Source organism: Papaver somniferum, chromosome 1 (assembly GCF_003573695.1).
Source record: "Papaver somniferum cultivar HN1 chromosome 1, ASM357369v1, whole genome shotgun sequence".
Taxonomy (NCBI): Eukaryota; Viridiplantae; Streptophyta; class Magnoliopsida; order Ranunculales; family Papaveraceae; genus Papaver; species Papaver somniferum.
In genome coordinates, this window is record NC_039358.1 from 244,534,260 (window position 1) to 244,601,643 (window position 67,384).

Genomic DNA, 67,384 nt, shown 5'->3' on the forward strand with positions numbered 1-67,384 from the left:
TTACAAGAAGAGATCAAAATGGAAAGACAGGAGGGGGTCCAAATGCAGAAGGCAGAAGACGACGGCGAAGACGAATAAAGCACCCAAAGCAACTAAAAGTATGCATCTTTTCATCCTCTGCTTCCAATTCGCTCGTCAGATAACTTAATTCACTTGGATTCTTCATGTTTAAGCTCTAATTTCTTAAGGAAAGACATTGCTAATTGATGGATTTTGATGGTAGGATTATCAAGAAGAAGAGGCAGTGCTATTTGATCGTATTGGAGTGAACAGTTAATAGATTATGAAGAGATCTTCGTCATGCAAAATCGACCATGGACCTGCAGGAACTTTAACACCTTTAATGGAAGACCCAGATCTTGATTCCCTTTTGGGTGCTGCTGATGACGATCACCATCGTAACGTACATGTAACACCACTACGAGCAAGAGGAGGAGGAAAATGCAATTACAGTAAGAACAGAAAGAAGCTATTTGTTGCTTGGAAATCTTTTTCTGTGTGCACTGCTGCATCCAAATTTAGACCAGATTTGATCAGGGTTTTGCTTGGTGTTTTGGGATGTCCTCTTGCTCCAGTTCCCCTGGTACCTGACCATTCTTCACCGCCATCAACTCACCGCCATCCTCTTCCTGATCTTCGTGGAATCTCAATTGTATGACTCCTCAAATTCACTCGTTTTGGTGTACTCTGTTTTGAAGTTATAACTTATAAGAAAGGAACTAATGAGTTGAAAATACAATTTTTTTCAGGGAGCTTCATCAGCTTATTATATCATACACCAATACTTAGCAGCAACTGGGTGCTTAAAACACGATAAGATTTCTACGAACATGTATGCATCAGGTACTGTCAAGATGGTATGTCACGAGACGGAGATTGGGATAGACAAGGGGAGGAGGTCAAGGAGTAGAATTGGAGCTCGTGTTAATGGTTGCTTTGTTATATGGCAAATGAATCCTGGAATGTGGTCTATGGAGTTGGTGATCCAAGGAGGTAATAAAGTCGTCGCTGGAAGTAATGGGAAGATTGTTTGGAGAAACACACCTTGGCTTGGTACGCATGCTGCAAAAGGTCCCCCTCGTCCACTACGCCGCATTATTCAGGTAACATTTATAATCACATACTGTAATTCAAACTTTCCTCATGTTCAGGTTCTTCAGAAGTGTGCTTCTCAGTAAATTTGAACATTGGTGCTTGTATCATGTATATGAACTCAATTGGAATCATATGTAGCATTATCGATCTATTCTTACAATTATTACTTAATCCCTGCAGGGTTTGGATCCAAAAGGCACAGCAAATCTATTCTCCAAAGCAGAGTGCTTAGGTGAAAAGCGTGTAGGGAATGAGGATTGCTTCATACTAAAAGTGACATCAGATCGAGACGATGTAATGGAGAGAAGCAACGGTGGTAAAGGTGAAGTAATAAGACATGTATTATATGGTTACTTTAGTCAGAAGAGTGGGCTACTGATACACATGGAGGATTCACATCTCACTAAAGTACTATCAGCAGTAAAGACCCCAGTGGGGAATACTGATTATGATGCTGATAATGACGATGCAGAGGGAATAGTATATTGGGAGACAACAGTTGGGACAAGTATGAGAGATTATAGAGATGTTGACGGTCTCTTAATTGCTCACCAGGGAACATCTGTTGCCACACTCTTCCGATTTGGAGATTCGTCATCAACAATGATCAGAAACAGCAGGACTAGAATGGAAGAAGTTTGGAAGATTGACGACATCATGTTCAATGTGCCTGGGCTTTCCCTTGATTACTTCATTCCTCCGTCCGACATTCGTGATGCCGCCAATCTTCCTAATTAGCCAAGTGATATGATTACATTAAGTAGTTATAGTTTATTTTGTCTTCTTATCTGAACATTCTGATGTTACAAACAAAATGTACAAAACATAAACATAAATGAATATGTAAAATTATATAAGAATAATATAGAGATCTGAACAAAGAAAGTTATATCTTTGGTCCTAAGGAAAATTACAGTTTCACTGAACTAATGGCCAACAACAATGGTTGTTACCTGATACCGGGAATATATTGTAAAGGATTTCTTAAGGAAAGAATTGTTAACCGGAGGGTGAATCATTGATAAATGTCAAAGTTCGCTTCCCTCTTCGGTTTCATCATCATTGTTGCCGCAGTTATGGTAATCACGATCTTCTCCGTTTGGATCCTCAATATGAGCAATTCCCATGAAGGAATCATCTTGTTGCGAATTACCAACCGATAGCAAACATGGGGCAGATGATGAGGCTGTTGATGTACCAAATGACGGGTGCTGTTGTTGTTGCAGTCTAAAATCATCATCCCATATGAAAGCAGGTTGATTGCTGCTACTACCGCTCCTGTAATTCTTTCCTAGTCGACTTACGTTAATCTCATTGAGAGATGGTGATCTCCCAATCATTTTTTGTTTCATCGTCTGATCGTCATCCAAAGCTACTTGTTGATTGTCACCTAATACTGCTGATTGAACCCCGCCAGATCCGTAGATGTGTAGGTCCTGAAGGCTAGGAAAACTTGTGGAATTGGCAAAACCTCCGCCTTTGTTGTTATTGCTGCTCATCATGGCAGTCCTTGTTCCAGCAGCCATATGATGAAGTACATTACTATTAAGCGCGGGTGAGGCTGAGGCGGATGAGACATTCTCGTGAGCGCCACCAATAAGTGTTTGGCAAGCTTTTTCCAATATAGTCTGCATATACTTCCCTTGAGCTTCAATCCTGAGCTGAAGGTGTCTTTGTACCACTAGTTGTTCATGCAATCGCCTCTTTACTTCCATTTGCATCCTGAGTCCCTCGTTCATCATGTGCATGTTCCTGTATTATATATAACATCAATCAATGCGTGTACATATAAATTAAGATTAAGGGTTCGAGATTGAGTGAGTCATCTACATACTCGTTCATGTTGCTTCGATTACCCATTATCCCTGAGGAACCGGCACCCGAATTTATTTGCATATCTAATATTAAATAAAATTCGATACGATCAAACGAATGACATGAGGTTCAGATTCATCAAATTGTAATTGGTATCCACAAAAGTGAAAATTGGGTTACCTCTTGGATCAAAATCCTTGATGGAGTTATGAAGATCATGAAAATCCCTATGTGGTTGCTTGCCAAGTCGGAATTTCTGTAGACATCACATGCATGTGTTAGAGAGAGATAACAGCTATATATCTCGGCCAAGTAGTGTATGTATATGTACCTGAAGATGGCTCTTGAGATGGTATAGGGTTAGACCCTTGACGCCCATCACTCTCATTATTGTTTTAGGAGTAGCTTCTACATACACATAGAATGGTTAGACATATAACAACAAATTAAAGAGAGAGTTCATATATATATATATATATGTATAGCTAGCTAAATTTAACTAATAAACAAGATGTAGATGTATACATACTGTCTGGTCCTCCGAGTTGAGCAACGGCATCGACGAAACGATCATGAAGCTCAGGCGTCCATCGAAGCCTTGGCTTTGGGTCTGTCGTCAAGACAAGCCCTGAATTAGACGACTGATCTTGCTGAAGATGACTATTGTTGTTCATATTCTGCCTCTCTGAGTCTGATCAGCTCGCTTTAGTTACTGATCTGGGATCATTCTCTAGGTATATATGACCCGACCTCTCTCTTGATGTCTTTATCTTTTTTTGGACAAAAAGAGACGAGTGGATCAGTCGTCGTCGATGTTAATACGCATAGATGGTGGCGGTGGCTTAAGTAATTAGCTGGCTGTAGGCTACACTTTTTCTAATACTCTTTCTGAAGTAATGACTTGAGATTTGATTGGAGTTTAATTATATCCATGATACACACAGCAAAATCAAGCTTTTCATTCATTGATTATAAGATGAGTCATAGATGATACAGTATAAATAAGTAAATATAATATGTGCATTAGCTTTGGCTTTTGTGGGATTGAAGCTTGTCGTTGTTTTTTCTTTTTCTTTTCTTTTCTTTTCTCTTTATTTTTATTTTTAATTTATGGGTTTCACATGCAATTCCGCTGCATGACATGATCCCATCATCATCATTAACAAATGAGATTTTTATTTATTAAAGCAGCTGCTATAGCATCTATCTCTTTTCTCTTTATTATCTGCTGCTATTAACATATACGTAATTCAAATCTCCACTTTATCACCAATTAACGATGCATGGTCATGATCAATTACTGAATGATGCTCCTAACAAAAAGCCATGAATCCAGAAACGGATGGATCCTAGGATCAATGAAAATCCAATGACAAAATAGACTAGTATATGTAGGTTCATTAGCATCCGTCTAGCTAGTATATATTTTTTGAGTTATATAACTAATTAAAATTTACAACCTAGCCCGCCCAAGTTGCACTCATTTATCATCATCATTATCAAAAGGAAAACAACATCAGACAATGTATTTAGATAAGCAAAAAATTGAAGAGAATAAATGCCTTTCTTCTGGCACAATCAACCTCCTCCTATAGCTCGACCGAATAAACAAGATTCGGTCATCTTTTTGCATACATCTTCCTGCCACGTACTAATTTTCATTGTATTAAGGAACAACCAAACAAGAAAGAATTTTTTTTAGATTTCATTGATATGGATTTATATCGTTTTGAATCAGGCATCATGAACTTTGCTTTGCTCTCGCACTACAACTCAATCTAATAAATGTTATGCGTAATTGCTGATTGAGATTCTACCAGATCGATCTTTAGAGATGTAACACCGTCCCATGACCAGGAGCATGATATTTTTTTGATGGATAAAATGATATACTAGAATTTTACGTATACAAAAGAATAAAAAATCTTAGGATGTACATAGCTTTAGAACCATGCCATAACAATTAATCTGGCGTCTCAAAATTAAAGCAACAATATAGTTATATCCTGATTAATTCTTCCAATTCAAAGACTAACATTTCAAATCTGGTATTCATATGAGCATTGTAGAGATGTGAACAGTATAAAATATTTTTATTAACGTCGAGTGTGATCTTTCGGACGTCTTTTTCTTGTGCCTCTGCAACAAACGTTCGAAGATTGCGTTCCTGGAGATGTTCCAACAGATAGCATAAGGTAGGATATTCCGGATAAAATTTTCACCCCCTTGGAAAGTCTGTTCTATCTCTATATTTGAACACATCGTTTTGCCACTCCAAACCACTTACGAAGACGTCCCATGGACAATGTGCCACCTTACAATGTAAGAACAAGTGATTTATGGTCTCTAATTTTTTTCTTGCATATTGTTTGTACCCTAATTCTGTACCAAAAATGGGCCTACTAGAGCCTTATAAGCATTACATATGCTGGCCCAAGTACGAGGACCTATGGACAATAGCAAAGTGCGATGGGCTACAAGACTATCAGACGCCAGGTCAGCAGCAACGATTTCCACATCAACATGCCACATCATCAATAACAGACGCCACATCAGCAAATGTCCAATCAGCAATGACAAGGCAGCATATTCTGGAACGTCGTCGGCATATCCAGTTGCTGTTATAACGCCGTCAGAATATTCTGGAAAGGCGTCAGCATATTCCATCATTGTTTTAACGTCATCGACATATTCTGTTTCCCCTATAACATCGTCAGCATATTCCGTTAAAGATGTAACACCATCAACATCTTCTCAGACGGCGTCATCATATGTCGTTTTCGTTGTAACGCCATCAACATATTTCGTTGATCCATAACGTCGTCAGTATATTTCATTATCGCATTAGCATGACGTCAGTAACGCCCAATATCAGCGACTAAATTTGGCAGACGGACCACAGTTGTGACGGACCGGAAAATTACGCCTAGGGCGCGCAAGCTATAACTTCCCTGATGCGCCATTATTATGCTGCTAACCGGGCCTAGTGTATGCACGATCATTTAGCCTTGCAAGCATGCTTGTACAACATGATGCAGCAAAATTAGCTTCCACACTGTTCCAACTTACCCTTGTTCCGCAAATGGTTTATTAAGAAAACATAAACTTTCTTAAAATGACAAAAACGGCCTTTTGAGGCCTTAAACGATGAAATTTGGCTAAAATTCCAAGATCGTGATGCAAATATTTCACGTCTTGATCTTTGGGCCGTTTTCAATCAATTTAGGCCCTTCTTGAGCTAAATTACGACATTCTGGTTTTTAGCCTCCAGATAGGCTATGACTTGCTCATCTGCATCAACTTGTCTCATCAAGTTTGGCCACAATCATCTTTTGTATCGCATCACCAAGCTTAGATGATATGAGGGGCCAATATGTCGCAATCATCTCGCAATTAGATGATATGAGCGACAAAGTGCTGGACCGGCAATGCTGCAACTCATTGCGGCTTCCTACGTACCTTTCCCTACTCTAAAGGGGTCAAGTACAGACCGTAGTTCATCCTCGAAAGGACCGCAACTTAAGCCAAAATCGTTTGCAAGGATGTGGCCTAGCAATAATGGTAATGGCCTAGTCCATATAGGTCGTTCCGTCAAAATGCACAATGATTATGCATTATCGGGTCCACGACATGGCATAGTGATGCCTAAGCATCAAGTTCCCTCTTCGCAAGGCTACACAATTATAAATGAGCCTTAGGCATCATTTATACTCTTCCGGGTAAGCTAGGAAGCTTACTTAGTACATAGTCCGCATATGCACCTTCAACCAACTACCCCTCCCTATATATGTTAACTCGCAATTTCTACAACTGGGAAAAGGGAAGCAAATTTACATGCTTGCTTCACTATTCATGGTTGTTGCCATGAATTTCTGATTGACGGCAAAAAATTACCGAGTTTCCGTCCTGTTGCACAATTATTGTGCACCACTTATTCTGTCAGTTGCACAATGATCGTGCACCACTTGTTCTGTCTGTTGCGCAATGGTTTCACATAATGATTGCGCAAAATCATAGTGCACCACTCGCTTCTTTCGTATTGCACAATGATTGTGCAATACTGGTTCGGGCTATCGCACAATGATTGCGCGACATTCTATTTAGCGTATTGCATAATGATTGTGTAATATTCTGTCTGCCAGCCCTCTCTGGACTGATGCACAATGATTGTGCGGTGTTGCTCTAAGTCAATAGCTTTCATAATGCGTAATAATTACGCTGCAACGTTAAAGGACATCTACCCAACTGGCCTAATGCATCATTTGATGCGAGATTTGGCTCTTGGCCAAATGCCAAACATAATGCGTCATTTTGGCGCGATATTGGCCTTAAGGCAATCTAATTCTTACTAAGCAACGAAAGCTTTGGACGAAGCTTCCTCTCAAGGCCATGGAGCATCTCTTAGCATGTGACATGCTCAAAAACATGGGATGTTACAACAGTCCATCCGGCCTCAGATGTTTCCACCCTTCTTGCGCTCCACTCTGGATATTTCCACCACAACCGAGCCACCAAGCTAAGCTGTTAGCCAGTTACATTTCCATCCCGATCTCCTTTGCTAGTGCATGATTCATCCCCGATGTATGGGATTAAGAACACAATTCTTCATGAGCTTGGGATTTTGCACCTATTTTCTTGGGCTCGACCCTATGCACTCTTTTTATTGACTAATTCCGTATCCCTAGATGGGATTAGTACTTGGTGGAAGATTCACATAGAATAAGTTCTGGAACTTTCCGGAAGACTTGCAGGGAAAGTTAACACAAGTCATGTTTATCTCAAAATTAGGGTTAAACCCTAATTTGAAACATATAAATGCATGGATTCGCAATCCTAAAAGGATGCAATCTTCTCTACAGGATCTCCTATGAAAAAACTAGCTAAATTCAGCATCAGAGTATTTTTGCAGGTACAACACTGCGCGTGTGTAAAGAAAGGTTGCAGTTCGATCAACAACTAAGTCATCATCAGATGCGTGTTTGAGGTAAAAATATTTTACTGTACAAACATTGGTCTATGGAGAATTTGTAACGGGGAAACTAAAGTCATTCACCACAAAGAATATACCACGTTGTACCGACATGTTAGGAGGTTCATCGACGAACATTTGATGTGTCAAATTCTAGAATACCCATATTAACTCTTATGTAATACAAGACTGATGTAATGTTATTTTCTTAATGAAATCAAAGTCTATTCTCGTTCCAATATAAAGTTTCAAACCTGGGTCGTCCACCTATATAATACACCGAATAACGACCCTACTGACCACATTAGAAGAGTCGTTACTAGTAGGATCTAAAACCTACAATAATATACTGCAAGTGCACAGCGTCCAACTAGTAGACAATGGCAAGTACAGGTCGTTCCCACGAGGAGTGTGAAATACTCTACCAACTAATACCAAAAATTAAGTAATCAACAAGATAATCTTTTAAGGATTTTTAGAAATTCGGAACAAAATGAAATGATAAATAATTTAAAGATAAACAAAATGAGTGTGGGTTATTAGGGTTTTTGGTTTCTACCAATTAATTATGCAAATTATACTATTCGTTAAAAATAAATTCCATGCATTTTCAAAATTTTTTCTCCGCTATAGTTTTCTTCGCTTCATGGATAGCGATTCTAAAACATTACCTATCAATCCTAAAGCATATCACGTCAAGGGATTTAACCAAAGCACTCCATATCAATTGAAAAGCATAAATAATCAATGAAATCACATGAACAATAAAATACCAAGCTATATGAAGAAAAACTATTAGTCATTCAAATCATTATTGAGCATATAAATATAGAGTTTACACAATTTATTGGTTTCTACCTAAACCCTAACATAACACTAGCTAGAAATGTCTTTCTCAAAAGCCATAAACATATTAAAACTAAACTCTAGCTAATGAAAAATGAAGAATCGAAAACAAAACTTCAAAACCCTTCCTTTTTTGCGGCACTGTGGCTGGGTGCCCCCATTTTCATTTTGAAAGAACACATAAATATAGCCCACGGATGAATTCACGTCGTCGCCACATCACCTCCCAATAGAAGTCTGCCACATGTCATGAAATACAATCCGCTCAATAATGTTGTGTCGCGTGTCATAATATGACGAAATATTGTAAAGTACCATTGAATCTCCACTTTCCATAGTATATGAAACCACCAAGGAAATGAATTAATTTCATTTAAAAATCATGATATTTTGTTGCATGTGTTGGGTCCACCTTAACTGTATTTGCACAAATGACGTCATTTGGTCTCAAACATTCCTTCAGATTCTTTATATATATATAGAAAGAGAACTTATGTAAGGAAAAGATATGTTAATCTTTCCTTTTTCTTCATTTGCACTTCATTTGCACGTGGTCATGGAGGTGATATTCTTCCATTCTTATGCTAACAATAATAAAGTCACTCTTGACCAATCTTAGGTGGCATTAGTGTGCTGATGTCGACTCGCTTCACCATGCATTAACTGAAGAGAAAATTAAAACTTGTCTTCCCATTGTGACCTCGACTGTGAAATAATTCTATGCTGCTGATATATATAGAGACACCAGGCCAACATAATAAGTGTTGCTGATATATAGAAATACGAGGCCAGCATAATAAGTGATGCTGATATATAGAAATACCAGGCCAGCATAATAAGTGCTGCTGATATATAGAAATACCAGACCAACATATTTGATCATTGTGGTTGCTGATACATGGAAATACCAGGCCAACCCCATTTCATCATTGTGGTTGCTGATACATGGAAATACCAGGCCAACCACGTTTGATCATTGTGATTGCTGATATATGGAAATACCAGGTCAACCACATTTCATCATTGTGGTTGCTGATATATGGAAATACCAGGTCAACCAAATTTCATCATTGTGATTGCTGATATTTGAATTGCAGATTGTTATTTGGAAGGATTACCAAATTTTCAGATTGTTGGTGTACGGACGTTAACAATAACGTCGGGCTGACAACATTAAACCAAGCGCTAAGTGGGAGGAAACCCATCAGTTTTGTATCTCTATCCATTTTGTTTTTATTTTTCTTAGTTTTTCATATCATATCTTGCATTCTCATCTTAGATTTACAATTCCTATATCTATAATGAAAGTTTTGACGAATTCTCGTCAGAAAATTCTGACTGCGTAGTTGTCACGAAAGTAGCTCTCTAGAATTCATACGGAGTCCGATTTGAGTGGTTGACCACAACTTTTAATGAGGACAGACGCACATTTCTTTTCCAAAAATAAAATATTAATTCGGAGTCTGTTAAGTTGGAGTGATAGGCCTGGACATTTGAGTTTCGGTATTTTACAGAACTTTTTCAGATTGCATGTCAGTCAGTCCGGAGGCCATAAAAGTCAGACCATTTATCGAAATATTGTGACCTTTTGATACCTTATAGAAAAGACGTAGGCGAACAACTTTCGTTTATGATGTTTTTCCTAGTTCCCTACCCATTGGTACAGTATTTGAGTTTCTCAGGGTTTTTATGTCAGAAATCATAATTTTCGGTTTTGAACATTGAGGACAATGTTGAGTTTAAGTGTGGGGGAGTAATTAAGCATGTTTGGCTTGCATTAAAAATAAAAAAAATCATACTCTTTGATTTCTTGCATTCTTGAGACTTCATATTTTGGAGTTAATATTGAGCTATTTAGTATGACACTCTAAACCTTTTAAGGTTGAAACAGTTCTTACGGCTATATGTTGAGTTCCACTTTATAATTCTACAATCCTTATATATACGTTCATAATTGAATGCAAAAATAAGCTATGGTAGTCGTTTGAAAGATTCATCCTCGCAATTAATCATTACTGAATCACTTTCTTTTTATTTTTGCAGTTATATGTTTCTCTAAAGTGATCTGGTGGGATCCTGATACTACCGTGGATGTTGTAGCAAGGTAATCATTGTTGAGTATATAAAATCCCCATAGACAATTGTCTTACACTCATAAAGAGTGAGCCGAAAAAGAAAAAAAAATACATATATAAGGCTCCTCTTCTTTTATCGAAATTAATAAATGATAGGTCCGGAATTGTGGAATAATCATAGTCGATGAAAACAAAAACCATATCATCATTATATAGCAAGTCAGAAAGACTGTTGATGAGGTTCTTGACACTTTGATAGAAGTATGTGTGAAACATTGTCCCTGTCTCCGTCGCCTAAGCAAGCGTGGAACGCAGGATCCAAGGCAACTATCACATACTTGTTGAAAAGGAACATGCGCTTAGAGTATCTAATCATGTGGTCGAGTTAAATGAGTACTTCTCTCAACTATTGCTCTATAAGTAAATATCCTTTGACGGCATTCATACAAGTATTGTGGGTAACATCTTTCACTTTAGTCAACATTTGCACACTTCACTTTTTTATTTCCATTTTCTTATTTATCCATATGATTTCAGTATGCGAGTGTTGTGACAAACGTTGCAACAAGTACGATGACTATCTTAGTGGAGTTTTGCGATCAGGTTGAATGTGATACTTAAGTAATTACTTATGTGTGATGATTGGAATGTATATGGGATGTTTGCAGCTAAAGAACATATGCAAGCTAATTATTTGGCTTTCTACTTTGTGTCTATCCTTGGTGGTTCTTCCAAGGCGAGAAATTGGAGTAGGTTTTTTGGGTATACCTATTGTAAGCCCTCGCGAGACTATAACTCGTCCACTAGGTACACCTAGGGGTTTAAAGACCTGTTATTCATGCTAAGAGTAATTGTTTCCTCACGACATGGAGTTGTTGTATTTAGGATTAGTTTTATTTAGTTTTCTCGAGGACTAGCAAAATCTAAGTGTGGGGGAATTCGATAAGTGCATAATTCATATGATTTTAGTATCCATTCCATACTTGTTTTAGCTATTATTCTTGCATGTATTCGTATTATTATTATTGTTTTCTCTTATTTGCCACCAATAAGTGAATCATACAAAAAGGAGCTACAAACTGCTAAAAAGAGGTAATACAGAAGTATTCCAAGTGCCCAAGTCCAAGAGAAGTGGAAGAAGTGCGACGAAAATGAGCAAAACACTCAAAATCAAGAGACGGGTCAAAGACCGATCTTAACTAATTCAACTTAAGTATTTCTCATCATCATCTTGAATAGAATTTAAAGATAAAAATAATGAAAAAATAATGAGGTCATTCCGAGTTCGGATGAAGAAGTTGTGGCCAAAACAAGCTTTTATTGAATACTGAAGACAGTAAAATTCGCGTACGGTTTCATATTTTAATTCCGGAAATATCTGCTGGAATTTGAAGTTTGTGGACTGGGTTCGCGAACTTAGCAAGGAAAACGTGTATTAACACCTTGGAAGGCCTAAGGGCACGTTTGGGGTCGTTATTTCGTTATTTCGGGTCGGGTTTCTTAACCGAACTAAATACTTGGAGACCAAGCAATGTAAACCTTTAAAAAGGTATTAGGTTATGTAAAATGATATCATCGATCTCATATCACAAGTTCTACATCATAACCTATGGTTTACCACTTTAGGGGGAAACCACCATTATTCATTTTCTTTGTAATATGAGTAGCTAAATCCTTTGTTGATTAAGGATGAATTCAATGTTCCAAGAGTGAAGCTTTATTAATAATACAAGTCTATTTGAGGTTTTAATCATCATCGTCTGTTTTCATTATATCTAGGGTTTATGATTGATTCTTAGATTTGTTTGGAGTGCACGCTAGATTAGTCTATTAATCATTCTATTGCTAGTAGAGATTTGAGCGATCCGTAATTGTCGTGCATCTCTTACACAAGTAGAAAACATGAGACCTTGCAGAGGGATTATGTAAAGCTACCGTGTATGGAAATAACACCAGAAAGTGAATCGAGCGTACTAAGTTTAACTGCTGGAACAAACCTAAATTCACAAACCCTAAAGCGTTTGATTGAGTTACACCTTGTAAGCGTACCTCAAGGCGGCTCAGTTGAATAGAATTCGGTGACTAAGCGTACCTGTTATCCGGTTATACAAGGAGTTTTGGGGATAGCTAAGCATACCTGCTATTCTACGGTTGGTGATGAATGGTTCTAACGGAAGATAGATACGTATTCTAATCCTGTTATCGCTTGGTAACGGCGAAGGATTCCTTAATCGTCTCTTTTCTTCTTTATTATCTTTTTATTCATATCATAACCAAAAACCCCTTTGTTATTTACTTTATTTTGCTGATCAAATAATCTATCAATTACACAGCTCTTTGTTGGAACGATCTCTTACTACCGATATATTACCAGTTAATTAGTGGGAAATATATTTATTAATTTTTTGTGCCTACGACATCCCATACACCGTCGCATAACGACATTCCATATCAAAGAGACCATCAACTTTTTCTTTGATTAGTGTTCCAGCAAACATCTCCCTAATATCAACAAGTTTGAACTATTTCTTCGGGTATTTCTTGCCCTTCATAAAAAGGCCATATGTCGTGTCTTGATCCCAACCAAACAATTTCTAGGTCAATGCATAAATTTCTTCCCAAGTAAGCCTTTTCTTGAACTTGTCATTGGTGGATTTTCCTTCCACCGGCAGCCCTAATATCTGATCTGCATCATCGGGTGTCAATTCCATCTCACCAAAAGGGAATTGGAATGTATGTGTTTCGCCGTAAAACCTCTCACAGAAACTTGATACTGCAACCTTGTCATATGCAATCACAGAGTTCACAACGGCAACATACAAAGAAGAGTTTTCAATAATCTCCTTGACTTTTTCACATTCATCCTTTAGATCCCACAAGGACATTTTCACATAAGAAGATTGTCGTCTGAAAAGACGTACGACATTCTTACGATCCTACAAAATAAAAAACAAGTAAATATAGGAAAAAATTAAAGTTAACATCAACAAATCAAATATAAAAGCAAAGTTGAGATTGTTACGATTGTTTCGTAAATGGTACGAGCACAGGTTCCTGGATATCCAAATAGAACTTCGCAGCCATCTCTAGGTTCTCCTCTGGATTTACCACTACGAAGACGTTTCAACATCAAATGTGTGGCAAGAATGTGTCTGGTGCTCTCTGCAACTGTCTTTCCATCCTTCCGTCTCGTCGGTTTCTCCTTCTCTTCCAGTATCTCCTTATCATCACCTCCAACACCCTTACCATCATTACCTTCATCATGCTATTTCTCCTCCTCCTCATCATCATCATCACCACCAACACCCTTACCATCATTACCTTCATGATCCTCCTCCTCATCATCATCACCACCACCACCACCACCACCACCAAGGTCAGAACTACCATTACCACCACCATTACCATCGTCATCATCATCATGTATCTCTTCTTGTTCCATAATTTATTCGTCATCGCTTCCGGAAGCAGATACAACAGGGTGTAAGAAAGCTGACGAATCCGACGAATCATTGTCTGGGTCTCTTGGTTCGTCGATAGACAAGGGTACCTCATTCGGTTTTTTTCCTCGGAATGGACCGACATTTAAGTATTAGGTGTGTCGGGAAGGTTTGGGAGGAGGAGGAGTGGGCATGTGTTTCTTGTCTTTTTTTTTTACTACAATGGTAACATACACAAAAAAAGGAACAAATAAGTTGAGTATTTCATGCTATCAGAACAAGGGTCCTCACCCTATTCTTTAAAACAAAAACGACTCTCATAGAAAATATGACGACTCTAAAATAATATGACGATCCTATCAATATTTTGGACAGTGAGTATTTTTGTTTTGCAACTAGGGTCGTCATCTAAGGGTAACGACTCTAATCTAAACCAAAAGAGTTCAATGACGACTCGAATAAATCTATTGACGACACTTCCAATTTTTAAGAGAAAAAGACTGTTCTTAGCAGAATTAGGGTCGTCAATAGATTCTATTATAGCGGTAGCGACCCAAATCTAGGGAAAAAAATTGTAGTAGAAGAATTAGGGTCGTTAACAAAAACATCATATGCCTTAACGATTTTTCATAGAGTATGCATGCATATGAAGAATCGTTAGGGTTTAAGAAAATACAAAGTAACGACCCATTCACTGTAACTGAAAAAAATCGGTTCCAAAACTCAATTTGACAATCAAAACTCAAGGAAAAATCAAAACAAAAGTGGGTTTGAGCCACTTACTTTCTAATTGGCGCTATTTCTTCTTCTAATTCTTCCCGGCTTGATACTGCAACCTTGGTTTTGAAATTAATCTTCAATTTGGGTTTCTCTACCAATTTAGGGTTAGCAAACATTCCTTTGTACTCATTGGTTCGAACCACGTTTGTAGAAGAAGTTAATTGTCGGTTAAAGTTTTTCGAATCGACGATTACGACGATGAGTCGACGAAGAAAAAAAAAGGGTTGTCAATGGAGGAGATGGAGAGAGTTATCGGGTGGGAGAGGAGGGGAAGAGTTTTTGTTTTTGGTTTTAGAAAATGAATTGGGGACCTTGTGTTTAGGGTTAATAAATTTTTAAGCATAAAGGGTAAAATGATATTTTCATCACCTTTTGGAACCACCTAAATTTTTTGGTGTGGGTATAAATAGGTCAGGGCCCCTAAATGAAACGAGGCTAATTTTTAATATTTTTTGCGAAATAAAAATAAATACATTGACCATTCTAGTTCCTTCCCCACATTTGGTTTGGTTTGGTTTGGCATAGTCCAAGTCTAGAGCCAGCCGGCGGGCGGAATTTGGAACAACCAACTGAAGACCAAGACAAGTCCCCACACGGCAGGGACTTTCACCTTTGTTTCCTATCTTCTATTTGAGAAAATTATTAATTAATGAATTGATTGATTGAAAAATGGAATGAAAGTCAAACAAGAAATCTGAGACCCAAGAAAAGAAAGAAGATGAAATAGAGATATCAGAGAGATTCATTCAATTCATTCACTTACAAAATCATCATCATCATCATCTCTCTGAGTCTCTGTTTCTATTTCTTCTTCTTCTTCCTCCCCCATCTATTTATAATTGGATTGGATTTGGATACTAAAACCCACCACCAACATCAATAAAATCATCATCTAATCTTTTGAATTGTAAAATCCCTCTCCTTGTTTGTTTGAATTTGGGATCTCTCTTTTCTTCTGTTGGCAACAATGAATTCTTCAAACCCTGGCACAAGTTCTGGAGGAGGAGGTGGATCTGGGGGTGGAGATGCTGCTGCTCACCCTAAAAGGAATTCCAAAAGACCCAAATGTAATTTCTTTTCTTCTTCTACTTTATTCTTATTCTTGTAATAAATTTAGATTCTTTGAGATTTTTTTTAAAGAGGATATACAAAAATACACATGATGCCCTGGCACTTAATTCATACCATTCTTCATTGTTTTTTTTCTTCTTCTACCATGGTGCCCCAATTCAATTTAGACTTTTCTAAATTTCACAACACACCATATTCCTATGATGATTGCTTTCACTTTATTTCTTGTCAATTTGGGTATTTTTACTAGTAGTAGTTGAACATGGTCATCAATTCCTCCTGTAATTGTCTCTTTTTTGTTTTTGGCTTAATGTTGATTTATGTTACCATACTAAACTGATCATCTTCAACACAGATAAACCTCTAATGCCATGTATGTATGTGTTCATGGTGATAATGTTCAGATTAACTGTGGGATGTTTTTATTTATCTTTTCGTTCTTGAAAGAATATTGATCATCTTCTAATTCATGTTTTACTCTTCTTCTTTTCAGATTCAAAGTTTACTCAGCAAGAGCTACCTGCCTGCAAGCCGATTCTGACACCACAATGGGTAACTCTCTTAAACACCTACACCACAACATTCTTTTGCTAGATATTGATTAATGCTACTACGTTTGGTATTCATTCATTCCTCACAAGTATAGACTTTCTGATTTTTAGGATGATGTCTTCATAAATCTAACAGTACCTCATTTTTGACCCAGGTTATCTCAGCTTTCGTGCTTATCAGTGTTATCTTCATTCCCATCGGTGTTGCTTCTCTTCTAGCTTCACGGAATGTAAGTTTTCTTGAAAAATATGTTCATATGAACCTGAATAATGCCTCCTAACTTTTCCTCGAATATGTATTTCTGACATTGTCAATTACTTACCTCTTCTTGTCAGGTTGTGGAAATTGTTGATCGGTATGAGACTGAATGCATACCAGAGAATCAGAGAAATGATAAGCTCGGCTACATATATAACAAAAATGTCAGCAAAACCTGTACCAGACGAATTACAGTAAGCTCCATCCCTTTAGCAAAACCTATATAAACCCATGATGGGCAGCATTCCTGTTCTCTTTTTGGTAAGCTTTGATTTATGAAACTTCACTACTTTAAAATGTAGGTGCCAAAGCTTATGAAGCAACCTATATATGTCTATTATCAACTCGATAACTTTTACCAGAACCATCGCAGGTATGCTTTCATCAATGTTTTGCTATTTTACATACCTCTAATGCCAAGTCAAAGTACACATACATAAAACAAAATAATAGTTTCTTGTGATGAACTTGAAATTGAGTATTGCATTTAGAAGTTCAGAAAAATGGGTAGATGAATAATGCCCGTGTTTATTTTTACTATCTAGGTGTTATTTTGTGACGAGTTATTGCCTTTGTATAATTCAGGTATGTAAAGAGCCGTAGTGATGCACAGTTAAGAGATCCCTCAAAAGAGAATGAAACGAGTACTTGCGATCCAGAAGCTAGAATTGACGGTAGACCAATTGTACCTTGTGGCCTCATAGCATGGAGTATGTTCAATGATACATACAGTTTCTCCCGTTCTCGGGACAACAAGACATTGGCGTTGAACAAGAAGGATATTTCGTGGAAGAGTGACAGGGATAGCAAGTTTGGGGACAAAGTCTTTCCCAAAAACTTCCAGAGTGGAGTTATTCAAGGAGGAGCAGTTCTTAACGAAAGCATACCTGTAAGTGTTTCAACCCTCACACCTAATGTGGAAATTTCAAACTGAAGTAACTAAGAACTATTGATTCTGTACCAATTTGTGAACCCTAGAGAAAATATCTGATATTGGAAGAAAACTATTTCCTGCAACAGTTGAGCCAACAGGAGGATCTCATTGTATGGATGAGAACAGCAGCCTTACCAACTTTCAGGAAGTTATATGGGAGGATAGAGGAGGATCTTGTTGCAGGTGATACAATTGTGGTCACTTTAGAAAACAATTATAACACATACAAATTTGACGGGAAAAAGAAACTTGTTTTATCTACAACAAGTTGGATCGGGGGGAAGAACGACTTTCTTGGGATTGCATATCTCACCGTTGGAGGGCTTTGCTTATTTTTAGCCTTGGTTTTCACCATCATATATCTTGTCAAGCCAAGGTGAGTACTAAACAGTTAGTATATCTAGTTCATTTTTCCAATCCAACACTTTAAATCTGATATTGTGCACTGACAATGTCGTGTTTTTCTTTTTTACTGCAGGCAACTTGGAGACCCTTCATACTTGTCATGGAATAGAAATCCTTCAGGGCACTGAGAACATTCTCTAGTAATTCACCCAAGTAGATGGATCACAGCCTGGCTGGATTCTTCAAAATGATGAATGTGTATCTATTATGTGTATTTGGAGACATCACTGACTTTACATGTATACTCTGGTTTGTTTTTGATTTTTTTTTTTTTTTTAGAATTCTAGTAAGACTTTAAAATTTAACTTCTGGAGGGAGAAAGAGAGATAAATTACAAAATGCATGTATAATTTCAGAGAGAGGAGAGGATTTTAGAGATTTTAAGAGCCAAAATTTCACAAAATTTGCAGTTTTTGGATGTATAAGATTTTACAGATTTAAGACCTGTTCAGCGTCAAAAATGTCAGCGGATTCCTGTCAGCTTTATGACTTACAGTACTCTAAGTAAGATATTAGAAAGATATGTGCCCTCTGGATAAGATGGATCAATTGGATGGTCGCAAGCTGCTCCAGCCTGTCGTAAAACTGTAAGTTTTTTACCTGCCATTGCAGCTGCAGCCTGAGTAATTGTGTTAAAAAGAAACTTGTGAGTGATGGAATCTTGCCTGAAAACAACAAAGATGTCTACTTATAATAGTCTCATGAAGCTTAACCATTACTGATAGCTAGATTTTACTAACAATAAGCACTTGCCTGGATTGTCCGTAAGAAAGTTCCGCTCTGTGTCATGGCTCCTGAACATGAACAAGTCATGAGAAGACCACCTCTCTTTGTTATTTGGATGGCTAATGAGTTTAGATTTCTATACATCCCAGACGCGCTTTGCAAAGCCTGGAGACCAAGCAGTGTTTATATTAACCATTAATGATACAAAGGTTTCTCTCAAGCTGCAAACTTAGGAACGAAACTGATGCAAAAAACGGAGAAAAACTGAAGATATAGAACATGCAAGAAAATAGCGAATAGTTAAGGGAAGAAGCGGCCAACCTACATCCTATTTGATACACTTGAAATCCAAATTCATATCCTCCTACTGGACCGTTATAAGGATATGTTTGTCACTAAATCACTTCATGTTCACCTTGTTGAACTTCTGTACACCTACTGTACAGAACTAGTGTGTGTTTTGCTGATACTGAGGGTTAACCCCTAAACTCACTTGACTGAAAAAATTCTGGAAAAGTGGTGAGCGTTTAAAATCTTATTGTAGTCTGCACCCTAGCAGTACTAAAGCCGATGCAACAGATTATTGTTCTCACATAATATTAGGCATATTTCACACAAAAAGTGAAGATATCGCTTGCCTGTTAGTGCCACGACATAAATGTAATTACTTAAGTCATCCCATGGATGGTTGAGGTTGATTAGGAAACCTCTGCACATCCATAAAATTCAGTTTAACATGACGAAGAGAATGCATCAGCATGTAGTGTTTCTTTTGATTGTTGGCAACAGATAAATAGCAAACTTCATTAACATTCTTAGAAAGTTAAAATACCTTTTTGTTAGGTGCAAGTTTTGGGGGATCCAAGATGACCAAGTCCCATGATTCGTGCCTAGAAGCAGCCCCCTTCATAAACGCAGAAGCATCTTCTCTTATAAACGATATTCTTCCTGGATCTAGATTGTTAAGAAGAACATTTTCTTTTGCAAGCTCCAGAGCAGGCAACGAACTATCAACACCTGCAGAAATATAGTACGGAGATGATTCGTTAGTAGTTAAAAAATTGTACGGTTAACCGAAGTAAGATCTCCAAATATAACTAACTGTAATGCACAGACTACTGCCATCGCCCATACTTGTGATCTTTTAAAGTAATCAATAGGTACCCAAGGGCAAAGGCAGAAATCAAGGTAGAAAAATCAAAAAAAAAAAAAAAAACAGCCAAGTGTAAGCTTTCATATGAATTGACCAATTCTCTCATAACCTTTCACATCGTATCGGTTATAAAAATCTGGGAACTATACCCTTCTTATTAATCTATTTTCTTGCAATTACTTACCAAATATATAACATGATAAACCAGAAGTGCATTCAGAGTTTACCTATGATATTTGTTGCACCGCCAACTGCTGCATTTAGAGCAAACCCACCACTATAGCAGCAAATGTCAAGAACATTTTGACCCTCTGAAATTGATGATAAGAATTTACGGTTCTCGCGTTGGTCAGCATAGAATCCAGTTTTCTGGCCTTCCAATGAGATTGAGTATGAAATACCATTTTCCATGACCTGTTGGAACCCAGAAGTGTCATATGAGAGTAAGAACTTAAACGTTGAGAGTAACATAAGATAATAAGATTTGAATCATGTGAACAACTGAAATAGTCTGGGAGCATGGAACAGTGAACACGAAATCACGCTTGCTGAAATCATACAGATGGATGATATAATGACTAGACTGTAGGTAATGTTATAGGTAAGTTTGTTGAACGTGGTGGTTGAGGTCACTTTCAGGAAACAAGTGACCTATAAGCAACTTCAGTTATGGGTCTGGTTGGTTTTAACACAAGCCAGAAAACATAATCAGTCCATCTAGATCCAGAAGAAGCCTATTATTGGGGCGTCACATTACATTAGAGGGGCGCCACCTAATAGGACAAAAACCGGTCACCCATAAGTAATATCAAAAACCTCTTATCTAAAATAATTTTGTAACGGCTAAACAACCCTTATTTAGTTAATTTTAATTTAGTTTAATTAGATAAAAATTAAATTAATGAGTTTTGTTGTATACTTGGTGAATTCTGGGACAAAGTTTTTGTGGGAAGAAAACTGGCCGTAAAATAAACTTCTACGGTTGGAAATAATCCAAACCTGGATGTAAAATCACTTCTACGGTTGGAAATAATCCAAACCTGGACGTAAAATCACTTTTACGGTTGGAATTAAAAGAAAACTAGACATAAAATCAGATTCTACGGTTGGAATTAAAAAAAACCTGGACGTAAAATGAGCTTCTACGGTTGGAACTAATTCAAACCTGGACGTAAAACTACATGCAAATAAAATTCTATGGTTGGAATTAATCCAAACCTGGACGTAAAATCATTTCTACGGTTGGAAATAATTCAAACCTGGACATAAAATCATTTCTACGGTTGGAAATAATTCAAACCTGGACATAAAAGCACTTCTATGGTTGGAATTAAAAGAAAACTGGACGTAAAATCGGATTCTACGGTTGGAATTAAAAGAAACCTGGACGTAAAATGAGCTTCTACAGTTGGAACTAATCCAAACCTGGACGTAAAACTACATGCAAATAAAATTCTGCGGTTGGAATTAATCCAAACCTGGACGTAAAATCACTTCTACGGTTTTTAAGTTTTTATTTTAGTTAAAGGGTAATCCAGACATTTTGTATATGTGTTAGGATATCCCATAACCATTTTTTTTTTGACATTAAGAATCCAAGTGAAGCCCCTCTATTGGAGTGTGACGCCCCAATAATAGCCTTCATCTAGAAGCTTCAATGAATAGGTCACAGTGCTAGTTGTGCCAAAACGACAAAAAATGTTTTCTACCTTGACCGTTTGAGGAGCAGGAGATGCAATGGAGTTGCCTAGGTCTGTTAATTCCAGCCCTTCTTCTTTTAAGATGTCAGCAGATGGTCTCCATTTTATATGCTTAATTTCATTGATTCTACTAATATAAGATTCTATCTCTTGTCTGTACTTCTCTACCCAAGCAGCAGATGATGCTATTACAGCCAACTCTCCGAAAACGTCAACAATTAGGCCTGATAGTCTGCATTAAACATCAAACTGACCTTAGACATGCATTTAGGAAACAACGGCAGGATGAATGCACAGACATGATTTGCCTCAGCGAACCTAGTGTATTGGAACAATGCTATACAAATAATCCACAAGGAAAAACAGTAGTACCTATCTCCTTCGCTATTTACGAGACGGTAAGCATTTGTATGTGCAGAGGGAAGCCCCAAAGCTTTGCGTAAATCAATAGCTGCCCCGATTCTTGTTTCTAAAAGTCTACCCATATCCAATGCACTGGATGGATCTCTGAACCATATAGAAATATAAACCATCAAAACACACTAGTTTTCGAGTTTACAAGAAAATTGGGAAAATACTGAAACAGAAGTTACCTAGCTGCCTCTTCTTCTAATTGCATTAGTCGAACACAAAACATGGAGACAGAATTGTATAAACCCCACCCAATGGGTTTTTCGGTTCCATCTGCTACAAGCACGATATCACCAGTCTTTGGTGGTGGTCTGCCGATTATCCTATCGACGGCACCACTATACACCATGGGACTTCCATCACGGAAGAGCTGTGTCTTCCCTTTTTTTAAGACAACCTTGGCAATACCTATGGAAGAAAATGGAGCAATTCATTTAATAAAAACAACATTCAGTGTAGGTATGGGTGCATTGGTCAGCTCAGCTGTGTTGTGTTCCCTGAGGCCTTGAATCAAATACTTGACATACACATCCCAATAAGATATAGGAAGACTTTGAACTAGGAGTGTTCCAAGATTAAACAATGCTAGTAATAATTGATTATTCATTCATACGATGGATGAATGATAGGGTGGGTATACACACTCACGAAATTGTAAATGTAAAGAGAGATGTAGACCTGGTTTGTGGTTGGTAGCAATGTCTTGGAGGGTTGTGGTGTAAGCAGCAGCAGCAGTAGTAGGAGCAGAGTGATGATGAAGAGAAAACGTTCTTAATAAACCATTACGGCATGATGATAACATCATCATCTCTCATTAAGTAAAGGTGAAACAGGGATAAGCTGAGCTGAGACAACAAAGAGTACGCTGTCCAGAGAGGGAGGGAGGGAGAAAATCAGAGGGAGACACTGTTACTATCGTGGTGGGCTTATTGTGTGGTGGGCTTATATGTGGCCCTTTTAATATTTTGACACGTACTCAAATTAAAAATCTGTCCCTCTAAATTTCCGTAATTGCTTTACCTTTTTGAAAAAAAGTAGGAAGTTAAGAAAAAAAGTTAGATAATGAAACTGTTTTGGAGAAGAAAAAAATCTAGGTGTCACTTTTTAAAGATGGACCACATACTTGAATGATGTGGCCCGACCACATCGTAGCCGCACCGTTCTGTGAGTCTCTTTTTTTGTTTGGACTTTAGACCTTTTATAGAAAAAAATTGAGTCTGGGATGGAGATTTTGGATAAACAAATGTTGACTTGACCTTGACTTGACACATGACTTGACCTTGACTTGACATGGCATGCCATGCCAATAGGATATATAAGGTTGTCTTGGATATGATTAACACCATATAAGGTGTCTGGATACCAAAAGTAAGAAGCGAAATTTTTTTTATAAAAAGTTAACTTATTTGTCTTTGAAAAGACGAAGATACCCAAATATACCTCAATCTAAAACTTTTCCATCTATAAGTCTTTTCTCAGAAAGTAATTGTTTATGGACTGAGTCGAGACAATATAACGGATCGGTTCACACTTCGTGTGATCGTTTATGGATACTAGATCGAGACAATACGATAACAAGATAACTTGCGTGATTGACTATGGATACAAGATCGAGACGATACAACAACGAAGTATGATTTCTTGATAATAGGTTCGGACTTAACCAAACACTATAGGATTGCTATCACGTAATTAAGAATTAACTTTTGTGTATTTTACTTCTAATTATAATAAATCAATTATAATTGCGGAAATAGAAAGTAAAAGACATAGGAATATTTTGTTAACGAGGAAACCGCAAATGCAGAAAAACCACGGGACCTTGTCCAGAATTCAATACTCTCCGAATTAAGCCGCTATACAAAATCTAAACCAACTTTGTATAGTTGAGACCAAGCAACTAAACCTATATAGTTCACCTAGTTCCCTCAGTATCCATGCGCCTCCAACTTGAAATAAGTCACGCACTTGGAACAATTCCTTTTTTTCGTATTCCAAACAGTAAAGGAACAACAAATTTGTTCGGTAACAACTCTTTTCAAACAACATGATATGAGTTTGAAAATCGGCTCTTCCGTTTATCACAATAAACTCCTTTGTCGGGTTCTTAGATCAATCAATTTAACAACTACCAAAGTAATTGTTTAGACTATGCAATCAATACTATGAATCACAAAGAAATGTATTGATGCCGATCTACGCAACTAATCAATCCAATCTATCAAAAGATAAACCGATTATAGTTGGATCCCCAGCCGATCAAGTTTTGTGCACACCAAAGATTATGAAATCAAATAAAAAATCTTCTTTGTCTTCTAATCTTCTTAGATCTCCAATAAACACCTGCACACAAACAAAGTTCAAAAGATAGGCGTTATATTTCGTATTATAATTCCTTAATACTACGTCTAACTAGAGTATAATCATTCATAGCTTCGCAGTTATGTTTTCAATATAGAACGACTTGAAAGATACGTGAGGAATGAAACAGTTCAAGTCAAAATATTACTAACCTCAAGAGGAAGGATGATGTCGTTGATGTAGCTCTTTACTTCTTCACATTCTTCAAGTCTCCGAGTAATACTTGTAAGTCTCATATCCTAATAACTTTCTAGCTAACCTGTATGAAGTTGACTCTAGTGAATAATCAAGCGACTCTTTAAATGAGTTTTGGTTCACTAAAATATGACAACAAAACTTGACATACCAACGCTTGGTGGGTTCAACCGAGCAATGCTCAAACAACCTTTGAAATTATGTTTCTAAACTAATTTATGATTTTTTGCTTGTAGAAGTCGAAACATGACTTCTTAACTGGTATCCCAATATTCTGAGGCTAATATCCTAATGTATGGGTTGGCATTTTTATCCCACATGACTGACCTTGGTGGACTTCACAGAGAAGAGAAATTGTGTTGAAAACCTTCATTTTATAGTCACAATGTAAAATTTGATATAAGAACCATGCTTTGTGACTTACCAAGACAATCCGAGAAATTGGACAACTACGGTCAAGGTTTTATTTTTCTTAACTGGACTTCACTTGTATCTTCTTAATTGTGTCGAAACAAGATTGCAAGTCACTTATAACACGACGATTCAGGTAACGTCTGTCACTGCAGAACTTCTCGTAAATACTCTGCCAGAAATGGAAAATCAATAACTTTGCCGATTTACCCATCCGTTTTTCACTTTTTTTTAATGAGAGCACAAGATTTGTCAATCCCATAATAATTTCCTTTAAGGAGTGAGCACCATGATTTAAACTTCCATAAGGAATATAAATGCGCTTATAGTTTTTTATTTTTGAAACAATAATTCTTTTAAGAACATGAACAAGAATTATTACTATTAGTTTAATTTTATATATAATTTTTTTAAAATGTAATAAGTTATATAAAAATCAGAATTGGAAGAACGATAGCTCTCCCGTTGAGTAACCACATCGTCTCTAACTAATCCACAAGTATTAGAACACCGCTGCTATGGTAGGAAGGATCGACCAAAGAAAAATGAAACACTGCTGATTGCATAACGCGTTATAAATCATTTTTTTGTTGGGATGATATTCTTAGGCATATACATTGTTTTATTAGTTGCAGCGGAAAATTAGTTGATGCATAAACCAAATTATGGTTGCATAATGCGTTATGCATCATTTGTGGTGGTTTGCATAATTGTACCTAAAAGAATAAATATCTCCAATTTTTTTTTGTAAAAACTCTAAATTTGATATTGTTCTTTGTACTCATTTGTCATGATTTATAAAAGGGGATACCACTACTAGCGGGGGTGATACCAATTGAGCGATCTGACGATCAGGATTTGTTAATATTTGTTTGTCCTATATGAATTGGTATCCCCCAAGTAATACTGGTATCCCCCTTAATAAATAGCGCATTATGTAGCTTTTTTAAAAGATTTCCAACGAGATAAAATTATTCTAGTTTACTTGCCAATTACACCCTTGAAAAAATAGGATACATGAGTTATAATAATTGGACTAAAGGGAGGGGTTGTTATGTGCCTAGTGCTTACGTGTGTGCTATGTGTATTATTAGATAAATCACTTGTGCAGTTATCTTGTAGGTATGGAATTTGAAAGTTATGTAAGCAGTTTCTTCTAGGATATATATATTTGGGAGTTCTTCTCTGATTAAGGTGTGATGTAACAATAAATTTGGGTGTGATGTAACAATAAAAAGTTATGAATTAAATTATGAATGTTTGAGAGTTCTTCTCTAATTAAGAGTTTGATTACACTCGAAATAATCGTTAGGAGGTCCGGCGTCCTTTAAATGATGCCGGAGGTATTGATGTCCCTCTAATGAGACCATAATCAGTTCTTTGTCATAATCTTCTTCACTTTGTAGGGGAAATCAAGACAAATTATGCAAGTACATAACAATTGGTATCTAGAGCAGGTTTGTGTATTCTGCAAAGCATAAGGTTTTTCGTCTTCCGCTCCATCTCTAGAAGTTTGTTCCACTGAAGTGTTTTTTTACATGGAAATATCTGATCTTATGTTTAATGTTTAGGTCTTAGTTTTTGGTTAGGAAAATATTGTAATATTTTCGCTGGTTGCTTTTGTTAGATTCCTTATCAACAAGCCTAAATTTGCTCTGTTCAAGCAGGAAGAAAAAAAGATACTTCAAGTTTCAGATTTGGTCTACAACTTGATATATGTTGCTTGATTTTTTCCAAGTGTTTCAAAACATTAAAACACTATTTTAACACTATTTTTATTCAAATACTTCGGAGAATATTTTTGCTAGTATTCCTTTGATAAAAATTATCTAAAATTTAGGTTTGAGATAAATTTGCTAGTTTGTTAATTTCTTGTCAAAAAAAGTGATGAAAAATAGTGTATGTTCTAAAGATTTTATGCATTGGGTTCTTAATAGCTTGCTTAAAGGGAAATCAAAGAAGAATTTCATAACATGGCAGAATCAAAATTATTTGTCATTCGTACCAATGGTCTTCTTAGAAGTCCAGATCAATCTGCATTGTCCTCGTCGCAAAGGAAATATGGATATACTGAAGAGGGTGGAACCTTACATTACTCACGGGCCTAGTTAGTAAGTTTGCGAATGATTCACGAATCATTTACGAATTTTTTTCGTACCGCGAATTTTTCCGTTTTATTCACGTACGTTTGCAACTCCGAACCCAAGACGCGTAGTATGTGGCACTCCAGGATTATTCGCGAATCATTCACGAACTTTACGTATCCCGAATGATACGTCCGCTTAATTCGCCAAAAATTCTTTAGCTTTTATGTTTTCAAAGGCCCTATTGTTTTGGGCTTTACTGCCTCCCAAGCATACACGGCCCAATATTAGACGTTGTTGTAATTTTTATGAAACAAAAATGACAGAAGAGATTTGAAGGTGAAAGTGAGAGAGATCTAAACCACTATACCACGTCCTCTTTGATGACTAATGTTGTATATATTATTAATATCATCATATTAAGTTTATTTTTTCTTTAAATAACTCACATGTATGCATAAAAATTAGTCTATGACCTTATAAATATTAATTGTTTATTATATATAGATATCGAATTTTCAGATCCGAACTCAGATTTATAAATCGAATTATACACGTACGTATGCCGTTCCGAATTACTGACGAATCACGTCCGTTGATCGAATTTTGGACCGAATTTGGGTTTTACAAAACCATATAATACTCGTACGTTTGCCGTTCCGTACGTTTGCCGAATCCCGAATTGCTAACTAGGCTCACGGGTCATGTTAGGTTGCATTAGAAAAAAAAAAGAAAAAAGAAGAAAGGATTTTCTTCTTCGGGCCGTCGGGTCCGACAGTTATTCACCCCAGCTAACCATCAATGACACGATAAAGAGTCGAATCGGTGACTTCATTTTCTTTTCTTTTTAAAAACAAAAAATTGGACATATAGGGATGGTCATAAATCAGCAATCACGTCATCGAAACTAGCCACTGAGAAAAAAAAGGGTGGGAGAGAGAGAAATAATGCAAATCAAAAATGAAGTCAGTCCACGCACGCAGAGACTCTGAGAGAAACCAACTAACCCCATCCATCCGTCAAATAAGCCAAGCAGTGGCATGTTACTCGTGGATGTACTTGATCAGTGAATTGTCACACTCACGTGTGCAGCAGACTGCAAGTGGCAATTTTATAATCTAATCTAGTCTAGTCTAGTGTATCCGATCCGCACTCCACTCCACTCTGCTCTGTCTTGTTGTTGTTTAGACTCGAAGAAGAAGAAGACTTTGATCTTCTTCATCACGATAGAGTCATTGTTTATTGATATCCAAGGAGATAGAATCAATCATAGAGAGAGAAAAAAACAAAGTAAAGAAATATGGAGGCGGTATCATCTCTATTAGGGTCTGTATTTGGTGGTGGTGGTGGTAGTAGTGATTCAGCAGCAACTATAACATCCATATTCGTTTACCCAATCAAATCATGTAAAGGCATCTCTGTTCCTCAAGCACCCATCTCCTCGACTGGTATCTTTTCAATCAATCAATCAATTATCTGCAAATCTCATTTCTTGCTTTACCCTTTCTCCAATATGTAATCATTCACTTGCAACTAATTTGTCCGGTGTTCTCCAAATTTTTGCATGTATTATTTGATGCTAGCGCAATTGACCAGATGAGATGATTGTATTGGCCTCAAACCACAATTTCTTATTTCAATCTTTCTTTGTAGGATTCCGATGGGATAGGCAGTGGGTTGTTGTAAATGCTAAAGGAAGGGCATGTACCCAAAGGGTTGAACCAAAACTTGCACTTCTGGAGCCACATCTACCAGCCGATGCCTTCAATCAAGGATGGGAACCAACTCATTCTTCCTATCTAGGTACTAACTTTGATGTTTGTTTTAGTCCCTACTTTAATCTCAACTTCTGTAAATGTCTTCATCTCTTGCAGTATTAAGGGCCCCTGGGATGGAACAACTTGAGGTTTCTTTGACCAAAACTTGTCATGTAATTCATGATATCACTGTCTGGGAATGGAATGGTTCTGCCCTGGATGAAGGAGATCAAGTAGCCGAATGGTTGTCCAATTATCTTGGAAAACAATATCGTTTAGTTCGTTTCAATACAGGTATACATAAATTAATTTTCATTTGTCACTCTAATGTAATTAGTAAATATGACTTGACTCGTTCTAGCTAGAGCTACCTAACTTGCATTGATGTGCAGATGCTTTAAATATTAAGGGTGTCAACCATTTTATGAACATATCGTAGTGCTGCTTAATTGTTGCAGCATCACAAAATAGGGTCGTAGATCCCGAGTATGCTCGCAGCAACCAATACAGAACCATGTTTCATGATGAGTATCCATTCTTGTTGGCATCTCAGGTTAGACTAAGTCAGCAACAGTGAAACTGAATTTACCACTACCGAAACACTATACTGAACTAATACAACTTTTATACAGGGATCCCTGAATGCTTTGAATGAACTTCTCGAGGAGCCCGTGTCAATTAACCGTTTCAGACCCAAGTTTGTAGCCAAGTGTTTTACCACCTGTTATTTTTGTTAAGTAAACTTCTTGTCTTTATAATTTGCTTCCTGCTGATATTTTCCCAGCATTTTGGTTGATGGCTGTGACCCATTTGCGGAGGACTTGTGGACAGAAATCAAAATAAACAAGTCAGTTTTTCATGGTGTTAAGTTATGTGCACGGTGTAAGGTAATCTACTTGATTCCTATATTTCATTTTAATGTGAAAGCTAGTATTCTGTCCTGGCAGCTTTTTCGTCTCATTGCTGATAGCTTTTCTTTGCTGTTCTTGTTTGGATTCTGACAATGCATGTATAATAGTATATCCCCTGGCACAATTTCATCTTAGCGTGTTTTCATGTGGAGCTTCTTGTTGCAATCAGGTACCTACAGTAAATCAAGAGACTGGGATCTTTTCAGGCGCTGAACCAACTGAAACACTCATGAAGTTTCGGTCAGACAAAGTCTTGGGTCTAAACAAAAAGCAAGCAGGGAAGGTGAGAACGTATAAATATCTACCCGCTATTGGATGGAGTTACTGAAGCCAGTAGCTTACATGTTTCTTTGATGGATCTGTAGGTTTATTTCGGGCAGAACTTAGTCTGCAAGGACTCTCTAACTGAACAAAAAGGCAAGGTTATTCAAGTTGGAGACCCTGTTTATGTTTTCAAGAAGGTGTCCTCATCCGCGGAAGCCGCCGCTTAATATATATCAACAGTCTTTATTCTACTTGCAACTTCTGTAACGTTTTGAAGCAGAAATGGTTTGTTTTTCGAATAAAAAAAAAAACTAGAAATGTAAGAATTCAAAGTTAATGATTAAGGTTTTGCATTGACGCCCTTTCAAGTGTCATCCGACACATCTAGCATAAAAGGGAAGCCAAAATCAGCTAAAAGACTCTTAAATATCGCTGGCAACTACAGCAACCTAATTTAGGGTGAAACACAGTGAAGTAGAACAAAGCAGTAGAAGAAAAGCTTCACATCCAGGATTTCAAAGCTTTGCCCATCTTTCTTGTGAGATACTGAGCTGAGTTGACAGCACCAGCAGACAATAAACCAGCAAAAGCCTGTCTTGCACTTGAGACCATTACTTTGCGCCTCAGCACCTTTCGAAGACACTCTACAGTCTCTTCTCTTGAGCCGATTACAACTTCACGGATCACTCGACCTGGAAACAGATTACAATGTCAGAACCAAGCATCCTGTACAGCAGCACAATAGCTTGTAAAACACATGAGAGGTTGAATAAGGACAACCCCTGGTAACTGAAAATATCTCAACTCCTTGGACATAGGATTAAGATTATTTCCGTACCTGATTCACTGACTTTTACTTCATCTCCTAATCTCATCCCCATTCCGCTTCGGACTGATGAAGGTAGAGAAGAAACAAGAGAGCGGGTTGCAGGTAAAGCACAGTCCTTTTGCCAAACGAAACAAAAACTAGTTACTAATCATATGATTTTTGTAAATTTCCAAGAGCAAGCGTTTGTTCAAACCTGAGCTATTTGTACTTTAGGATCACTGGACGATGAGAATCTCAGCAAGTCTTTGGCAGCATATTCATCGATAAATGGCTTGTAACTCTTTTGAAATAAATCAAATTGCCCTTGAACAATTCTTTTCACCTGTGGCAGATAACGTAGATGACATTATAAGCATGGAATCGACAATTATCTACTAGACAAACACTGCCAGAACGAATACCTTGTTCTTGTCCTCTGCAAAAAACATCCGCAAATCACCCATATAGGAGAGGCTACAGATTTTAGCATAAAGATCTTCCTGCATCAGAACAGAGAGAATATATGACATTTTATTCAAGTAGTTGTTTTTCCAGACTGAATGAGAACCAAGATCAAACCTCACTAAATTCTGATGGCAAAAGAAGAAGTGCAGTAGAAGTCGCGGCTCTCAGATTATTCAAGTTCAGATTTTCAATGTCTATACTGTCTGCAAGTATATGAACCTGACAGGCAACAACATCTAAGACTCTTCCAAATGCCAAGCATCTTTAAGAAAAAGATGGTTACACATAAATAGACATACCGGTTTCTGCAATCTCCCACTTAAGTAGAAGCTTTCCCAGTTCAAAAGATCCTGTACCAAGTTATGCATTCGAATAACACCGTACTTGACCATCTGTGTCCAATTAATGAGGATAAAGATATTATAGGATTAACGCTGTAAACGTTGTTTACATGTTCATAAATAGAAACAAACTTTTCATGTCAATGAGCTGAAAGATTAGTACCCTGTCTTCCCAAGTGACATATGGGTTAAAGTGTACTCCAACTCCAATACTCTCAGCAACTCCCGTAATCTAACAAGGCCAATAAAACCGATCAAACAAAAAATTACATAAGCTTTGTGCAGGTTGGGATGACTAAAGAGCTTTGAACTGGATATTTAATTTGATGACACACAGAAAAAATGGGCAAAAAAAAATACCACTTTTGGTCCACCAAATTGCATCATCCATGAGGCATAGTGATTCCTATTCATTTTCAAATTCTGCAATACACAACCAGTTCCAATCACAATCCACAACATCGACCGTTTTGGCCCTTTGAATTTTGTAATACTGAAACAAAACTTACCTGATTATGCCACTGCAAGGGATCTGACACTCCTATCATGTAGTCTACCATTGAACCCTGAAAAGAAAAAAGAAAATTTTTAGATAAACGCCAAAGAAGTCGAACAGACAAAAAGGAAGGCAAGCACAAGAGAAGAAACCTTGTCATTGTTGTTAGGAAGGAGAGATGATCCATACGAGCAACAGAAGTCGACAGGAGGAAGAATATCTAGCAAACCTCCAAGCTCATTTTTCTTCTCCATTGATCAAATATAATCCAAAGCCTTTGCTTTGATCAAAATTCTACAAAGATGTTAACTTAGAAACATGAACGGAGGAATTTACTCGAACACGTTAAGTGCATGATAAGTTTTTCAAACAAGTAAATTGATTTCGAGAGGACAAGACTTACCAGAGTTGGGAGCTGTAGATTTTGGGTTTAAGACAACACAAATTTGAGTGACTTGGAATATATTCTCCGCGCCTACAGTTAGGTTAGATGAGTTGATTCGTCCGATCCAATTTTGTTTGGTCTAGTTTTGCCGCCGACTCTTCTTATATTTGAGGACGCCAAGGAAAGAGGTCTAGAAAATCAATGTAAAAAGAGCAATTCTTTTTATTTCTTAATCCCATTTAATATGATATGGTATGACAACAGAGAACTAAATGGTGGATTCTGTACAACATTATTAAGATATCAAGTTTACAACATTCTGCTTCTATGCCTTTTCTGAAGTAAGCCAAGTTACTGCAGCCTCTAGATCAGGAAGTACGGGTGCACCTGAATCCCTCCAGGTTTTAGCATCAGGGGTCTTAAATCTATCCAATAGCAGCCCATGCATCCCCAGACTCGTTGCTGGAATGTAGTCTTTCCTCATGCTGTCACCTATGTGTAGCACCTCCTCTGGGGGAATGTTTCCAGCTCTCTCAAGGGCAATCTCGTAGATTCTTGGGTTTGGCTTTTCCACACCTTCAAGTCCAGAGAACACACCAAAATCCCATTCCGTTCCCTGAGTACAGAAAAATCCCATGCTAAATGTTCTCAGTAAGTAGACAAGCACATACGTAAACAAACTGATTCTAGGACCAAGTAAAAACCAGAAGAGTTGTACATATACTGGATCAGACTAGTTACCTTGTTCAAACCCAGGGATGGAAGGATGACATCCTGGTAGCGGTATTCTGCATTGCTCACAATCCCAACAATGAGCCCCTGTTTCCTTGCCCATCTAAGAAATGGTTGGGAGTCTGGGAAGATGGTATAAGGTGCAGCCGAACCAAAAGTTGAGTATATGCGTCTGAACACCTTCTCAAATGTCTCTTCGTCATAGTCGTAACCAGCCTATTACACAAACCTGTTCCAAATCACAGTGGAAAGAGAAAAAACATATAGCTTAGTTGAAGATGGTTAAAGAAATTTATTCTTACCTTAACAAATGAGTCCCTCACACATGTCTTCCACCAGACAATGTTGGGCATCTTAGCTGCATGACCAAAACAAGGGTACTGCTTTGCCATGTCCGTGTATGCAATTTTAAATCCCTCGTGCATGCGTTTGTAGTCTGGGCAAGGCAACCCAGCAGATTTGGCAGCCATACAGTAGTAATCTCCAAGTTGTCCCTTGTAAGCTATAAGCGTACCAGTGACATCGACAGTGATACAACGTAACCTTGACAAGATAGACATTTTTGGTGGTTAAAGCTAATGCTAATTGTGGTTGCAAATGAGTCTAGGTAACAGACTTGTCGTCTATAGTTGCACCAACAATAACAAATGGTGCTTGTACAGCTTCAGTTTCAATTCATCAAAACCCTGGACATCAGCAGCATTAAGTAGATTTTATTAGAATCGTGCAGAGATGAAGCTGCAATAATCATAATCTCAACAAAGGAGTGATGGGTCCTTTTGTGAACCTCGTAGATAAGTTTACTGTTTGATGCACACCGGTGTTGGTCTTTCCAAGAGATGAAATTGACATACATGGTCTTAATCCAAGAAGAAGAATAAGTAACTATAAGTCCAAGAACAATGCCTAATCAGTCGAATCCTACTACATTTGTAAAGATGTGATAGATAGAATAGACAGGACATATATACATAAGACTTGGAAAACATCCTGTAGTTCTGAATCAATCAGCTGAAGATGACAAAAACCTAGGGCAAAGGTATTTCCAGTAGTCCCTCTGAAGATAAAAATCTTAGATTAGATTGATGTCTATCTATCTCAGCGTAAAAGAAAGAATCTATTGCAAATAAAAGCATCTTAGTCTTTTTCCTAAAAAGGCATCAATTAAAACCAGCACCAAGAGTACCCATCCATCCATCCAGTAAAAAACTGACAACCTCATAAACCCAGAAGCAAAATTGAAAGAGAGACACATTTCAAATAAATCTTACAGGAAAATGAGAACAAAAACAGTTTAATTACTGCTACTACTACTACAAGTAAATCAATCTAACAATAGAAATAGAAAAGATTGAAGATTTAGAAAGAAGATTACTTACACAGAAGCAGAAGAAGAAGCTGAAATGAATGAATCTAGTCTAGCGGATTAGAAATAGAGAGAGTGGCATCGCCTAGATTAGAATTACAAAGGATGGAACCAGTTGAAGTAGTAGCTCCATTTCTATTGTTCAAGTAAAAGAAGAAATTCTCTTTCTTTACTCCATGTAATAACTTGTTCCTGAGAAACAAATTCTTAAACTTTTCTCATTACACTTGAAAGTTGAGCCTACTTTATTACTTTCAATTTTATGTTAAATCAACACAGTGGGAGTTTCCTTAATCAGTCCCGAACGGTTTGGATCTTAAGGACGATGTTTACCTCAGACTCACTCTTCCATTAAAATACGAGTTCTCTTTGCCGGTGGGCAAAGAAACTGCCCCGCAGGGGAGTTGGTTGTTGTGCAAGACCAAAAACTATGGACGGGATTCCGCTTCCCTCCTGCTGCGGTATTTTTTTATTTATTTATTTATTTTTTTTATCATAAGCTACTATGTTTTCAGAAACCGATTAGGACACGACTCACCGACTTTGGGGTGACCATTCTCCAAAACATGATATTCCTCACCTAGTCACCATTGCATGGGCTGTTTGGATACAAACGTTTCTGGCTTCTGAAAATAAAAAAAATTGCAAGTTTGTTGGGCATATAATTTTAAAATGATTTTTAAAAGTAAAAAAGTTTACCTTTTATGATTTGTTTATGACTTTCTGCTTCTGGTATCAAAAGTCGTTTCAGTTTCGCTTCTCCTACTTTTTCCACTTCAAATATACCACGATAAATGGGGAACAAAATCATGTGATGTATTATTAATCACTATATCATTTAATTAGCTACATTGGTTAGTTATAACTTATAAATATTTTAAATTTTTTTATATAATTACTCTCCATTCATCGCTCATTCTACTAAACATATAATTTAGAGCATGGAATTCTTTTCGAGGTTGTACTAGAAGAGTGAAAGGGGAAATTCTGTGTAAAGACCCTCAAACTCGTCAACGATTAGACCGGTCAAGAGACAATTTACCCGCTAAGAATTCGATTTGTTAATATAAATTTTAACTAATAGGGATCTATCTAATAACGATCTAGAGACAAAACTGATACATTTAATAGGTCTCGAAAAGTTATGCAGAATGGACTACTCGAATGTGTCATTCGAGAATATCGGATGAAGAAGATTTATTAGTTTGTTTACGGAGGGTAAAATAGTCATTTGATGATGGATTCTATGGCAGCCTTATCCAAGCTGTGGGTGCCTCAGTAGTTTGGTCGTCCTTATCCCCAGCCGAACCGTGAAGATTAGATTTTCTCCTTTCTCCTTCTTTCTTCATTCTTATCTTCTCGTTTCTTCTTGCTTCTTCTTCTTCTTCTTCTTCTTCTTCTTCTTCTTCTTCTTCTCTGTTTTTCCTCTATTCTTCTTATAATCGAGATTTAGTGATGGAAATGGAGTTTGAGATCAAAAGAGGTGGAGTATGATAGAGTGGTGATTGCTATTGGTGGTACTGATGTTGATTAACTTTGGGAAGAAGAAGAGATGTTGTTGTTGTTGTTCATTGGAAGCTAGGGTTTCGGTTTGGATTCAAGATATAGAAGAATTGCTTAATTAAAGAAGGGTTCGGGTGGTTGGTGAAGAGGAACAGTTGATATTGTTATAGATTCGTGATGAAGTTAAGAAGATCGAAGTTAGGGTTTCTGGAAGATTTCAGAATATGATTTTGGAGATGAAATTGAGGTATTCAAGGGGAGATTTGAGATGGGTTTTGATCAGGTATGAAGTAGTAATGTTTGCATGGGTGTAATTTCGATTTCAGTTCTTCATGTTCTTCCCCAAATTGAATTAGAGTTTCTGAGAATCAGTGAAGAGGATAAAGATTGATGAGAGTTGGTTGAGTTGAAGTGATGGATTTTTAGTGGGTTTGAGATGTTTTGCTGATTCAAGTCAAAGTAAGAAGAATACGAATCAGTCGATTGAATGAAATTATCTCGAGGTAATTTGCTTTCTCTGTAAATTTAGTAAAGTTGTTGTTGAGTTTAGGAGATTGTTAATGAGCTAGGATTGAAATGGTTATGCGTATCTGCAATGGAATTGTAGATGTAGGTTAGGTTAATGTTGATCCACAGGGAGTTAATTTATATGTGATTATGTATGAGCTGAGGATATTGGATCTGAAATGGTGGTAAGTGATTTTGGTATGTTGGTTTGTGCAACTGAAGATATGGTGATGGTTGTGTTTAAGTTACGGTTGGGATGAAGGTGTGTGGCTGGTGGTGATGTTTGTTAATTGTCTAAAATGAGAATTGACTGAGTTGTTGTGGTTGAATTAGATTGAGATCGAGATATGTAGTTGTGAAGAAGAAGAGCTGAACTGAATTGAGTTAGATTGTGTTGTATGTGATGTTGGAGATATGAATGTTCAGGGGATGGTTCCGTTTTATAAATGGAATTGTTATTACAGTGTAAAGTTAAGTTAGTGGAACTGTAGTGTAATTGAGAATGAGGCAGGTGGTATGAGTGGGGATATGAACCCTGTTAAAGAACGATGAAGACTTCCACTGCTACTTGAGACACTCTTGTTACTATTTGACACACTTTGGTTACATGTTGGATATTGTTACTACTAGTCGGGTCATTGCTACCTTGATTGCACTAGACAATCCAAAATTAAAAAACTCCAGTTCATGTTATATACATGCTCTGAGGAACATTGGGTTGGACTTGATCCAGTATTTGCCTTGTGCTTTGACACATTCTGGTTTTGTTTGCAAAATCAGTTTTGTCCTATATGTTTGGTCTTCTCGTTTGCGAGAGAGAAAGATTTCTGAAACTGTTTTTAGATCTGAAAGGATAGATTTGATAGGCAAGAATTGGTGGAGATACTACTACATGTATGACTGGTTTAAAATCTTGAAAATTTCATGTAAGGTTTCCGATTATCTAAATCGGTTTTTTCAATATATGTTCTGAGGTTAGCCTCTAAAAGGTATAGATTTAGTATAAAGGTGAAGGACAATATAGATAATTTTCTAATTTTTAAGACACCCCTTAACCCTCTACAATGATTAGGAATAAAAAAATGGTCCCAAATTCCTTTTGAGTGGACACTAAAAATGCTAGGATTATAATCGACTTTGGCTGACCAAGAAGCAAGAACAGAAAAAGAGAAGTAGAGAAGCCACCTCTCCCTTGGGACAATGCATTACGGTACAAAAATTACCTTGATTAACCTCTAGGAAATTATACTTATTTAATCTATATTCATATAAGAGATGATTAATACTATTACATTTTAATGCATGCTTTAAAGGAAAAAAAAAGATGATTATCATTACACTTATCATCATCATACATTAGTTCTTGACTCTTGAGATAATCCATAATTAATGTAATCATCATTTTGATTAAAGGCCCCCCTCATTTCATTTTTACCATCATACAACTGATTGTTGAGAAATTTAGGCAACTTCATTTGCAAAGAAGATGGTAAACACTTTTGTTTCTTGAATTGTTTTGATGCTGCCCTCAACACCTTTTCCCATCCCTGAGTAGTAAATCCCTTTTTAGCCATAGGAGTTATAGATAGATCCAATGATGATGAGCTGCTCTTGTTATTATTTTTCATCCTCTTCTTCATCATTTTCATCATCTTCACTCCAATCTTGTTCTTCATCTTTTCCGTTACATTACCACAGCTGGTAATCATGTTTTCATTCCCATTCAGTAGATTTTCCTTCCCCCCCTCCCTTGTCATCATCATCTAATAGTTTCTTCCGTATATCGTCAGCTGAAATTGAAGTCTTTAAAGCCAAAGGGCCACCTCCACGCTGGAGTAAAGGAGACCAAATTCCACTCTGAGAGTAATCAAAATCAAAAGCGGAGTTATCTGGGATCTTAGTGACTTGTTGTTCCCAAGCTGTAGTCACTCTGATGGGTTTGAACATAATTTTGGAGCCATAAAGTTTGGGACGGGTCTTCCAAAAAATATAATTTAGGGAAACTTGAGATTGAAAAAGCCATAAAACTAACTCGAAATATTGACGGATTTTTTCTTGGATACCTTGGAGGATTAATTACTTACAACAATGAAAATATAATTAAACGTACAAAGCAATAAAATCAACACACCACACACTTGTAGTATAAATTGAGAATGAAGCAACAACGTATAGTTAGTATATACCATACCATAATCTCCTTTTGGTTGGTATATGAATTACAACATCATCAAAATATACTTACAACATTTTTACAGTTTACATATACAAGTTAACTTATTTTCTAGGGATTAACTGTAAGCAACAACAGTTAATTCAAGCAGCCATGGCTATCTTTCTTCCAACACACAGGAAACAAGAAGAAAGTAAGCCTTGGGAATTGGCGGCATTGGCACCCCGAAAGAATAAGATGAAAGAAAAAGTTGCATGCATCCTTACTGACATGCATGCAGTGTGATCAAGCCCATTTAGCAATGATAGCCATACAGGTAGCTCCAACAAGTAGGGATACGTAAGCTGAAAACTGAAGCTTAGCATTTTGTTGAATTCTAGGGTTCATGAAATCAGCTGCTAATAGATCCACCAGAGACATGTATATCAAGATTCCAGCTGCTGCTGCATCTAGAACACCTGATGTTATTAGAGCGGTAGGACTGTTCTCTTCGTACGAACTTGATATTCCGATGCCGATTCCAATCCCAATTGGTGTTGTAAGTGAGAAGAATAGTATCATTATCACTAATATATATATATATATATAATTAAGGCGCGATACGATGATATTGCATTGTTGGTACGTACCTGAGGTATGCATCCACCAAGTCCAACGCCCTCGAAGAACTGATGGAAAGTTAGAGCTCCAACAAGTGGCTTAATGCTGGACGGGTCTTCGGATGCACCCAAGGCTATCCCAATTATTTCTGAATGAACCACGATTCCTAGTTCCAATACCTGCATCCACATTTTAACCCAAAAGATTTATCAGGTAAGAATGAATAATGAACTACAAGAAAAGATAATTTATTTTTATTATTATTAGTTTTTGGTAAATATTATTTATAAACATTAGAAAGTAGATAAGATTCGACCACAGGTCATGCGCGGCTATATTACGTTGACTTTTAAATATTAGACATTTTCTTTTTTTTCTGTAAATAACTCATTAATAATTATTTATTTATTTTTATAAATAATTCATTAATAATTATTTTATTTCTACTACGTGGTCGCTAACAATTATTTTCAGACGGCTGAGCGATTTAGATTTAGATCGTGCGTACCTGGTCTCACTAGTCCTACCACCTGCATTTATTTTTGACGGATATTGAAAATAAGTTATTTGAATATCGCGAGTACAATTCTAGAAATTATCCTCATTCAAAATCATATATTGGTTTAATGTTGCTGGTTGATTAGCCAAAATAACAATTTAGATGGCCTTTATATTAAAATATCCTATGATTAATAATTGCATGCTAATAGTACAAAACTTCATACATATAAAACTTAACGTTTGATTTGGATCTTCCGATGATCTTTTCATATAAATTCTAGGTTCTTTGTATTTTAGTTTTTCAAATATTTTTCATGTAAAGGAATATGTAATAATAAGTACTAAAAAATACAGGGTGTGAAATATAGAAAAAAATTTAGGGAATTTTAATAAAATGCCACACTCTGGTTTTCCAGTTTAAAAAAATGCCACCGTTTTTTTCAATATATATAAAATGCCACTCACGTTATTAATTCCGTCAAGGCCCACATTACTGGTCGTTCATAACTGACTTGGTCAACTTTTGATGGTGCAATTACTTATTTGTCCCCGTAATCTCTAATAGTTTATTCCAATTGAATCGATACTAAACAAACAGAGAAGAGGTACACCGTTCTTCCTATAATCTTCTTCTTTAATCAAATCAACATATCTGCAGATGGTTATTCATCTCGAACGACATCACCACCGAACATCTTTCTTCTCAAGTTCTTCACATCAATCAAGTGATTAATTCTTGTCAATTTTGTATTCATGATCTAAAATCGTTGGAAATTTTGGGGTTTGTAAACTTAGGTTTGTAAATTAAGGTGGTTTTAAGAATGTGGTTTAACTCGGTTTCCATCTTTTTCAATTACATATCTTCAGTTGTGTACTTTATTTTATTAGGGTTTCTAATTATTTTGACTTTGATTCATAAATAAAAAGAAATAAATTCGAGATGATTCGATTCAACTGCCTTTCTATTTAATTGGTTTGATGGTTGATTCAAGAAGGTTCTAGCCGAGACGAATTAGCTGAATGGGTAAGATTCTATACGATTTTGTTGCCATTGAGAAGCTGCGGCTGTTCATTATGGTGATGGACGAGTCTTTCCGGCGAGAATCTAACAGAGATATGGTACTTCTACCTTCGATTTTGGCGATTAATCTATCTGGATTTGGATTCGGCAGCAAACTTGTCGAGTTTGTGAGGGTTTTGAATCAAGTTTCTGCCGAGAAACCAGTTAAGATAGTGATGCTTCCATGGGTATTTGGAGTGATGAATGGATGAGAGTAAGTGGTTTCCTAGAGTTTGTGTTAGACAAGGATTGATGGGTCTGTGTTTGATTCAGATTTGCAGGTATCTATGTTGAAGAAATTGATCTATAAAAGGAGATAATGATACACAAAAGGGAAGTTCTTAATTGCACACCATCTTCTCGACACAACTCCACACAGAGGAGCTTTAGAGCAGAAAAAGGAAAGAAATCGATCTAATGAAGACATGGGTTTTGTTAAGTATTTGGGTAAACCAGGGGCTTGACTGTCCTGCTTCAACTGTGTATTGTGTATTTGTTAAGAAATCGATCTAATGCAGCCTATGTAGCTCTTACTACCACACCTCAAAAGTCTCATGCTTCAACTGTGTCCAGCGTAGGGATGTTGCACATCAACAATGATTTCAGTTTGTTTCAACTTGGTATTGAGTTGCGAGTTAACTCTCTATTCAGTCACTAGTTAACTCGCTTTTAGTTAACTGATTCGGGGACTTGAATGTCATTTTATATGAGTGATTTACTGCCACGTAGGCATTAACGGCAGTTAACTGTTTTCTCAGAAAAAGGGATGGAAAAGGTCAACAGTGTGGCATTTTATAAATTTTCGAAAAAACAGTGGTACTTTCTTAAGCATGAAATTGGAAGTGTGGCACTTTATTAAAATCCCCAAAAATCTATTTAGGGACTAAGACGCCCATGTCCATTGGTTTTGACAAAAGTGACCGAAGCGGAAGACGTGCGTGGTACAAGCCGAAAACAATAACAAGAAATATCACAAAAATTCTTAAACCATAAAAAAAAAAGTTTTATGATCCAATCTGCAGTTGATGATCTATTACCCTCTATACATCTGCTAATATTTAATCTATATACTTAATTCTAAGCAACTATGGATAGAATTCATGATTAACAATGAATTCTTCTTGATTAATCAGGCCCATTTGGCAATGACAGACATAGCACCAGCCCCTAAAAGAAGTGCAACATATGATGAGAGTTGGAGCATTCCATTTTCTTGAAGTTTTGGGTCCATGAAGATGGCTGCCAAAAGATCAACCAATGACATGTAAATTAAAATTCCAGCTGCAGCAGCATTCATAACCCCTTGGACGATCAGAGCCGTGGGACTAGTTTCGCTATAAACATTTGTGATTCCTATTCCAATTGCGATGCCTCCTGGTGTGGTTAGCGCGAAGAATGCACACATCCAAACAACGTATTTGGCATTGAATTCGGCTTGTGTTATGCATCCGCCAAGTCCAATACCTTCGAAAAACTGATGGAAAGTTAACGCTCCGAGCAGAGGCCTGATCGTGGAAGGACTCTGAGAGACACCCACTGCTACACCTATTATCACAGAGTGCACCAATATTCCCAACTCCAATACCTGCAACATCCAAAATTAGCTCAATTCTAAATTTAGGCTTTTGTCGCCGTTAAAAAAAATGATCACTTACCTGAGTTATGACTTTGTGGCGCAGAAGCATATCCGCGGAAGACGATAGGGATGATCCATGTGAATGACCATGTGTTGCGTGCGTATGAACCTCTACTTTATCTCCTGCTTCATTTTCATCATCTCCAACAGTAACACCAACTTTTGTTTCATCTCTACCATTGTGACTGAATTTTTTCTTCAACTCTGATCTCCTATAGTAACCGGTTGCTAACGAATCAGCCATTAATGTCAATATAGCAGACATCATGGCAACGAAACCCGTAAACGGAAAATTTCCCCATGGGTTCTCTTTCAAACAAGGAGAAGTCAAGTCACCAAAAGCATCGGGTAATATATGAATGAAACCCGTAGCTAAAATGACACCAGCAGCAAATGATTTAATAACGAAGAAAATATTACTGTCTGGGTGTAAAGCTGGAATTCTTCGACCCAATATAGGAAGACACACTCCGATTGCACTAGCAGTAAGAATGACAGCAATAGATATGATTTTGAGGACAAGTGCTTTGCTTTTGTCAACACCTTCTTCATCTTCTGGTTCGCATATACACTCACCAGAGACTGTAACCGGGTAATTAATAAATTGAACCAGTACTACTAGCAGTATTAGTAGAACTGAATTATAAGAAGAACTCATCTTCTTCATCATATTGAACGAGAAGAAACAAAAGAGAAGAAAAGTATGTTGAAGAAGAAGAGAGAAGAGGCTGCTGAGTCTACTAAGAAACAAGGTTTGTTTTTATATACACTAGTGAAAGTGATGATCCAAAATTCTCTTGTGGGGATGATTGAGATACATATGATGTAATTTACTAAAAAGGGTTTGGGTTTTGTGTGTTTGTAATTAAAAGTTGGAAATTTTGAAGGGTAAAGAAGGTCATTTACCACGTGAATTAGTTTAATGAGTTGAAATAATGAAGTCGTTCTTCCTAATAATAATAATATGGAGTTAACAAACTGTATAGTCAAAAATATAAGGTCATTTACCCTAAAAATAACTTTTTCTTGCTCAACTGAAAAAGTGATGGCAAAAACCGCAAGTTAGAGTTGAGTGTTAAATATTGACCCTTGGTTCATAAAGTCAGACTGATGTTGTCACAATTTTTTCTTTGTTAGTTGGATGCTGTACGCAGCTGCTGTTTGCGTGTAACCTGGGGCTTGACAAGCCAGGAGTCAAGTCTATGAAATGTCGACACTATTATGATTTTGGGTTCAGTCTCTACCATTCTTTTCATGATGGAGATTACACCACACACAAAACAAGAAATTTCAATCAACCTGGTACTACTACTACACTCCACTAGGTTGCTTGCTTATTACATGGCATCTACAATCCGAATTAATTTAGAGCAGTTTTCAGCAGGGCAACATCAGTCCTTGACCTTGTAAGAATCAACAAGGCAGGTGAATCGAAAAACACTTGATTCATTTGGCTTTTGTAAGAATTTTCTTACAATTTTGACCATATTGGCCGGTCAGTCGTCTTCCATACCATTTTGACCAGGACACTAAAAGCCAGACAGAGATCAAGTTGCCAAGAGAGGTTAGATTTAGAGGGCACCACCATATGGTCCATACAGTGCCTACCAGCAAGTGTAAAACCAGTTTTTCAGTTCTATTTTTTTTCTTTGTTCATTTTGTCTTTGAGTGCGACTCATGTTAAATATCCATCTTGTTTCCATTGAATTCAATCTATAAGCCACGAAGTCAGAATTATAAACCAGTACCAAACAATAAAAGCTAGTACTACGTCTCAAAATTTAGACTATTGATTGATGTTGAAGTGAAACCCATGAATGATCCTTCTCTTTGGTACATAATATATTGTCTACTTGAATGAGTAAGAATGAATAATAATAAATGCAACTTGTATTTGCTTAGAAATGCATCATCAGGCTGCCTTAGCCCACACATGACTTACTGTAGTGCAAGTACATCTAGATAAGAAGCTAACATCGATAGAATTTTTAGACCTCATACTTATTAATCTCTTCTTCTTCATCACATGATAAAATCTTCCACAGGATGACCATACTCTGCTCTCTTTTCTTGCAGATAAACTCCAACTTAGCAGCTGGCCAGGAAAGGGTTCATGGATTGGACAATTACAAGTTAGAAGATGTGGCTGAGATATGAAACTAAAAAGTAAAAACAATGACAGTTTCCATTACTATTCTCACTAGTGGTTGGATTAAGCAGCGGCACCTGGGTCATTAATTACACCCAAGAAATCGTCTTTTATGGTACCAATGCAGAACTGCAGAAAGATATCAAAAGGCAACAGTTAAGAAAAAGGAGTAGTACTAAACAAAACGATTGAAACGGATGAGAATGAACTGATGGATATTAAAACAGAGCAAATAAACTCTCAGAGCAGAGGTCACAAAATCCTAGCCAAGTAAGCAAGTTTAGAGAACAGGTAACACTGAAAGGAAGTAAAGCCATTTTTTTTCGACCCAAACAGCTTAACAGTGGCCAAAGTCCAATAAAATGAGTCTTGAAACTAAACCAAAGACAATGGTTCACAGGTGAGATGGGAAATCCGAAATCCATTATAGAGAGGGAAAGTCTAACTACATCTGGATCTAAAAGAGGGGCTATAAATCCATTATAGTCTCTAATAATGGATTTATCACATCATTGATCATTCATGGTTAGACTTTCTATTATTCCACCATCTCTCTAATAGGTGATGATTTCTACTCAGCACATTCAGTATTAGCACTCGTCCATTTCACTATTAGGTGTGGTAAAAAATAAGATGCTATCTGCTTCTAAAAAGTGCAGACGAAAAAATAGTAAAAATAGTAATAAACCCTGAACAAACACCTAAACACTTGTATGCGAATGACAACAACACTAAAGCAAAAGTCAGAAAACATACAATTTCTGTAGCATCAACTCGAGTTCCAATTATCTTTAGCCGTACTTCACTATCCCTTTGAATTTTAACCTGCAAGCCCATCCCAACATCAACTGAAGCAAACTCCTATAAACCATACCATATTTCTATGAAACAATTCCCAAGAGTTTGACTTACTGATCCATCTGAAGTTGTATAATTTGGAATATCTCCAGACTGGAATTCCATATCATCTGGTATCAGCTACGAACGGAAAAATAGCAAATTCCATAATGCAACTAAGCATCCAGCAAAGTCACTTTCGTAATACTACGGTCAAGAAGAAATCACTATCTAAACAAAATACTTACATGATTTGAGACAAATATTTGAACAGGACCAGCTTCAGCAAAAAATCCCATCTGCAAGTACTCAAAACATTATCAAAATTACTGAAACGTCTTCAACGCAAGAACGGAACAGTGAACAATGAATTTCTGAAGAGAGAAGAAACCTTATTAACCATGGTAACCGCAGCTTCAAGTATCTCCCCTTTAAAAGGTCTGAAAACTACACATTGATACTTGACAGGAAACGTCACAAACCCTGTACCATCACGAATTAGACCTTTTCCAACATTATCAACGCCTGTTATTGCCACCACAAACCCATGACGGCCGCTGCAAATAGGAGAAAACAAACACGGTTATACGTGTGTGTCAACGTTTATGTGAGATAGCGAATTATGATGAGATGAAAAACCTGCAAGTGCCTTCCACATCTTTCATGAGCTTTGTGACCAACTTATCACGTAGATTTGGGCCGAAATGGCGAGGATGCAGTTGCATATTTCTTTCCAGCACTATGTGAAAAAACATCTTTGATTTTTGTTGTTGTAGAAATCTACCTCAGAAACTTACCTCTGCATAAAAGGTTAATCGAATGTCAGCCTATCAAGTGTAAATGAAGTAAAGAAATCTGTAGCTCCACCCAACAAGTCTCAAAAAATCTTAGGCTCTTAAAAATAAATCCAATCAGTTACGCTGAGCTGATACAAATTAGTATTTGTTTTGTTTCCTCTATAGAGACTAACCACACACACATACTAGGACGAATACTGTGAAAAGGTTTGAATCACCGATAACGAACACACACTTAAACTCAAAAGTAATAATCTGGATTTCTTAACAATGTCGATCTTTGAAATTCCACAGTGACATTGAAAGCACTAATAGACCAATACCATAGTTGATACAAACATCCTAAGCTGACACCTAAAAGCAAGAACATGATCCACAAACGAAATCAATGAAAGTAAAAACCAAAACCCAAAGTGAATCTATGGTCCATCTGAGACACTAAAGCTTCTAAAGAAGAGCATAACTGAGACATATGGAAAGATATTATTCAATAAGAACGTCTCAACCTTGAATCAATTCAACACAAAGGAAGACAAAACACGAGGACATATTCAAATCCCAATGCGGAAACCCTAACATGTAATTCTGTTACCACCAAAACCTAGCTAGAATCAACATCTGAGTGAGTAGCAGATCTCTCAAATCAATTTCACTAACACACATTCAATTTAACATAAAATTTTGAGCTAGCTAGGGTTTGTAATTTGAGAAAACGCCAACAAGTATTAGATACTACATAACATCCCTAATTAAACTGACAGACTCATGATAATCATCATAAGTTAACCAACCTTCTTAAAAACAGTTGTAATTTGTTGAAGACAATCACCAATTTCACTACAGCTCTTCTCTTCGTAAGAAGAATAAGAAGAAGAGGGAAGGTGGTTCCGGCTGCTGCTGTTTGCTGTGGAGTTGGGCGTCTGGGTAAACAAATACGTAATAAATACTACTATGTTCGTAATGATATTTGGCCGAGTGCTCCGAGACCGAGTGGGTTTACACTTTAGACCTTCACCCGCCCCTCATCTCAATCAGCGTGCCGGGCTAGCCATTCTCACACCCATCACGCCTTCCAAGTATTTATGCCGGTGCCAACTATAATCAGGGTGCTGCCCGGCTATATATACCGGATTTTCAGGTCTACTCTGCTCAACAATTCCTTGCAACGTGTTTGTTAGGAACGGTTTTCTGGGGACCAGTCTTTTCTTTTGGATCATCGTTTTATTTCGGATAAAACATTAGAAGTAATTCTAGGTCATCCCTTATCTAAATATTTATATTAATACCAAAATTATCCTCCTGATTATTTTTGTATAATGATTAGATAGTGTGATTAATCATTGATTAAGGTTAAATTAATAGATTGTTTTTCTTTTAAAAGAAGTAGAATTATTGAGTGACTATGGCGAAAAAAATTATTTTGAGATGGGTGAATATGGAGAAAAAACATCCTCTGGGTACCGAAGTATGCTTGTAACATAGTGAATGTTGCGATAAATGGCCTAAAATATCTTCAAAATTATAACAAAAAAATTTCAACCAGATCAACAAAGTTCGGTTATATTATATGAAGACCATGTAACCGAATTGTAGCGCCCCCAAAGCTAGCAGCTGACTAATCCAAGAGATTAACTAAACAAAGAGGCACGAAGAACCTAAATCATTTACTTAAACAATCAATTAAGAAATCTGCCATAAAACTTAACCCAAAACTAACCCAGTTCAGAAATATATATACTAGAACTTCTCTCAAATGATACATATACAATAGTCATTTTGTTTGCAAATAGAATAAACAACATAATAAACATTGCAGAAGTTAACTAATTAACGGAGTTAACTCCTCGAAGCTTTCGCTGCGCAATTTTGATATATCTCTGAAACTGAAAGTGGGAAAGGGTGAGCACATCATCCCTAGAAGGGGTTCTCAGCAGGAATAACATTTAACTTTAAAAAAATCATGAGCAAGATTTGGAAAACACTACATGTTTTCCCAAACATGAAAGTGACTAAGTCACTGAAAATGCACAAATATGTATATCGACAAACTCCTTCTTCAAACAATGTATAATATGGCTGTGCAATTCCGAACTCGCAAATCCACACCTAATCGTATATATGGATGTCGACAATTCTGAACTCGCAAAATGCCGACCAATATATCATAAAAGCTCTAGGTATAAAGGTGAAGGAGCGTTTCCTATATACCACAGGTGGAAATTCTTATTTCCCATAAAAATTCATATTGACATTCAAACATTACAAGACCTTTCCAAACCATGGAAAGATTCAAAGAATCAACAGAACAATCGTAATACAAACTAAACAATGCATGAAATGCACAAACTGACAATGCATGAGTTTGTTAAACATAAACTTTTGTAAAAGAAACGACAATGATCTCAAAAGAGTTAAAAGTATTCCCACCTCTTTTGATGACAAGCCACGCCTACCTCGAGATCCACGATCCACTGGTTCATCCTTTGAATCAATCGTTGTTAATACAGACTAACTGTTAATCATACAAAAACTCTAAGAATCTAGCCAAGATGGCTCACACAAGAATCATACAATTATATCTAATGGTTCTAAGCCCATTATGGTATCCCATTCTCTATCTTTAACATAACTAAGAGTGTACTAATCCAATTAGGTTGATTCTATAGTCCATAGTTAAGTCTTATGAATATCTACAACTGTGTAGAAGAAGTCAAAGGCTAATTCAAAACATAAATGTTCTAAAACATTTAACTAAGGATACTGGGCACAAAGCCCAAGTTCACTAGACTCAGCCCATTACACAAGTGCTGACCCAACTAACGGTCACTGATGGTCAAACAGATCAACTAACAGTCAACGTCCAGTCAAAGGTTAAAGTCCAGGGTGAAAGGTTAAGGTCAAGCCAACTGAGTCGACTCAGGTCAGGATCTGTAACTCAGTGAGTCAACACCGATTCAACTCAGTCAGATAAACTGACTGGAATGACTATCAGGCATATACTCTATTGTAACTACAAATTCACTTGCAACCTGATTCTATTCATTCTAACAAGATTCTAAAGTTCAATACAACAATAATACATAGAATTTAAGTTAAACTTTATAAGTTAACTACAACTGTAAGCTTAGCCTACCTGCAAATGCAGCTTTCTTTAAGGCCAATGCATGGCATTATAAACAACTTCAGCTTGTACATCTACATGTGCAGTGGCAGCAATATCTGACATGCCTCAACCCAAACAATACTCAACTCTCATCTGTAACTCCTCTTTTGATTACACTCCGCTCCTAACTGAAATTCCATCTCAGTATAAACAAACTCATTACCACAAACAACATCAGTTGCATTCAATCTTTACTGTAACAACATTCATCCAAAACCCCTTTCATTTACCACTACTATAACTTCAAGCATAAACCAAAACAACCCATCTTAGTTCATCACCAATATTCACAATTCAAATTCCAATACATATCACTCTCAACGTCTTCTATGCCTGCAACTCATTCATTAACTGCAACATTCAACTATGATAACACTGCACATCCATTCATATAACCCTACAATCACCACCAGAGACTCATGGCTCATCTCTATTAAGCTCAATATTTGAACCACCACCAGATTACTCCTCTAGCTGCCATGTTCACACTAACAACACCACAACTCTCTGTTCTTCAAGTTTAATATCATCAAAACACACAACAATAACATAAGCATATTTAGTTATCTCAACACAACCCCATTCCTTTACTCTGCCATTTCAAACCACCAACTTCACCAATACAGTTCTAACACTAGGTTCAGTCCATACTTCTCAATTTTTTTCATCAGCAACATCTACGAATACACATCCACTCTAAAACTGTTCACTTAGCATACAAAGAATCCAAAACTCATGACCTGCAATTCCATTAACACTATCATCTCATACATACCCTGTAACACCATTCCATTATTCAGTTCATTATAACTCCATGCAATCAACATCAGTACCAACACCAGTTCTTAAAGCTCAATTCAATAATAACTCTATACACAACAATGAACTGAATAACTAAGAAAATGTTACCTCAACTGAAATCTCGTATTCCTCAATTCTTCCTCAGAACAGCTCCATAATATCTAATTAAATCCAACCCTTTCCTCTATTAACCAAACCCAGTCCTTAATTCTTCTTGTTCATCACCAAATCGAATTCCAATCCAACTCAGGAAACCCTAATATCATATTCAATCTTCAATATACCCTACAGCTTCAATCAAACATCAATTAAGAACAAACCCAACTTCTAACTCCTCTCATTCGTCCTCAATTGAACTCTCGAATTCAATTACAGAAACCCTAACTCATACTTGCAGTAATATCAATTTCTTCTTCTTCCGATGCTAAATCAACCTCAGTACCATCACCACCTCCGTCGGATCATCATGTTATGAAACTTCAGTGATTCATCTCGTTAACAACAATACAAAGCTCGATCTGAAATCGCCAGGGAAAAGAAGAGAAGAAACAGAGAAGAAGAAGAAAGAAGAATAAAAGATAAGAATGAGTTTCTCTTCCTCGATTTGGAGAAGATAAGGCCGACCCAAGATACTGAGGCGCCCAAACTTGGATAAGGGCTGCCAAGTCGGTAATCCTACAAAATAACTATTTTTTCCTTCAAACTAAACTGATGATATCTTCTTCCTCTGAAATCCGAATGACACATTCAAGTAGTTCATTTCGCCTAACTTTTCGAGACCTATCTAGCGATATTAGTTTCGTATCTAGATCGTTGTTAGATTAATTGCTATTAATTAACGTTCGTGTTAAACTAATCGTGTTATTATCGGCTAAAATGTCACTTGACCGGGCTAATAGCGTTGACGAGTGATAAGCATGTAAATGCTACATTTTATACCCATATTTATATTAGCTAGGATACAATATTTTAGTTACTAATACTATTTTAGTGTTTTTGTAGAAAGTACAAGTGAATTCGATCATCCCGCGAATAAACATCAAAATGTGGTTGGTCGGGTATTTCCATATATCAGCAACCACAATGATAAAATGGGGTTGGCCTGATATTTCCATGTATCAGCAACCATAATAATGAAAAGGAGTTGGCCTGGTATTTTCATGTATCAGCAACCACAATGATGAAATGAGGTTGGCCTAATATTTCTATATATCAGCAACCACAATGACAAAATGTAGCTGGCCTGATATCTCCACATATATCAGCAACATTGAATTATTTCACATCCGAGGCACAAACGCACCAAACGAGTGTCAAAGAAATATTAGTGGGGCAGGTGGCTTCCACTAAGGTTAAAAGACTATGAGAAAGTGGGAGACGTGACTAGTTTCTCAACTACATCTCATTTCATCACTCTATTTCAAGCAACAGCTACAGGCGAGAGGTGTTTTGTTATCAACAACACCATACTTGAAGCCGAGAATAAAGACGCTCATGACTGCATGCTAGAACAAATCATCGTCAGCTCTCGTAGATCTCGAAAATGGCTCAAAAAAACGTGAGAAGATGGAGAAAGTAATTGGCAGCACCAAGTTTTTAACTGAGATAGTGAGAAAACGGAAACGAGAAGTTTGCTGTGTGTTGGAAGAGTTGAGTTGATGTATGTTCTTGAATCAGTTTTGCAGCAACAAAATAAGCTGCTGCTGAGTTCTATAGAGAATGACGGCATGAGAGGCTGGTGGGTGCCGAGATTTGGTGGATGAAAGCTTTAGAAGGCAACATGCACAGGAAATCAAGACTGTCACCGGTACAGGGAATCGAAATGGAGGTGTTGTTATTAAGGTTGCTGCCATGGAAACAATTGTTATACGTTGTTTCGCAGCGAGACAAGGAGCAAGATGAAGCTTGCTGGTTATACGTTGGAATTTTGATACAGTCGAGATAAGTTGAGCTGGTCCAGTCTGTGGACAAGAGATTTGAATGGACATTAGACAGATATATGGGGTTGTGTCGACTGAAATTGAGTTCAGTCAGGCGTTAAATGAGTTGGCTGCAAGCAAGTCCATGCAGGCAGCAGAGAAGGTGAATTTTAGATGCTATTTACAGTCAGCTGTGGCTGCACAGATCGTAGACGAGATCGATTCAATAGAGGGGTAGAGATCATTCAGCCTTGGACAGAGTTTTGGGGAGTTTCTGGGCTTGTTTGAAGCCGGAAAACCAGCTGCTGCTTCAGTTAATTGCGTGGATGAACGGAGAGGATTATAGGCTTGTTGCGAGTTGAATTGAACAAGGAGAAGAAGGAAACTAGCTCGGTGCTGTACTTTGGAGTCGTTGCACATGTTTTAGTGGGAAATGGCTGAGCTGATGCTATCGTGAAAGCTCAATAGAAGGACTGAAGATTGGTGTTGTAGTTGGACCGAGGAAACAAGGTGATTGAAGGAGATGGCTCGGGTCTGGAAGTTGGCAATATTTGAGATCGATGTGGTCCGTATGTAAGCTGAGGTTACTCTGATATTGGGGTTTAAGAAGTATTAGGAAAATGGGGAGGCCAGACAGTCGAAGTTCGAACACTTTCTTAAGCTGCTGACTATTGGACTGGGCCTGGAGTTCAGCTAGGTTTTCAATCGGATTTCTTCACAACACGTATATATAGATATGAACTGAACAGACAGAGGAAAAAAGCCGGAGGCGGCTGCAGAGCCGTGACGGGAGAAAAAAAAAAGGGTTTGCTGTTTAGGTTTTATTTTCTCCATGATTTGCTAATTTGTTTGTTAGGGTTGAGATGGAAACCAATTTATTTATATAGACCTCAACGATGATATTTCTAATAACGATTTGATTGATTAATAATTTCTCTTCATATAGCTTGGTGTTTAATCGTTTATGTGATTTTCTTGATTATTTATGCTTTTCAATTGATATTTCGTGCTTTAGTTAAATCCCTTGACGTGATATGTTTTAGGATTGATAAATAATGCTTTAAAATCGCTACCCATAAAGCGAAGGAGATTACAACGAGAAACAACATTTTAGAATTTAACATACCATCTTACGAGACATGAGATTGAGTTTGATATTTGTCTTGAGTGATAAATAGAAATTAATAGAGTTTTATATGATTGAATTGGTGGAAATCGAAAACCCTAACAACTCGTTCTCCATTTTGTCTACCGTTAAGAATTATTCATTATTTCATTTTGTCCCGAATATTTGAAAAATCGTTAAACATTCTTCTTATTGATTGGTTGTTTCTTGGTATTAGTTGGTAGAGTATTTCACACTCCTCGTGGAAACGACCTGTACTTGCCATTGTTCTATTAGTTAGACATTGTGCACTTGCAGTATTTTATTGTAGGTTTCCGAGCCTACCAACGAGCTTGAGTGTCCTTACACGAACTTTCTGCAAATGCAGTTCGGTTAATAAATCCAAAATCACAGGCAACCGAACTAGAGCTTTAATGGATTTTTTTGTTTGTTCGGCTAGCTGATAAAAAAAACAAATGTAACCGAACTACTATGCTTGAGTTTACAGAGTTTTGTTCGGTTTAGTCGACTCGACCACGTTGTAACCGTACTTTAAACAATAGGGTTCGGTAAGTTCGCCAATTTTTTTTTTGCAATTAAACCGGACTCTACATTTGGCTATATAGAGAAGAGTTCGGTTTTGAAAATATTTTTGCGAGTTAACCGAACTCATTATATAGGTTTCCAGAGTAAAGTTTGGTTAGGATTTTTTTTTTTTGTGATTAAACCGAATTCAACATTTGGTTATATAGAGAAAAGTTCGGTTTTGAAATTATTTTTGCGACTCAACCGAACTCAGGTGTTCGGTTAGGCAAAAAAAAAAAAAATTCTTAGCCGAAGTGTTCTTCGTGTTTTTCATTTTTAAAAGTTCAGTTGTAAAACTAGGGTTTTTTTCAAAATTATCCTAACCGAACTTACTATTGTAACCTCCAAATTCAACATATTTTGATGACTACGTTCAAAATTTCAATCAAAAACGAATTAGAAGTAACGGGTTTGTGGGAAAATACTTAGGTTTGTTTATAAAAGATTGATTAATCGACGATGAAAATTCAATGAATTGACGAGATGAAAATTTGATGATTTTGATTAGATTTGTATATGATCAGGTTTACATGATCATAAATTGACGAAGAAGAGAAGAAGAAAAATTGTAGAAAAGAGGAAGAAAAAGTTGTAGATAATTAGTAAACTTTCGTTTTATTTGTTGTTGTTTTTTTGGAAAAGCAATTTAATGTTTCTTTATATATTTACTACATCGACGAAACAGGCAAGCGCCCAACAAGCTGTGTTGCAAGCACTTTTTGAATAGCAAAGCCTATCCTTTTAAAAACAAACTCTCTCGAACCGGGAGTCATGACATTACTGTGCATGACTTTCTGGACTCTCTTAAGGAGTCCAACCGCTTTTGGAACCAAAATACCAATGTATCAAAAGCGAAAGGAATAAAAGGGTGCCCATTATCATCACATGCTTTCTCATGTTTCGCTATCTTACCCGAGGCAGGTGCTGCTTGCCCGACTGTAAACGTGTCATGCCCAATGCCTACCAATGGAGAGACCCAGTAAGGTCAACACATTCAAATGTTTTCCGTTAACCCACCCAAAAATTAAAACATCCGCTAGCCTAAGCATTGATCTCCCCTCAAGTGGATTAGTTAGCATTGATCTCCCCTCAAGTGGATTAGTTAAAAAATTGACAGGCACATCTCCACCTTTTAGGACACCCCTTATAATTATAGGGAAGGTGGCCTAATCAAACATGGTCCCTCAAAAAAAAACCATGGTCCCCACAAATGGTTCTTTGTTAGGATCCATGACATTACACCACCTTTATAAGTTTACCAGAGCAAAGAAATACGCTCAACCATACAAGAAGAAGGAAGGAAGAAAGAAAAAAAGAATTGAACATTTCTTGTACAGACTTGGTTGTCTTAACCACCACCACACAGTTAAAACAACTAGATTTGCCAGTTAAACAAAGGAACAAAAAAGAAAACATTACATGGTGTATATTTGTAAAGGGTCTGCAACTTCAAGCTACAGAACTGCAAAACTGACAACTTTGTTCTTAAACATCTCCAAATCCACATACTAGATCACACTTAACAGTATCCTGCCTGAGAAACAAATTGTGGCCTTCACCACTTACTTTTTCCCTTTCCCTTTCGCCTCCTCCTCTTCTTCTTCTTCTTCAAAATCATCATCATCGCCATCATCCTCGTAATAGTAGTATTCTTCGTCTTCGTCATAATATTCTTCTTCTCCATTCTCAGGATCACCATTCTTAAGTCGCAATTGCTGCTGTCCCGTCAACCGTTCTTGAATTCTGTCCCTGATGGCTGTTCCCTGTTAACATAAAACATGCACAAGTTAAGGACCAGATTGGTAAAACAGATGTTCAACTCTTTAGGATAAACAAAGCAAAGAGAGGGAATACATACCATTTTGTGGCAACCTTCCTCGAACATCCCCAGAAAACCAACAATCCAACGATCTGCATTCTCCACCCACTCATTACGATGAAGTTCAGCAGTTTTTGCAACTGTTTGTATCTGCATTATTAAAACCAGAAATGATGATTATTTATATTCACACCAGGTATGTCTTGTAAAAAAGTGTTGTCTATGAGAATAGAAGACTGCGTCAAGTTTCTCTCCGGAAACTGATCCAGAAAATTAATGAGAAATATGAAGTAGGAACAATGCTAAAAATCTGGATAACTACAGTGTAAACCGAATGTGCCTTTGGCATTAGAAAATACAGATGTAAGAAAATCATAATACAACAGATTTATCATAGTAACTAACATCTGCAAGCTAGATGAGGATACTAATATAGACTACTTTAAAACTAATTGAAGAGGTAGAACACAATCATTAATTGGTGGCAAATAATCTCAAACTAAAATACTTGCTAACCTGTAATGTGCTTGTTTAGAGTAATAGTCTACTACAAATTCTATGCTCACTTATCTATGCAAAACTCAGAGCACTATTGTGTCATATGTCCTCAACTCTGCTGCTTTTAAGCATTCTTATTCCTAAACTGTTCCTCAATTGCATCACCTCAATTTTCATTTCAGCCCAATTTTTACTGGACAGTCGTACAATTGAAAGAACCAAGTTACTTGAGAGTCCTCCAGAGCCAAGATGCTCACTGAATTGAAAAAATCGAGTGGAGATACGGTAAACTAAAGCCAATTACTTTTCTAATCCAGAATCATCCATCAGTTTTAAAAAAGCGTGAACAAGGCACAGAGAGCTACAGCACATACAGAATCAACATGTCCTACATTAACAGAAACATATACATACCCTCTCTCCCACTTTTTCTTGGTGTTCCTTGGCTTTGTCACGTAATTTCCTCAAACCCATGTTGACTCGAAGACGCTTTTCCTGAAAAATACGAATATCCAGGACAATTAATACCATAGCTAACGAAAATAACGGCGAAGAACAAATTTTACTTAATCCTATATGTAAATGATTAAACAGTACATGCCTTCACATAGCTGACATTAAGTTCTTTCCGTGAATACCCACGATCCAGGTTACGCATCACATATTGGTTATAATCTTTAAGAATCCTCATAATAATATCTGAGGTAGAAATCCCATCAGTACGTTGCGTCTCCTTAAACTTTCCAACCTTTTTAACCTGCATTTATTTTTCAATAAGAAACTTTATTAGAATGGACTATTAAGGCGGATAAGTTATAAAAAAACAGGATATTTCCAACACGAAGAATTTCTTCTAACCTGCACTAGTCGACAAAAATTTAATAAGTTAAGTAAATGAACAATCAAAAGTAGTGGGAGAACATAAAGAATGAAAAAGAAAAGAAATAGAAGATGACAAAAGAAAACAAGGGGCACTAAAAGCATATCTAGTGCACCATAATAGTTGCTCGAACTTACGAATTCATATACATCTTTTCCAGCTCCACTCGTATCAGCATAACTGAATATTTTTCATGTGAGGATAAATTAATATCTGAATACAACAAAACAGTAACTTAAAAGTGTATACTGTAACTATCAGCATTGGTATCATACAGGTGACCCTATTCATACTGTGTGATTTCCAGTTTAACATCAAGGCAGCAAACATGCAGAAAGAACAATCAACATCACCAGGTTTCAGAAACAGAATTTTTAAAATAAAGATATGTCCTTACGGGAGAGAATCGTGAGCAACATAGTCGATATTATGCTTATCAAGGAACTCCTGTGAGATAACCCATGGTGCATCAGGAATGACTTCGTCAACCCACCTGCAGCAAATAATTGTCAGAAAGTCAAAAAGAAATGAAGCAAAAGGCCAAAAATTAAAAATTTCTTCCAATCATTGTTCTAGCATGAACTTGACACAAATTGGCCCAAGTTCAATAGGATCTTACACTTGTGTTACTACCTAGCGGGTGATGTCTCGGTTATGCCAAGAGGAAAATTAGGTTTGTATCTACCAACAGAGATGATCCAGACTTGGAAAAACAAGTTTTTAACCCTGAGCCTCAATGTCACAGGAAACCAACCAATATGAACAGTGTCATCAACTTAATAGCAACATCCACAAAGATTAACCTTGATAGCCTCATGTTTTAGCAACAAAGTTCCAAAGCCGAACTGGTAATTTTTCCCTCTATCTATCCAACGGCCAGATTAATCTTTCACTTATTAATGGCAAACAATCACGGGTTTAAAAGGATTATCATCACATCTCAAACAAGGGGAAATTTGGATATAACTAAGTTTCCAATCCCACATCTCAAACAATGCAACATACTACAAACATCAAACTTAACATCATAATCCTATTAAAAATTGTATTTGAAGCAATGAAAAAACCATTAGACAACTCACTTGCAATGGCGAAGAGATTCGTATCGTTCGGATTCGGTCATGACAGTTTTGCCTTTATATCTATGTGTAACTTCATCGCTGCAGCATCCAACCAGAAGATACGTGTTTGGGAACCTGACCAACAAAATCCAAAGAAAATATAAGAAAAAGCAAATTCCCAATTATATATAACAAGACTAACAAACAAATATCTGACTCCCCATCTGAATTTAAAGAAGTGGAAATTATCTCTTCAAATCAACTTCCTCTAATTTTGTCTTTGGAGGCATAAAGAAAAGGATGAAAACGTAGAAGAAAATGACATCTCCTCCTTTACAAACTTCCTTTTTTTTTTTTTTTTTTCTTTTTTCCATTTTAGTGTAATTGTCAATAAAAATCCAAACAAACATAACCCTTAAAAGTCTAAATTTCCAAAAATGAAGTTGATATTAGGGATCACAATTTCCTTCTTCTGTAAAATATAAATCCAATCAAAAGAAATTTGATGGAAGGTGAAATTGTACCAATCAACGAAACCAACCAAAATTGAAAAAATCAAACCGAATAACTAATCAAAAAATTGATGAAAAAGAGAGATGGAATTACGATTTCTTGGCTTGTTCGAGAGAGCGAGCATGACCGAAGTGGAAGAGATCGTAGATTCCATCAGCGTAAACACGAACAGGTGGATCGCTACTCGACATCTTCTTCTTCTTCTTCTCTTCCGATCTCTCCTCTTTCTCTCTTCTTCTTCCCAAATTTATTTATTTTTTGTTTTGTGTTTTTTCAGATATTTTTTCGAGAAAAGAAAAGGGATGGACGGAGGGGTACAGCACAAACGTGTCCTCTCAGTGTCTCGATTTGGGCACCCACTTAAACCAGTAGGCCCGGTCCAATTCCACCAGCCAATAACATACCGGAGGAATAACCAGTAGTAGTTACCGACATGAATAAATTTCTGATGCCTCCTGGCCGGTGGTTTTTTTGCATATAAGAATTTTGAAGATCGAGTCAAATGTCAAACACACATTGAGTCACCAAAGAGACACCTAACTTCTACCATTCTGGCAAAAGTTCCATAATCATCATCCAGAATTCAGACAACAAAATATTTAAACAAAAAAAAGACCATTTCATCAAGGTCCAGGGAAGAAATATAATGCCCGTCATTGATAATTACAGTGCAGGGGTCAGTCAGAGCAGCAGAAACCAAAAAAGACTAAACCAGCTGCTGCTGCCTATGATTCTAATACCAAGATAACAGATTAAAGCTATCTGCTGCTACTTCAATTTGTACACGATATATAAAATCCCACTAAAGCTATCTATCTGCTGCTAATTCAAGTGTTTAAGCAACTCCAAAAGGGGAATCCACCAATAAAACTAGAGCACTGCACCGAGTATTTTTAGTCATCATTCGATTAGTGCTGGTATCAATTTACGCACGTCTATGCATAGTAATTTAAGCTGGCTTTCTTCTTCGCTTGGACTTGAATGATACCTTCATTGAAGTCTTCGTGGATCACCTAAATACAAGGGAAACTCAGTCAGCTCTCTAGTATATTAAAACTAATGCAAACAAAATGTAGGTACAGAAAGGATGGCGTAATATTATACCTCAGTTGCATCTCTGCGAAGAGCTAACATGCCTGCCTCAACACAAACGGCTTTCAATTGTGCACCATTGAAGTCGTCCGTAGAGCGAGCCAACTCCTCAAAGTTCACATCAGGATGTACATTCATTTTCCTAGAGTGGATCTGGCCAATTGTGCAAACAACTCAGTGAATCAACCAACAGAAAATAATCAAATACTCCACAAACCCACCTGCATGATTCTGGCTCTCGCTTCTTCAGTAGGATGAGGGAACTCGATTTTACGATCCAAACGGCCTGATCGCATGAGAGCAGGGTCCAAAACATCGGTACGATTAGTTGCCGCAATGACCTGTATACATAGGTGACAATGAAATAAACTTGTGACTACCAGGATTTTAACTGCCACAACAGAATTGCAGCAATTTCTTTTTTACTTTGATGATGTATATCAAAAAGTTCCTTTTAATTTAGATATACTGGGATATTATAATATCTGATGCACAATGCACAATAGATGGAAGGACTGAATTGCAAACCTTTATCTGGTCATTGCTGCCGAAACCATCAAGTTGGTTAAGCAGTTCCAACATTGTCCGCTGTACTTCCCTATCTCCATTGGCGTCACTGTAGTAAAACAAAAATACAAAGGGAAGGAGAATATAAGCATGTTATAGAGAAGTACAAGGATTTAAACTATCGAGAATTTGCCCCAAAGTAGAAACACCTACAGCACAATTCGTTTGAGACATAAAAATCATGTACCTATCAAATCGCTTAGTTCCAATTGCGTCAATCTCATCGATAAAGATGATGCAAGGGGCTTTCTCCTTTGCAAGATTAAACGCATCACGGACAAGTTTAGCTCCGTCACCAATGAACATCTGAATAATATCCAGGACCAAAGGGAAACAGAATATGCATTAAACTCAAAGTGGCAAATCCCAAAATAATATTTGACAGTTCCCCCACATAAGACAGGGAATTCAAAATGTAGCAGGACATACACAGAGAAATTTTGCAAGAAACTATGGATTCGAAAAGTAAGGTTACCTGAACCAATTGAGGACCTGCTAGCTTCAAGAAAGTTGCATTGGTTTCTGCTGCACATGCACGGGCCATAAGTGTCTTGCCTGTTCCAGGAGGTCCGTATAATAGAACTCCTTTGGGTGGTTTGATTCCAATTTTCTTAAACCTGTCCGCATGAGTAATTGGCAAAACAATTGCCTCTTTAAGTTCTTGAATCTGCAAAACAGTATAAAGCAATCATTGTTTTCAGTCAAACCAGTGAACTGCGATCATTGTCGACATAATAAATGTGCATCAGTTCAGAATAGAAAATTTACCTGCAGTTCAAGGCCCCCAATATCATTGTAGTCTTCTGTTGGTTTTTCGTCAACCTCCATAGCCTTTACACGTGAGTCATACTCAGAAGAAAGTTTTTCAAATATCAGATAGCTGTCTTTGTTAACGCCAACCAGATCACTAGGTTTTAATTCAGTTGGATCAACAAGTCCAGGAACAGGAAGAAAGATTGTCTAAAACCACCAAGTAAACAAAGATGAAGTATAATCAGTATCATGTCATTGGGGTATTGGAAAAGCAACAGGCACAAGGTACCTTGAAATCCACCAAAAACATCACAGGTAGCTTCTATATATGCTACTAAAACCATGTAAGACTTAAATCAGTGGACAATGTAGCATAATAAAAGGTTCACCTGACGAGTGGATGTTTTTACAACGACAGACAACCCACTCCTTTGCGAATTCAAGTCCACATTGGCACCATCTTGCTCCTCGTCTTCCTCTGGGGGCAAGTCCAAGATCTTCATGTAGAGGAAACGGAGATAAGCATTCACATTAAAGAACTATCTAAAGAATAATTCCAGGGGTTATACAATCTGTAATCTTATTGCTTATGTTTAAAATCGGTCTCAAAAAGAAGAAGAAAAAAAGTAGCCTAGTACTACAAGTCTCCAGTGTCCAGGCATAATTGAGGGCACACAACTTTCTCAACTCAACTCGATGGTTCCGTAAGTGTTGAGCAAATGCTATGTTCTCAAAGTCCCTAAAGGGCTCCAACCTCAAATTGAGATTGGTTATCAGCTTGCCTACTAAACTCATCCTGACCCAGTCAACATAGAGTAAGCGAGGCTACAGGGCGCCAATGGCATTATCAAATTAGGGCTTGGGGACTCAATTAGACAAGTAAACAAGGCTTCAAAACCCTTTTCAAGCAGACAATTAGAGAAAATTAGGGCAAGCTAGATATGCGCATTGTGTGAATGGAATAATAAACCCTAGACAAATCAATGAAATAAATTAGTGAGAGACAGACCTCAACGACATTAGCAACCAAGTAAGGAAGTTGTTTGTTAAGCTTAATCTTCTCCTTGTTGGCTTTGATATCCTCCTCAGTCTTGTCTATGTCATGAGTTAATCTCCTCAATTCATCCTTTAAAAAAAAAAAAACAAACACATTAGCCCTAGAAATCAAAATCACAACCAAAATTAAACCCCTCAATTAAAATAACCAAAAAGAAATCATTAAAAACCTAAAACATACATCGAGTATACGGGATTGATCATCGAGTTGTCTAGAAGCAGCGAGAATTTCATTAAGAGACATGTTATCAATCTCATCTCCCATGCCTCCTTCAATGTCCATTGCAGCATCAGATGAAGAACCCATTAATCTCTACTACTACTTAAAAAAGTAACACACAGCCGCCGCGGCTCAGAGAAGAAGAACGAATGACCTTGTTTGTAAGCTGTAATCCTCACTGATATGATAAAGAAAGAAGAGCGGAGTGAGTAATAAATCTTGTTATAGAGAAGGCGAACCGGATATATCGGTTTTTTAAAATATCGCGTATCTTCTTATACAAGAAAGGAAAGAAAGTTCGCGAAACATATTCAACCCGGTTTCTTGATCTTACTAGGAATAGCAAACGATTTTTGGATTGGGAATAGCCTACTGTTACGCTACGGGCTATCCCTCGGGGGGTTATGCGTATTGGCGTTGCTGGGGGCTGCTGTGTGGATGCCATTGCCATTCATATATGCGGCTGTGTTGCATGCGTATTTGCATTGTGGGAGTCGTTGTGTGGATGTCATATCATGAACTTGTGAGCGCTTCTTGCAAATAGAGGAAATCCCGTCATATAACTCACTAGAAACATGAGGTACTCATTCAGCTTGACCTCTTATACTAGTCCAATTAAGTGCACACGTACCGCATGAGTATATATCTATCCAACCAGTTGTGAGCAAACACTATGGTGCATCATTGGTGCAGAAATATTCTAGCGGATGCTAAAGAAAACCCTGGAAATGCGACCAATATTGTTCGACAGTTTGAGGGGAAAAAAACCTTGGCAGGCAGATTATGGGCTTTCACTACTATGGGTTCTAGTTCAGCTTCACCTTATCTCTATTTTGGCCCATCTATAAAGAAGTACCCACGAAAAAACTTGCCAAGTAACCAAATTACAAGACACTGTAGGGGTGTGCATATAATCCGGAACCGCGGATTTCATCCACAACCGTCCTCAAAATTACGGGTGAAAACAAATCCGCAAGAGTGTATGGGACGGTCACGGGTGAATTTTCAAATCCGCAAGGTTTAGAGTTTGGTTGCGGTTGGTTTTGTAAATCCGCGAATTTATCCGCGTCGCAGGGTAATAAAATAAATTAATAGAAATAGTAATAGCTAGTCTAAGCTCGAGCACTGATGTATTTTTAACGAGAGTCTGATGACTAACTGATAACGAAAGACTTAAAAAATGTATCTGAGTTTATGCTTTTCTTTGTTAGGGTCTTTACTCCTTCGGGTGTGGGGGGGACTTATTGACAGCACACACCCAAATACTAAGGTTCGCCACTAAGAACTCAATCATGTCTCTCCCACCTTCCACACCATTACTATCATTAACAAGTTATCACGTTATGATCTACTTCGGTACTTGCAGTTCATCGTCATTCTGAAGGACCTTGAGATTATTAGCTGAAGCCACAGATCATCTTGGTAAATGGGTTTCACAACTTGAAATATGATAAATGTATAACGACGTTGAAGGACGAAATGTGCTTATGCAAATCCAAAGAAAGGGTTAGAAGAAAGCTGAAAAATTCTAAACAAAAGCAGGCAGAAAGAAGGCAAGGGATCATTTGGATTAAATCCGCGGTTAATCCGCATCCGGCCCGTATCATCCGTTGATCCGCGGATTTAACATCCGCAAGTGATTGGGCCGGTCACAGTTGAATTTCTCAAATCCGCAACTTTGACGGTTTGGTTGCGGGTGACCCCTAATCCGTTACACACCCCTACAAGACACTGACACACCAACATCTACTACCAACCAAATATGCTTGAACTCCCCGTACAACTGGTTAAATCTTATATTACCCATTACCGGTTGAAATCGAGAAACCCGGGAAAAAATAAGTGATTCACTGTTATACAAAACTATTACTCCATAGTCACATTTTTCATCATGACTTGCATAATCACGCAAAAGTTACTTAGAGTACACAAATAAATTCTATTAAACATTAGTACCTCCATAACAACCTCGTCTTCTGACATCCAGCGAAATCTTGGTATCTGTCCCAACCACATCTATAAAGTTTTTTTTTGCTCTTTAAAAGATCATGAGGTTCTTGAATTTTCCATAAAACTACTAGTCATAAGCTTTGCGGTATTTTCCATAAAACATGTATACTATTTTCCAAAAGAAAGAAGAATAAAAAACCCGAAGAACATGTATAGAATAGTGGGAGTTTAAGGAAACCCATATTTTATAAGGAAAGCATATCATATTCTTGACAAATATGCTACCGGTTGTCAAGTCGTCTTGCATGAAATACACTCTAATACCAATTCAAATGACGAGGATACCAAGTACACCATAAGTATTTAGAATCTAATGGCCTTCAAGTATATGAGTACGGAGAATTCTTTTAAAATTAATTAACTTTAATAGGAAATAATAAAAAGCACACAAACACAACACTTTTGTTAATGAGATAACCACAAATGCAGAAAAATCTCGGGACCTAATCCAGTTTTGAATGCTCTCAGAATCAAGCCGTTATATAAAGACTACAACAATTTCGTACGGTTGAGACCAAATAAACTAACCCCAAGTTACTTAGTTTCTACAATATCCATGCGGCTACTACCTATCTGGTCTATGCACATGAACCCTAAGATCAAGTCAATTATCTTAAGTGAAAGGTGGAACTCCACAACTAAACCTAATCGGATAAAAACAACCACTCAACAGCATCTGCTTATGCACCGAAATTGAAGATTGATTCGAAAAAGGGAGCCACCAAATATATGAGGCAAAGATCGTCATGAGTAATCACATAGTCAATAAAAATAGTGGTTCAATTCCATGAACAACCATAACTCCGTTCATAAACATATTTGATTTGAAACCAATATGTTACTAATGGTGTAGTTTGATTTTGAGTTACCAGTGACATAAAGTGCTTGAGAAGGTATAAATGTGGGGATTGTTAATATGTTGGAAGGTTTTGAAGTTTAAAGAAGGTGAGTCTTTGAGGGACCATAGTGTATCCTAATGGAAAAAAATAGAAGAAAAAAAACGAAATGCATTTAACTTCGATAAGTTATTAATATTAGTAATTGCACATTTAATTTTAATATATATATATGTGTATTATGGTACACATTTAACTTTGTGTTTGAGGGTGAAAATGGTTTCTGCTGATTTCGGTAATTTCGGGCGTGTGGGTGAGAAACGAGTCTAAACCCTAAACAATGTACTGCAAGGGAGTACTTTAGATTCGAGAGATCAATCTGTACAAATCCGTCCTAAACCAAGGAATGGCCGTTCCAGACTTGCTTCGGTCACAAAGAGGAGGAGAAGGGTTGGTTTTGGGGAGGGAAGCGAAGAGAGTGTTGAGACCAAAATAGTTGATTCTGGAAGAGTCGTTGTTTTGTGAGTGTTGATTTTGGAAGAGTCGTTGTTTTGTGACTTGTATCAGAAAGTGGGAAGATAACAATGGGAAAGCTAGCAAACGTTTTCTGAGTGTTGTATGCTCCTGACCAGAACTTGTTGTTCGGTGGAAATAGGTAATGCTTATTCATACAAGTCGAAGTGAAACGTACTCTGGTCTCATTAAGAAATGGAAAACGGGTGAGTAAATGGGAGGAGGTGGTAATCGTTAATGCTTGGAATTGATGTTCCATAAAAGAAAGCGTTTCACCATTACTCCCTGTATTTACTAACCGCCTCATCCTTATGACACTTTCTTTTAACGAGCGTAGTGTACGCCGCACGTTGTAAACCGCCAAACCAATACCCAATGAACATCCCCCAGTTTGTGACATGTGTTGATGTCTCGAGTGTTTTCGTGGAAAACATGTAACATGTTGTTGTTGTCTGGCAAGTTGAGCTTGGGAGACTTGGCGGCTCGGTGGTGACCTTCAACGGTAGAGATTTTGCATCTTAAGAGGAAGGTAGCCGTTGATTATTGCAACCTTTCGTTTGGTAGCCAGTGGCATGAAAGTATGATCAATATGGATTTAATGTGGCCCAGTTTAGGCGCGACCAAACTAGGGCCAAAGGTTGCCATGCGTTAGCTGGTAACCTTGGACGGCTAAGATCTGCATCTTAGATGAAAAAGTGGTCGTTGATTGTTGCGGTACTTCGTTTTGGTAGCCGCATAGGGAAGGCCGACATGGTATGGTGCGGCAAGGTGATTGGCATGCCATTGGCACATGTGGCATGGCATGCCTTGGCGTGGTTTTACGTGGCCAAAACTAGGGTTTTGGGCCAAAGGTTACCATGCGTTGTTTGGCTACCTTGGACGGCTAGGATTTGCATCTAGGATGGAAGGGTGGCCGTTGATCGTCGCACGCTTTCGTTTTGGTAGCCGCATAGGAAAGGCCTGCATGGTGCGGCGCGACAAGGTGGTTGGCATGCCATTGGCACATGTGGCATGGCATGCCTTGGCGCGGTTTGGTGTGGCCAAAACTAGGGTTTTGGGCCAAAAGTTACCATGCGTTGTTTGGCGACCTTGGACGGCTAGGATTTGCATCCAGGATGGAAGGGTTGATGAGTCCTAAAAAGTGCATATTTCTATATATTTTTCTTGGCATTTAACTCATCTTTTGTGCATTAATTCTACATTTTATCCCATATTCTGTATTTTCATTGTTTTCAAGAATAAATATTTTTCTTACTTAATTTTGCATTTTTAGGTAATAAATAAAGTATGGATGAATTGCGGAGCGGAATAGAGCAGAAAAGTAGTGAAAAGCCGGGAGGAGTTACGCAAGGAAGCCGCGAAGAACGTTGTGCATAAGACCAAGAGGCTAGGAATGGGCTTGAAGAAGAAGAATTGTCCTTAAA

The 67,384-nt window shown here is 37.2% G+C and overlaps 12 protein-coding genes across 21 annotated transcripts in view; 3 read left to right on the plus strand and 9 right to left on the minus strand.

Annotated features, from left to right (window-relative positions):
- LOC113322991 overlaps positions 1-1,955 on the plus strand; it is a 2,005-nt gene extending 50 nt beyond the window's left edge. The window contains exons 1-4 of one of the 2 annotated variants that reach the window (XM_026571217.1): positions 1-98; positions 224-652; positions 750-1,103; positions 1,276-1,955. The exon at positions 1-98 is cut by the window's left edge and continues 50 nt beyond it. In XM_026571217.1, the coding sequence (XP_026427002.1) occupies positions 284-652; positions 750-1,103; positions 1,276-1,833 (1,281 nt within the window). In that variant the 5' untranslated portion in view covers positions 1-98; positions 224-283 and the 3' untranslated portion in view covers positions 1,834-1,955. Of the gene's footprint in view, positions 653-749; positions 1,104-1,275 lie in introns of both variants that reach the window. The other variant, XM_026571208.1, reaches the window with a different exon arrangement.
- LOC113323002 (myb family transcription factor APL-like) lies at positions 1,932-3,861 on the minus strand. Its single transcript, XM_026571230.1, has 5 exons — positions 3,440-3,861; positions 3,242-3,318; positions 3,091-3,166; positions 2,930-2,993; positions 1,932-2,847 (listed from the first exon to the last, which is right to left on the minus strand). The coding sequence occupies exons 1-5, from the start codon at positions 3,582-3,584 to the stop codon at positions 2,124-2,126; spliced, it is 1,086 nt and encodes a 361-aa protein (XP_026427015.1). The 5' UTR covers positions 3,585-3,861; the 3' UTR covers positions 1,932-2,123.
- An 11,803-nt stretch (positions 3,862-15,664) lies between these two features.
- LOC113323018 (ALA-interacting subunit 3-like) lies at positions 15,665-18,701 on the plus strand. The gene is made up of 8 exons (XM_026571253.1): positions 15,665-16,087; positions 16,585-16,643; positions 16,798-16,872; positions 16,979-17,095; positions 17,204-17,274; positions 17,487-17,790; positions 17,922-18,211; positions 18,314-18,701. Exons 1-8 carry the CDS (start codon positions 15,988-15,990, stop codon positions 18,366-18,368), a joined length of 1,071 nt encoding a protein of 356 aa, XP_026427038.1. The 5' UTR covers positions 15,665-15,987; the 3' UTR covers positions 18,369-18,701.
- LOC113323010 (ribosomal RNA large subunit methyltransferase I-like) lies at positions 18,693-23,135 on the minus strand. The gene is made up of 8 exons (XM_026571241.1): positions 22,909-23,135; positions 22,413-22,638; positions 22,192-22,326; positions 21,829-22,051; positions 20,347-20,533; positions 19,799-19,983; positions 18,994-19,131; positions 18,693-18,859 (listed from the first exon to the last, which is right to left on the minus strand). The coding sequence occupies exons 1-8, from the start codon at positions 23,036-23,038 to the stop codon at positions 18,731-18,733; spliced, it is 1,353 nt and encodes a 450-aa protein (XP_026427026.1). The 5' UTR covers positions 23,039-23,135; the 3' UTR covers positions 18,693-18,730.
- Positions 23,136-28,422: 5,287 nt separating this feature from the next.
- Positions 28,423-30,574, plus strand: LOC113323041 (mitochondrial amidoxime reducing component 2-like). The gene is made up of 8 exons (XM_026571281.1): positions 28,423-28,729; positions 28,935-29,084; positions 29,156-29,332; positions 29,497-29,591; positions 29,671-29,735; positions 29,823-29,925; positions 30,119-30,232; positions 30,315-30,574. The coding sequence occupies exons 1-8, from the start codon at positions 28,582-28,584 to the stop codon at positions 30,438-30,440; spliced, it is 978 nt and encodes a 325-aa protein (XP_026427066.1). The 5' UTR covers positions 28,423-28,581; the 3' UTR covers positions 30,441-30,574.
- Positions 30,483-32,851, minus strand: LOC113323027 (phosphatidate cytidylyltransferase, mitochondrial-like). 2 transcript variants are annotated; one of them, XM_026571262.1, is made up of 11 exons: positions 32,727-32,851; positions 32,476-32,617; positions 32,337-32,393; positions 32,188-32,250; positions 31,991-32,059; positions 31,786-31,878; positions 31,601-31,705; positions 31,444-31,521; positions 31,236-31,364; positions 31,052-31,157; positions 30,483-30,905 (listed from the first exon to the last, which is right to left on the minus strand). In XM_026571262.1, exons 2-11 carry the CDS (start codon positions 32,575-32,577, stop codon positions 30,715-30,717), a joined length of 993 nt encoding a protein of 330 aa, XP_026427047.1. In that variant the 5' UTR covers positions 32,578-32,617; positions 32,727-32,851; the 3' UTR covers positions 30,483-30,714. The 2 variants fall into 2 exon arrangements, with proteins under 2 accessions (XP_026427047.1, XP_026427055.1); XM_026571270.1 differs by lacking the exon at positions 31,601-31,705.
- Positions 32,852-33,010: 159 nt separating this feature from the next.
- On the minus strand, positions 33,011-35,078 carry LOC113323048 (haloacid dehalogenase-like hydrolase domain-containing protein 3). Its single transcript, XM_026571294.1, has 4 exons — positions 34,820-35,078; positions 33,743-34,126; positions 33,450-33,656; positions 33,011-33,324 (listed from the first exon to the last, which is right to left on the minus strand). Exons 2-4 carry the CDS (start codon positions 33,998-34,000, stop codon positions 33,034-33,036), a joined length of 756 nt encoding a protein of 251 aa, XP_026427079.1. The 5' UTR covers positions 34,001-34,126; positions 34,820-35,078; the 3' UTR covers positions 33,011-33,033.
- Positions 35,079-39,274: 4,196 nt separating this feature from the next.
- LOC113275446 (zinc transporter 9-like) lies at positions 39,275-39,780 on the minus strand. Its single transcript, XM_026524953.1, has 2 exons — positions 39,588-39,780; positions 39,275-39,555 (listed from the first exon to the last, which is right to left on the minus strand). The coding sequence occupies exons 1-2, from the start codon at positions 39,778-39,780 to the stop codon at positions 39,275-39,277; spliced, it is 474 nt and encodes a 157-aa protein (XP_026380738.1).
- Positions 39,781-42,092: 2,312 nt separating this feature from the next.
- LOC113323057 (zinc transporter 5-like) lies at positions 42,093-43,486 on the minus strand. Its single transcript, XM_026571304.1, has 2 exons — positions 42,806-43,486; positions 42,093-42,735 (listed from the first exon to the last, which is right to left on the minus strand). Exons 1-2 carry the CDS (start codon positions 43,454-43,456, stop codon positions 42,280-42,282), a joined length of 1,107 nt encoding a protein of 368 aa, XP_026427089.1. The 5' UTR covers positions 43,457-43,486; the 3' UTR covers positions 42,093-42,279.
- Positions 43,487-44,579: 1,093 nt separating this feature from the next.
- Positions 44,580-51,123, minus strand: LOC113323067 (DNA-directed RNA polymerase II subunit RPB7-like). Of its 8 annotated transcripts, none has more exons than XM_026571325.1 (9): positions 49,703-51,123; positions 48,997-49,050; positions 46,412-46,571; positions 46,164-46,329; positions 46,021-46,071; positions 45,848-45,913; positions 45,692-45,760; positions 45,013-45,064; positions 44,580-44,881 (listed from the first exon to the last, which is right to left on the minus strand). In XM_026571325.1, exons 3-9 carry the CDS (start codon positions 46,525-46,527, stop codon positions 44,775-44,777), a joined length of 627 nt encoding a protein of 208 aa, XP_026427110.1. In that variant the 5' UTR covers positions 46,528-46,571; positions 48,997-49,050; positions 49,703-51,123; the 3' UTR covers positions 44,580-44,774. The 8 variants fall into 8 exon arrangements, with proteins under 8 accessions (XP_026427110.1, XP_026427119.1, XP_026427148.1 ...); XM_026571334.1 differs by having other exon boundaries at positions 45,848-45,886; positions 48,997-49,081; XM_026571363.1 differs by having other exon boundaries at positions 44,979-45,064; positions 45,848-45,886; positions 48,997-49,081.
- A 4,315-nt stretch (positions 51,124-55,438) lies between these two features.
- Positions 55,439-59,180, minus strand: LOC113323109 (choline-phosphate cytidylyltransferase 1-like). Its single transcript, XM_026571369.1, has 8 exons — positions 59,007-59,180; positions 58,422-58,535; positions 57,737-57,832; positions 57,477-57,519; positions 57,061-57,216; positions 56,874-56,954; positions 56,001-56,111; positions 55,439-55,905 (listed from the first exon to the last, which is right to left on the minus strand). The coding sequence occupies exons 1-8, from the start codon at positions 59,102-59,104 to the stop codon at positions 55,705-55,707; spliced, it is 900 nt and encodes a 299-aa protein (XP_026427154.1). The 5' UTR covers positions 59,105-59,180; the 3' UTR covers positions 55,439-55,704.
- Positions 59,181-59,511: 331 nt separating this feature from the next.
- On the minus strand, positions 59,512-62,798 carry LOC113339845 (26S proteasome regulatory subunit 6A homolog). The gene is made up of 10 exons (XM_026585073.1): positions 62,563-62,798; positions 62,335-62,451; positions 61,715-61,822; positions 61,341-61,532; positions 61,048-61,239; positions 60,760-60,878; positions 60,534-60,621; positions 60,227-60,346; positions 60,018-60,158; positions 59,512-59,926 (listed from the first exon to the last, which is right to left on the minus strand). The coding sequence occupies exons 1-10, from the start codon at positions 62,686-62,688 to the stop codon at positions 59,849-59,851; spliced, it is 1,281 nt and encodes a 426-aa protein (XP_026440858.1). The 5' UTR covers positions 62,689-62,798; the 3' UTR covers positions 59,512-59,848.
- Between the last annotated feature and the right edge of the window lie 4,586 nt (positions 62,799-67,384).

What these genes read in the sequence shown, in the direction of transcription:
- LOC113275446 (XM_026524953.1), bottom strand. Translation starts at nt 39,780, where the DNA reads ATGTGGATGCAGGTATTGGAACTAGGAATCGTGGTTCATTCAGAAATA. An exon ending in CAATGCAATATCATCGTATC is followed by an intron (nt 39,556 to 39,587) that starts GCGCCTTAATTA and finishes TATATATATTAG; the next exon opens with TGATAATGATACTATTCTTC.
- LOC113323010 (XM_026571241.1), bottom strand. Translation starts at nt 23,038, where the DNA reads ATGATGATGTTATCATCATGCCGTAATGGTTTATTAAGAACGTTTTCT. An exon ending in CTGCTCCTCAAACGGTCAAG is followed by an intron (nt 20,534 to 21,828) that starts GTAGAAAACATT and finishes GGGTTCCAACAG; the next exon opens with GTCATGGAAAATGGTATTTC. An exon ending in CTTTCTTACGGACAATCCAG is followed by an intron (nt 18,860 to 18,993) that starts GCAAGTGCTTAT and finishes ACAATTACTCAG; the next exon opens with GCTGCAGCTGCAATGGCAGG.
- LOC113323057 (XM_026571304.1), bottom strand. Translation starts at nt 43,456, where the DNA reads ATGATGAAGAAGATGAGTTCTTCTTATAATTCAGTTCTACTAATACTG. An exon ending in GCCACAAAGTCATAACTCAG is followed by an intron (nt 42,736 to 42,805) that starts GTAAGTGATCAT and finishes TGGATGTTGCAG; the next exon opens with GTATTGGAGTTGGGAATATT.
- LOC113323109 (XM_026571369.1), bottom strand. Translation starts at nt 59,104, where the DNA reads ATGTCGAGTAGCGATCCACCTGTTCGTGTTTACGCTGATGGAATCTAC. An exon ending in CTCGAACAAGCCAAGAAATC is followed by an intron (nt 58,536 to 59,006) that starts GTAATTCCATCT and finishes TTTGTTGGTCAG; the next exon opens with GTTCCCAAACACGTATCTTC. An exon ending in AAGAAAAAGTGGGAGAGAGG is followed by an intron (nt 56,112 to 56,873) that starts GTATGTATATGT and finishes TTAATAATGCAG; the next exon opens with ATACAAACAGTTGCAAAAAC.
- LOC113323067 (XM_026571325.1), bottom strand. Translation starts at nt 46,527, where the DNA reads ATGTTTTTTCACATAGTGCTGGAAAGAAATATGCAACTGCATCCTCGC. An exon ending in CGGTTACCATGGTTAATAAG is followed by an intron (nt 46,072 to 46,163) that starts GTTTCTTCTCTC and finishes GAGTACTTGCAG; the next exon opens with ATGGGATTTTTTGCTGAAGC. An exon ending in AAATATTTGTCTCAAATCAT is followed by an intron (nt 45,914 to 46,020) that starts GTAAGTATTTTG and finishes TTCCGTTCGTAG; the next exon opens with CTGATACCAGATGATATGGA.
- LOC113339845 (XM_026585073.1), bottom strand. Translation starts at nt 62,688, where the DNA reads ATGGGTTCTTCATCTGATGCTGCAATGGACATTGAAGGAGGCATGGGA. An exon ending in ATCAATCCCGTATACTCGAT is followed by an intron (nt 62,452 to 62,562) that starts GTATGTTTTAGG and finishes TTTTTTTTAAAG; the next exon opens with GATGAATTGAGGAGATTAAC. An exon ending in TTCGCAGAGATGCAACTGAG is followed by an intron (nt 59,927 to 60,017) that starts GTATAATATTAC and finishes CCTTGTATTTAG; the next exon opens with GTGATCCACGAAGACTTCAA.
- LOC113323027 (XM_026571262.1), bottom strand. Translation starts at nt 32,577, where the DNA reads ATGGAGAAGAAAAATGAGCTTGGAGGTTTGCTAGATATTCTTCCTCCT. An exon ending in TTCCTAACAACAATGACAAG is followed by an intron (nt 32,394 to 32,475) that starts GTTTCTTCTCTT and finishes TTTTCTTTTCAG; the next exon opens with GGTTCAATGGTAGACTACAT. An exon ending in ATGTCACTTGGGAAGACAGG is followed by an intron (nt 31,879 to 31,990) that starts GTACTAATCTTT and finishes AATTGGACACAG; the next exon opens with ATGGTCAAGTACGGTGTTAT.
- LOC113323041 (XM_026571281.1), top strand. Translation starts at nt 28,582, where the DNA reads ATGGAGGCGGTATCATCTCTATTAGGGTCTGTATTTGGTGGTGGTGGT. An exon ending in TTTAGTTCGTTTCAATACAG is followed by an intron (nt 29,333 to 29,496) that starts GTATACATAAAT and finishes TAATTGTTGCAG; the next exon opens with CATCACAAAATAGGGTCGTA. An exon ending in ATTAACCGTTTCAGACCCAA is followed by an intron (nt 29,736 to 29,822) that starts GTTTGTAGCCAA and finishes ATATTTTCCCAG; the next exon opens with CATTTTGGTTGATGGCTGTG.
- LOC113323018 (XM_026571253.1), top strand. Translation starts at nt 15,988, where the DNA reads ATGAATTCTTCAAACCCTGGCACAAGTTCTGGAGGAGGAGGTGGATCT. An exon ending in CCTGTACCAGACGAATTACA is followed by an intron (nt 17,096 to 17,203) that starts GTAAGCTCCATC and finishes TTTAAAATGTAG; the next exon opens with GTGCCAAAGCTTATGAAGCA. An exon ending in TTTTACCAGAACCATCGCAG is followed by an intron (nt 17,275 to 17,486) that starts GTATGCTTTCAT and finishes TGTATAATTCAG; the next exon opens with GTATGTAAAGAGCCGTAGTG.
- LOC113323002 (XM_026571230.1), bottom strand. Translation starts at nt 3,584, where the DNA reads ATGAACAACAATAGTCATCTTCAGCAAGATCAGTCGTCTAATTCAGGG. An exon ending in ATCTCAAGAGCCATCTTCAG is followed by an intron (nt 3,167 to 3,241) that starts GTACATATACAT and finishes TGATGTCTACAG; the next exon opens with AAATTCCGACTTGGCAAGCA. An exon ending in CAAGGATTTTGATCCAAGAG is followed by an intron (nt 2,994 to 3,090) that starts GTAACCCAATTT and finishes ATTTAATATTAG; the next exon opens with ATATGCAAATAAATTCGGGT.
- LOC113323048 (XM_026571294.1), bottom strand. Translation starts at nt 34,000, where the DNA reads ATGTCTATCTTGTCAAGGTTACGTTGTATCACTGTCGATGTCACTGGT. An exon ending in TGAGGGACTCATTTGTTAAG is followed by an intron (nt 33,657 to 33,742) that starts GTAAGAATAAAT and finishes TTTGTGTAATAG; the next exon opens with GCTGGTTACGACTATGACGA. An exon ending in CATCCCTGGGTTTGAACAAG is followed by an intron (nt 33,325 to 33,449) that starts GTAACTAGTCTG and finishes TTCTGTACTCAG; the next exon opens with GGAACGGAATGGGATTTTGG.